Source organism: Phaseolus vulgaris, chromosome 4 (genome assembly GCF_051622355.1).
Source record: "Phaseolus vulgaris cultivar YP4 chromosome 4, ASM5162235v1, whole genome shotgun sequence".
NCBI lineage: Eukaryota > Viridiplantae > Streptophyta > Magnoliopsida > Fabales > Fabaceae > Phaseolus > Phaseolus vulgaris.
In genome coordinates, this window is record NC_143501.1 from 47,362,812 (window position 1) to 47,423,759 (window position 60,948).

At 30.9% G+C, this 60,948-nt stretch overlaps 7 protein-coding genes across 10 annotated transcripts; 4 read left to right on the forward strand and 3 right to left on the reverse strand.

Moving 5' to 3' along the window:
• The first annotated feature begins 10,185 nt into the window (after window positions 1-10,185).
• Window positions 10,186-12,420, forward strand: LOC137837924 (nudix hydrolase 18, mitochondrial). Its single transcript, XM_068647107.2, has 5 exons — window positions 10,186-10,642; window positions 11,197-11,296; window positions 11,407-11,490; window positions 11,592-11,720; window positions 11,840-12,420. Exons 1-5 carry the CDS (start codon window positions 10,467-10,469, stop codon window positions 11,960-11,962), a joined length of 612 nt encoding a protein of 203 aa, XP_068503208.1. The 5' UTR covers window positions 10,186-10,466; the 3' UTR covers window positions 11,963-12,420.
• Window positions 12,421-23,706: 11,286 nt separating this feature from the next.
• On the forward strand, window positions 23,707-26,280 carry LOC137837920 (uncharacterized). The gene is made up of 8 exons (XM_068647098.2): window positions 23,707-23,840; window positions 23,938-24,256; window positions 24,618-24,795; window positions 25,083-25,153; window positions 25,237-25,314; window positions 25,667-25,754; window positions 25,927-25,982; window positions 26,077-26,280. The coding sequence occupies exons 1-8, from the start codon at window positions 23,769-23,771 to the stop codon at window positions 26,142-26,144; spliced, it is 930 nt and encodes a 309-aa protein (XP_068503199.2). The 5' UTR covers window positions 23,707-23,768; the 3' UTR covers window positions 26,145-26,280.
• A 2,921-nt stretch (window positions 26,281-29,201) lies between these two features.
• On the reverse strand, window positions 29,202-31,527 carry LOC137837929 (uncharacterized). Of its 2 annotated transcripts, XM_090301131.1 has the most exons (2): window positions 31,026-31,162; window positions 29,202-30,943 (listed from the first exon to the last, which is right to left on the reverse strand). In XM_090301131.1, exon 2 carries the CDS (start codon window positions 30,892-30,894, stop codon window positions 29,758-29,760), a length of 1,137 nt encoding a protein of 378 aa, XP_090157257.1. In that variant the 5' UTR covers window positions 30,895-30,943; window positions 31,026-31,162; the 3' UTR covers window positions 29,202-29,757. The 2 variants fall into 2 exon arrangements, with proteins under 2 accessions (XP_090157257.1, XP_068503212.2); XM_068647111.2 differs by having other exon boundaries at window positions 29,202-31,527.
• Window positions 31,528-32,836: 1,309 nt separating this feature from the next.
• On the reverse strand, window positions 32,837-33,620 carry LOC137837932 (NDR1/HIN1-like protein 10). The gene has a single exon (XM_068647115.2). The coding sequence runs from the start codon at window positions 33,459-33,461 to the stop codon at window positions 32,841-32,843; it is 621 nt and encodes a 206-aa protein (XP_068503216.2). The 5' UTR covers window positions 33,462-33,620; the 3' UTR covers window positions 32,837-32,840.
• A 3,249-nt stretch (window positions 33,621-36,869) lies between these two features.
• On the reverse strand, window positions 36,870-37,597 carry LOC137837931 (NDR1/HIN1-like protein 10). Its single transcript, XM_068647114.2, has one exon. It carries the CDS (start codon window positions 37,565-37,567, stop codon window positions 36,944-36,946), a length of 624 nt encoding a protein of 207 aa, XP_068503215.2. The 5' UTR covers window positions 37,568-37,597; the 3' UTR covers window positions 36,870-36,943.
• A 5,062-nt stretch (window positions 37,598-42,659) lies between these two features.
• Window positions 42,660-52,639, forward strand: LOC137837927 (uncharacterized). 3 transcript variants are annotated; one of them, XM_068647110.2, is made up of 11 exons: window positions 42,660-43,069; window positions 43,919-43,987; window positions 44,275-44,367; window positions 44,520-44,638; window positions 45,916-46,111; window positions 46,214-46,389; window positions 46,989-47,118; window positions 50,681-50,841; window positions 51,289-51,371; window positions 51,491-51,608; window positions 51,779-52,639. In XM_068647110.2, exons 1-11 carry the CDS (start codon window positions 42,686-42,688, stop codon window positions 51,975-51,977), a joined length of 1,728 nt encoding a protein of 575 aa, XP_068503211.1. In that variant the 5' UTR covers window positions 42,660-42,685; the 3' UTR covers window positions 51,978-52,639. The 3 variants fall into 3 exon arrangements, with proteins under 3 accessions (XP_068503211.1, XP_090157258.1, XP_090157259.1); XM_090301132.1 differs by having other exon boundaries at window positions 42,688-43,069; window positions 44,285-44,367; XM_090301133.1 differs by lacking the exon at window positions 42,660-43,069 and adding an exon at window positions 44,804-44,949.
• A 4,891-nt stretch (window positions 52,640-57,530) lies between these two features.
• LOC137837926 (putative inactive receptor kinase At1g48480) lies at window positions 57,531-60,710 on the forward strand. The gene is made up of 2 exons (XM_068647109.2): window positions 57,531-59,092; window positions 59,620-60,710. Exons 1-2 carry the CDS (start codon window positions 57,733-57,735, stop codon window positions 60,255-60,257), a joined length of 1,998 nt encoding a protein of 665 aa, XP_068503210.2. The 5' UTR covers window positions 57,531-57,732; the 3' UTR covers window positions 60,258-60,710.
• The last annotated feature ends 238 nt before the right edge of the window (window positions 60,711-60,948 follow it).

Consider the following 60,948-nt stretch of genomic DNA (forward strand, 5'->3'; position numbering starts at 1 on the left):
TTGGATGGTGATCCTGTAATCAACAATGAATCCAAACCCATGGATTAATAAATTGTTGTGATGGGAATTTTTGCATTTCTTCTAATTCTCACAATATTATAACAATCATACATCTTTTTCTTGATAAGTGACAAGGAGTACAAAAGTCAAATAAACTAGTATTACACAATTCGGCTCATACTATGTCTCTTTCAAGTTTTAAAGTCTTGTTTAGGGTGGTTGTGAATTTTTTATTTTTAGAGTTTCATTTCAAAATAGAATACGTCTAAACTTGGGATAGTTTAAATGCTTCTTAACTTATCTCACTTTTAGAAATAATTTTAAGCTTTTAGAAATTGTATGTTTTTTTTTTCAAAATATATATATATATATATATATATATATATATATATATATATTACCTTTCTTCATTCTTTTGAGTTGGAAAACAGACCAAGACACACGGAACAAAAACTAAAAAAAAAATTAATTTCAGAAGTAAAAAATAATTAATTATTATATTAATAAATTATTAATATATAAAGTAGTTTTTATTATTAATAAAAAAATTATAAGTTGATATCTAATTAGTTATAACTTTAGTACTTAATTAGATACTAATTTATAAATCATCTATTAACAATAGAAACTACTTTAAATATCAATATTTTTTTAATCTCTAAATCAATATCTAATTTAGTAACTAATTATTTTTTAAAATTAATTTTTATTTAATATTTTTTTATAGTGAAGTTAGAAAAAAAAAACTCATTTAATTTGAGTTTTTTTGGGGTATTTGTGTTTTAAAGCTAAATCATGCTCAAAATATTGTGTTTAATTAAGATTAAAATACGTTTTAACTTTCAACACTTAATTATAAAATCCATACATTTTCTTACATTTGAAATAAAAATGAAACTAAAAAACTTCAGTCTGGTTATGTTTAAATAAAAATGTATTATCTGAAACTTAAAACTATAAATTTCCCAAACGAGTCTTTATTTAATAAACCAACGAAAACAATAAATTAATATTACTACCTTTGTCTCACATTTTTTTTATCCCTTTTGATATTTTAATTTGTCTCTACGTTTATTTTTATTTTTTTTTCTAGCAAATAGAAAAAATAGTATATTTTTTTGTACTAATACCTTCATTTAACATTCTCTTGTATGAATAGTTTCACAATTACGTACATCTTAACTATTTTAACAAGGTCATCTTTGTTAAATATATATAACCATGCCATCATTATAATATTTGTGTATTTAATTTTGTTAATACGTATGCATTGCCTTAAAGTACAAACAATACAAGACAGAAGGAGTATTTATTTAATTTTGAGTATGTCTTTTTGCCTTGGAGTATGGATCCTACATGCTTAAAGTTGGTCCTATCTTGCATGATCCCCATTACATTATCTAAAGAAATTGTTTTCAAAAGGGTCATCTAAAGTTATGGGACAAAATCAGATGCCAAAGATATGTGATACCTTATTTTAAGGACCCTTTGAGGGCCTAAAAGTTGGGGAGCCCTTAACCTAGCATCACATGCATGGAGGTTTGTGCTTGGAGTGTTTTTGAGGAACCCTAGATGAGTTCCACTTGTGATAAGAAGTGGCTAAGGTTGAACATTTCAAAGAGGGAAACAAAAAAAAGTGGCTGAAGGAAGCTGAGTTGGATCCACGAAACTTAAGATCAGCAATCAACATCACAAGAGTAAAAGAAAAAGAAAAATGGTAGCATGTACTTTTTTTTAATGGTGGGGCATCAAGATAAAATGATCACTATAGAGTGAAGATAACCCCTTTTAATATTATTTTTTTATAAATAATGAAAAAAAACTCCGAAATTCTTTAATTATCGTACCGATAAGATTCAACTTAATTAGTGGTTAGCTGAGTTGTTTAATATACATTTGGTAGTCTATCTTTTTTACTACGTGAATAAAGAAAACTTTGTAGAGAAACATAAAATCCACTTTAGTAATCTAATGATGTGTTTAGAAAAAAAAAATAGTCTTTAATCATGTAAAATAGTATCTTAGTGTGTAATATGTAACTTTTTTCAGTTAATAAACTCAACTGTCAAACTAGGTGGAACTTAATTAGGTATGGGAAATTACTTCCTAAGGCAGAAGTGAAATGGGTTAACGGTTCACGAGAAATATTCTATCAGAATAAGAACTAAAGTTAAATTTGTATAAGTCTCTAACTCACAACTTCAAGACAATGAATTTATGAGTTTTCTTTTTTAAATGATGTTTAATTTTTCATTTATACTCAATGTGGAACTTAGACTCACACTTGTAGTCTCATCCACACTAATACATTTTCTCCTGATGGAAAGTCTTTGTCTTTAGTGTTTGGAAGGTATGTTATGGCTGGACTGATCTTAAAACAATACTTCCTGAGAACGCAATATTGTTGATAACATAAACAGAGAGATTCTTGGTTTTAAAAAGATGTTTGGAATATGTTATCGACACCTATGATGTGGAGTGTGTGGAGGACAAGGAATATGTGTGTCATGGAGGGGAAGAAGACGTGTATTCAACAACAACAAAATTAATATGTGGGAGTAGTATAAAACAAAAATAAATTGAATTGTCCATCGTTTATCCAGTAAGTCTTAATCTTGGATTATGCATGTCTAAATTGCAAGGGTGAAAGAGGTATGAAAGGTGGGTGGCAGAAGGAAATGCAGAGTGTTGCAGGTGGTACTAATTGTCCCATGATAGAGGTTATGTGTCTCAAGTCATAATAAAATTGTGACATTTGAGTTGTTACATTTTTAAGTAGAAAGGGGTGTCTTAATTTAATAGTAAGTTCTCAATTCAACTAGCTAATATCACAAGTTCGATTCCCAATATTTTCAAAAAAACATTATTGTATGTTGCACAATTATCCTATAACAAGACTAGGTGAAACGAATCATAATCAAAGAATTGAATTCCTAGTAGAACAATAACTAAGGGAAAGAACAATCAAATATGTGAGTGTTTTCAATCTAAAATACAACAATGATTCATTTCTATAGTATTAATTATAATGAATGTTCACTTGTGTTGTTAAACTCTTTTAATTAAGAAAAATGAAATATAGTTTTTTCTTTTAATTGTATATTATTTTTGTTTAATTTTGTGTAAATAACAAATAAAAAAGGTACTTTTACTTTTTAAAATAAATAAAAGAAGTCTCAAAATAAAATAAATGAACAAATACCGACTATTTATTTCTTATGCAAAATTAAAATGATAGTCCTCAAAACTTAAAGTTCCTGTTTCTATTAGAACTAAACATAATAGTTTTTAAGAGACTAAATACATTTGAGTTGTTTAAAAAAACGTACAAATCCATTTAAATAGTTTCGTGAATTGTTAAAATTTATTTCAATGCTTCAATTTTGTTCATAATTATATAATTTTTATTAATTATTTTGAGGAATTGATTAGTTTTATGAGTTTAATCTATATTTTTGTATATTTTATAAATGATTATAATAAAATTAAAATTTTAACTATATGATACTCATAATTCATACATACTTCGACGTTAAGGGAGAAGATAAGTGGTAAGAACTTATTTTTGTATATTTTAATATAAATGTCTGAAATAAATTGGAAAAGTAGTAATTGTGTTTAAATTGTAATGTATATTTTGTTGGAAGTAGGTGAAAATATTATTTGAAGTGTTGAAAATAATAAGCACAATTTAGACTCTTAATTATTGGGTTGAAAACAAATATAAACTCTGATAGACAAGCCAGTGGACTTAGTAAACGGACAATTTGGAAATTCTTTCTTACCTTATAAAACAAAATCTTAATCTTCTTCCATTATTTTTCCTATTCTATCAAATAATAAACCAAAATCATTTTCTCCCCTTTTAGAATTTTTCAACCCACAAGTTATTCAACTTCAATAATAACTTCTATATATAATGAAATATTCTCATATCTACTTTAAGCCTAATTTAATCTCATAAAACCGGACTTATAAGATGAAGTTTGCATCCACTTATATATAATGAAATGTTTTTATCTCTAGTCGATGTGAGATCTCCAACATAAATATGCATGCGAGAATGTTGAGTGTAAATAAAGTTTTGATTTTATACTTGATTTTGTGATGATTCATGGATAAATTTGAGTTTTGAGGTTATCAATTGGGTTCTTTAGTGTTTTTATTTTTTCCTATTCTTCTAGTCTTGTTTCCATAAGTTACAAGAAAAGTTCAAAATTAAAAAAAAATAATCACCTTCTTAAAATTTATAGTTTAGGTTTGTAATTTATAGCTTACTTTTTATTGTTTTGATGATATCTTTGTATGTGATAAATGTTTAGATCACATTGAGATTTAATTATGGTGAGTTTTTTTAAAGGTTATGTCTTTTTCTATAATTTACAAATCAATGTTTATACCATATTTAGAAAATTGTATTATAATATTATATTATAACATCATGTCAATAAAGAAATAAAATATTTTAATTCATATTAAAAATTCGTTTATCATATAATAAAACTAACAAATATTTATTTTCATATTTTTTTTATTATAAATGAGGTCAAAAGTTAGGATTAAGAACTATCATCCTATTATTAAAAGGTCATCATTATCAAAACAGTAATGAATAATGAATGTTCTATTCGCTTTATTTATAATATATAGTAATATTTGTGTCATTTCACAAATTGTATAAATTTTCAATAATTGTTCAATGATTTTGAAAACTTAAACTTTTAGACACACGTGGGTCTATACGTATACATACAAGTATGCACACGGAGGATTACGATTTATTTATTCAAAACTCACTTTTTAGATTAAATGTTGATTTTCCGTAAATCATATATATAAATTTAGTTGATGCTTATAAATCAAAGTCGACATAACATATTTTCAGAATATATTAAAATATGAATTATTTAATTATTTTCTTTTAATGAAATTTAACATTGATAATGATAATGATATATAATTATAGTTTATCATTGAATCTATAAAATTTATTAACGGTATAACATTTATTAAAAACTCATATATGCATTTATTTATTTATTTTAGTATGTGACAAAGTTGTGATAACTAAAATGTATAATATATAAATAAATGATGCTTTAGATTTTGAATTAATAATTTAAAGAGATATAAGTTACTTTTAATTATTGATCTTTTTTTCTTAATTAGGCTTTTTGGATATTTTAGTTATTGTAATTTGTAACCATACAATATTCGACAATTAATTTAATTACATTAAGAGAGTCTTCTAATTATAATAATTATAAGATTTTATTTCTTCCTACATTCTTATTAATAACATTTACTTATTTACTTATGTTTCTGTAAGTCTAATAGTTATATATAATTTTGATACACATAATAGTTACATGTGATTTAAAAGATTTGAAATTAAAAATAATTTAACACATATCATTTAGAAAAATTAAGATTAAGAATAATTTAAATATTTTTTGTTTATTGTTTTTTTTATAAAGTTCTAAATGTTAAAATAACAATGTAATAAATAGGATGATTTGGGAATGCTGATCATAAGCTTTGCAAACTTAGATCTATTTATAAAAAACAATTTAATTGATATAATAGACTTTTATCTCATATTTTTTAAAATTCTTTATATATAGGTATAAATTTTTTATGTATCGATTTTGTTAATAAATAAGTTTTGGTTTAATTTTTTTATATATATTTTTTTTTTTAATAATATTTTTTTTATATAATAACAGATGATTATTATTACTTGAGGTGTCAACTTAGCTGAGATGTCAAATTTTATAGTGATAACTATAATTTTTATATATAAAAAATTATGATTTTGAAGTGTGGTTAATTATCATGAAACCAACAACGTTTGTCAAACTAAATTGTGTGCACTAAATTTGCTGGTTTTGGTAGTCGTTTTGTTGAAGAATAAATCTTATTCCTATGGTAGATGAAGAGCCATATATAACAAGAAAAAATATATTTAAAATTTAACTGGAATTTGATAAATAATAATTTATTTTTACATTAATACTGAAATTTAAACCTAAAAGTTCATGTAAATTTATAAATTTGTGCCCTCTCTGCATTTTTTTAAACTAACTTGTGTGCAGTGAATTTGCTGGTTTTGTCCAAAAAAACAACTAAGAAAAGACATCCCTTCCTCCATTTGCAAACGGTGGGCTCACAAAGAGGACGAAATTAATATTTTCTATAAAAATAATAAAAACTCTGCCATATATATATATATATTTATTGCTGGTAAAAAAGAAAAATATTTTTTAATAACCCTATAGTGACTTAAGAGGAGTGGTTTAGTATTCATATGTTTTTATATATTTTTTTATTAAATTAAAAAATATAATATTAGTAGGTGTTTATTTATAAATATACATTACAGATTAAGGAAATATAAAAAAAGTATAAATTATAACTGGTTTGTTTAAATTTATTAAGTAAACCATATTTGTGTATAACAAATGAATAGAATAATTGATTAAATAATTAAGTAAATAGCATTTGTATCGTGTAAATGTTTTTTTAAGATATGAAAATGTAGATAAATAAAATCTGTGTGTGCTAATTACGGTGAGAAACATTATAAGATTGTAATATATAATTATAAAAAAATTGTAAATATAAAGTATTGGAGAACGAAGTTTTGACTTCGTGTTTAATTAAAATTAATAATAATAATAATATCTATAATGATTTAAATAATATTAAATTAAGTAATAAATAGAAATTAAATATAACTAAATAGATAATTTTAGAATTTAATTACAAAGAACTGCATAAGCAAATGATTTAATGACATTGTAGAAATATAACATAGTTAATTAATTATGTGAAGGTCAAATTTCAAAATTCAAAATGTTGGATCAATGATTTATTGTGTGTTTCAAAGTTTGAGAATAAAATTTTGTTTATACCTATCTAAATTATTTTCTGGATGACTTAAGACGATCTTTGAAATCTTTTCAATTTATTAGATTGTAACAAAGTTTAACTATTTGTGTTAACTAATAACTTTTGCATCTAATCTCTTTAAATAAATTGTCGTAAATTTTATTAACTTCATCCAATCGATATACTAAATCCTAAATCCTAAACTTTAAACCTTAAATCAATATACATGTCAAAATCATTATGGACATGTTTGCATGTTCCAAAATCTTTGATGCAAAATCATGAAATTAGTTACCAATTAGTAATTAGTGACTAAAACATAAGTAGTTAATTAGATACCAATCCGTTTTTTTTTTTTTCCTCTTCTTCATCAATTTTTCTTATTTACTTATTTTTTAAATTTATTTTTCCCTAAAGCAATCAATTAGTAAATAACTACTTCTTCAAATATTTACCCCCCTAAATGATTTTTTTAAAATGAATCTATTTCATAAAAGAAAAATCAATACAATTTGTCCTTTAGAAATATTTTTTTTCTTCAAAAAAAACCCTTCATCTTTTTAAACAAAGAAGAAAAAAAATCCAAGTGATTTTTGGAGCATCCAACACCTAATCACACTTAAAAATTTAATTCCTCAAAAACTGAATCATGAACTTATATAAAGTATAATTATATGTATGATTAAAAAGATAGAGTATGGTGGTTGGGGAAAAAGAAAAGAAAAAAGGGTCAAAAATTAATGACTAGATAGCTGGCTAGCTTTCACTGTGCTTGAAAGCGACCCATCACGCAACCGCGTCTAACCCTAGTTCTTTTTATTTTACACCAAACCCAACCACACCCCTTCTCATTATTTTATTTTATTTTTATTGCAAGAAGAGCAAGTTCCACTTTGTCACCAATGCCCTCAATTTGTGACTTTTCTTTCTCTCCATTTTTTATTCACAACTCAATTGCTCATGCACCAACTCTACAACCCCAAATGTTTATTCCCTTCACCAACTACTCAATTTCTACATTCACTCTAGTTTATTGCAATGTGCTTCATCATCATCATCAATATTGTGACATACACCAAATGGCTTCTAATGTTCACATCTTCTTAGGTTAATAAGTGTGAGTTTGTTCCTATTAAATAGAAACAAATTCAAAAAAATTCAAAAAAATAGTATATAAGAAAGAAAAACCTATATATCGAAGAAGATAACAAAATTCTACTTAAAAGATAAAATTTAAAATTGGTGAAAGAGAGAGAGGGATTCGAACCCTCGATAGTTCTTTCTTTCAAACTATATCGATTTTCAAGACCACGACTATCAATCCAGTTGTCTTCATATTTTGAGTTAAAAGTAGTGTCTTAACTTTTTTTATATGAAATACTTATACTTATTGGTGTTGACAACACCATCGTTTTTATAGAAAAAATTCAAAATTTATCTTATCAAATAAACTTTGATAACTTGAAATTATAATTATTTTTTTATTAAATTAACTCATATATGAAGATTGAATATCATAATTACTTTTTATATACGTGATTATGTTTAATAAGTAAATGATATTTAGAGATAATATTTTGTTGGATGTGTGTACTTATAAAAGAAATATAGAAAAATGAAAGATAATGTTATATGATGTATGGAGGAGTTGAAATATTGGATTTTTTTATTAACAATTATAAATAAATTACATAAATAAAATTTATATAATATGTAATTGTTTCCAAATTTGAAAATATTAGATGTACATGTTGCTTACTTTATTTAAAAAAAAATGTTTTTTTTTTACATTTTTTTGTCACCATGTTGATTATTTATTTGACATCTTGTATTTCAACACAATGGTTTTTTTTTTTTTTTAAAGTAAACTCTCATAGTGTGTATGGGACATTAAATTATTAGATTTCAGCTGTTTCTTCTAGAAAAGAATATTTTAATCCATGTGTTTAAAACATATAAGTTGAAGTTTATAAGAAACTTATTCATGCATACGAAAATTTGAAATTTAATATTCTTTTGAATAGTTTTTTTTTCTTTGAATAAGGTTCTCTAAATTACCTCAACCTTTTCAATTTTTTCAGTGATTGCTTGGTACCTTCAAATTTAGGAGGGTACTAACATCTTTTCATCTACAATCAATAAAAATAGTTATTTCTACATTAAAACTAATTTTAAATTTTATAGTTATATATATTTTTCAAAATCAACATTAAATATATTGTATATAGAATAAAGAGTAAAATTAACCAAGACCATTTAATAAATAAAATATGACTAGATTTTTAATAAATAACTCAGTGTTGAAATTGTTTATGTGAAATCCATATCAACCATATTATATACAAAGAATACGATATTATCAATTTCATGAAATAAATATTACATTTATGTCTTTTAAAGTATATATTAACTGATCATTAATACCAGACATGAAATATAACTTTAGATTTGCAGTTGACTCACAAACCTACTAAAATTTGGTGGATTAAGTTGATATCTTCAATTCAACTCATATTTCTTAAAAAAGTAAAATTTTAAAATAAAAAATAATTTTTTTATATTATATTATTTAAAAAATATAAATATACAATAATATTTTAATGTAAATCATTAAAAATTATAAATTAAATTCGAATTATTAATTACAATGAAATAATTTAACATATAAACATAAAAATAATTTTAATTTATATAATTAGAAATATTAATTAATCAATTAAAGTTTTAGAAAATATTTTTATAATGATTAAATAATAATTTTTTAAGACCAATATTGAATTGATGAAATTGGATCAGATTAATCTGTTTTGTCACCTTAATTAATATATTTTGATTTATGGATATTTTTTAGTTTTCTTCTAATAATCTTATGTTTTTTTAATTGTAATATAAATAAATTTTTAATGAAAATAGTTATTTCTAAGTAAATTCAATAAATTAAAAACTTACTAAAATTATAATAACTAATAAACATATAGGTGATGTGGTCATTGTGTGTATATTTAGTATGATAAAAACAAATATCACAAAAGGCAATAAATAAATACGGAAACAAAAGAATAATTATAAATATGCATGCCTAATTGTAAATAACTAATTATTAAAATACTTTATTTTTGTAACGTTCGGGAACACACGTAACGTAAAAACTACCTCAGAAAATAAAAGCGTTTCGAAACGTAGGAGAAGAAACTGCGGAAGGGTGGAAATCGAAACGCTCGAAACCTTTTGGAATTTTCTAACCCAAAAAAGAAAGAAAAAAATAAAGCACAAAAAAACGTCTTAAAATGGAGAAAGCGCGTGTGAGTAAACGTACTGGTCATGCGCTGTGTGTTTTGAACGCTGTACTTATCTATACGCGCACACATACACACATTTTCCACCCAAGAAACAAACAGGTAGTTATATATAAACAACCTCTTTGGCTGTCCCATGCCATAATTCATGTCTGTTGCTTCTTTCTTCTCTTCTTCTTCTTCTTCTTCTTCTTCTTCTTCTTCTACCCTTTAATATTACCATTGTTCCACTTTGCAAACACTACTACTCCAACAACAAGAACAAGCAAGACCAGTGTTATGGGTCTCTTCCTTTCTCGGAATTTGGCTTGCAAATTCATATACCCTTTTCTTTTCTCCAAGAGGGTTTCCAAGGATTTGTTTCCCAAGCAGTTGGAGAACATGATGTCTCTGGTGTCTCCTCGTACTGGCAGGCATTTGCAGCGCTATGACCAAGGATGTCGCCAAGTTGTGGGGTGTGTTTTTGTTCCTTCCTATGCCTTTTTCTCCCTGTTTCTTCTTCTGGGGTTTCATCAAGTTCGGATTTTTAGGGGTTTATCATGTTCGGGATTTTAGGGGTCTCTTACTTTCTTTCATTCTCTTAGTAGATGATTCTGTCGCAGTAATTTTACACTATCCAGGGATTGGTTTTAATTTAAACTTGTTGAATTTGGTGAGTTAAGTGTTTTAAGAACTAAAACATAGAAAGATAAGCAGATATTAGAAAACAAAAACCAATTTAGAAGAAAATAACCAAACTTACCAGCATCTCTGTAGTTGAAGATGGGTGACACGTTTTGAAAATTTCAAGTTTTTCTCAGTTGGTTTTTTTTTTTTTTTTTTTAAAAAAAGAAGGTTTAAAGCGTGTCTTTTGATTTAATTATTGATGGCCGGTGGCAGAAAAAAATACATTTTTTTGAAAGAAATGATTTTTCGTTTGGTGGGTTTGAGGTTAAATTTGTCTTTTTTGTGTTTGTATGTTGAGTTGTTAAGCTGACTTGTTCTGTGTGGTGTTTTTGGAAATCAACAGGTGCATTCCTTATAGATACAAGAACAATGGAACAAAAGATAAGGAGTTAGAGGTTCTTGTGATTAGTGCTCAAAAGGGTCATGGAATGCAGTTCCCAAAGGTATTGTTTTGTCCTCCACATCTTGTATTGTTTTGAAACTAAATTTTGGTTCATTTCAACCCTTTTTGGTCTTGTCGCTGATTTCATTTCGATGTGTTGTTTGGTCTCAGGGAGGTTGGGAAATTGATGAATCCATGGAACAAGCTGCTCTAAGGGAGACTGTAGAAGAAGCTGGGGTTATTGGCAGTGTTGAGGTAAGTGTGTGTGTGAAAGCACTTTTTAGATTGAGTTTTTCTTCACCCCCAAATAATTGTGCCTTTGATTCTTACCTTATGTGGTGTTTGTTCTCTTGCAGAGTAATTTGGGTAAATGGTATTACAAGAGCAAACGCCAACCCATAATGCATGAAGGTTATATGTTCCCTTTGCTAGTTAAGAAGGAGTTGGATAACTGGCCAGAGATGAACACAAGAAAACGCAGATGGGTAAGTGTTTAGCCTTTATCATTCAATTTTCAAATTCACTTTCCCAATAGCAATATCTGAATCACTTAATTTTGATTTTGCTAGTGTTCTAATGTTTAATTGTGATATGCATCATGCAGATGACTGTGACTGAGGCAAAAGAAATATGCCCTTATACTTGGATGAAGGAAGCTTTGGATGTATTGGTCATGAGACAAAATCAGCTGCACTCCAAAAAGGATGTGGATATGTGTAGATTGTAAATTTGTGTAAGGGGTGTGTTTGGTTTCACGTTTCAGATGTGATTTTTCACGCCAAGGGAGGAACTAGTAGTTATAACTTTTACATCTCAAAGGTGATTTCTTACTTCTCAACGAATTTCCAAACACGCATGTAGCAGATAATTGCTTTTGGAATCCACCAAGTGGTAAAACAGAAGCACTCAGAAGCTGTTAAGTGGCAGCAGAGAAATTGAGACTTCAAAGCCATGAAGAGGGAAACTGATTTTCAAGTTTACAATTTCTCCCTGAAAGTTTAGCAGAGTTTGCTATGTGTTATTCAGATCTAGCTATAGAAATCAGCTGTAGATGTACAAAATCAATTCATTCTTTCATTCATTTGATTCTTTGTAATGTAATTTATGTGTAGGTAATGTGTAGAACACATTCTTCTTGTACCAATAAAATGAAAAAGAGAGTAACTTCCATTTTGTGACTGAAAACTACACTTGCTATCTTCTATTACTACTATCACCTATCTATGTGAGACTTGAACAACTCCAAGGGTCATACAACAAAGCAACACAAATTATTATTCTGTCTTAAAAGTATTTCAAAACTTTTTTCCATTAATTGTGACACTGTTGATTTGGTGTAGTTGATTTTAAACCTTTTGTCTTCTGCTATAAATCTAAGAACAAAGTAAACTTAAGACAGTAGCATTTCTCATTAGAGAATGTAACATCACTGGCTCAACTCTAATCTGATTCTCAGTGCATCAAACACTTCATTTGAAAAAACATTAAAATTTCTCGAATGAAGTGCTTTAAGAAGTTTCAGGCACAACACGAACTGATGTGAGGTCTCAGAAATTGAAGCAAGTTTCATAAGCATAAGCTGCTGAATCCATTTTGTTCCCAAATAAAGTACAAGTAACTTTTAAAAGGATGGAAATTTGGAGCCAATTATTATGTTGAATAGCATCAAACTATGGAATCTTTGAGGCAAAACCTTTGTGGTTATGTTAGGCAAAGATAGAGTGGTTGAGAAGTGGGAACAAGGACAATGATTGAGTAGAGAATATACCTACATTTGTTTTGTAATCATCTCCTAATAAAATCATAAGTATAAATGAAGTGAAACACCTTCTCCTAATCATATTTAATTAAAATTTCTCATCCAATAACTTGAATCATAGGGTGCCTACTTAGTTAAGCACAATCAATTACAAAGTTTATTTATTAAACATAATTACCACTTTCTACTGCAAAACATTGAAACTATCCAAAGAAGCACTTGTATGTATATTTAAGTAGGAGAAGGGGTAGTCTTGGTAATGAGTGATGAAAACATGGTACAAAAGAAAAGACAAAGGGATGCTACTAGGTGAAGCAATGAGATGATAAGGTAAACATTATTACATGATTCTTATTGGCTAACCTAAAAGGTGGATGGAGATGTGTATTTATTTATTTGTTTATCTTTCATCCTGTGGATGGCACAAAGTTTGAAGCCAATGATGTTGCCATCACCATTTCATATTATCAATCATGCTTGCAAAGTACCTTTCCAAAATGATGTGGAAAACATCAATTCACCTACAATTTTCATATCACAACTGAGTTTACAAATTTCAGAGTCTTCCACTACATGTGAGAGACAAATTCTCTTGTCAATTACTTCCTTCACCTTATGAATTTTTTCCCATTTGTTATTTATATGAAATGATAAAAATATCCTTAAATAAGAGGTTAGAATCAAAATACATTCTGGTTTTTTTTATAGAATACATTTTTTATTTAAAGTTTATGAACACTTTTTTTAAATTTTATAATTTTTTGGATGATTTTGTTTTTTGTTTTTGTTTTTTTTATTCTATAATTATTTTTTCAAATTTTGAGTTTGTGGATGAAATATTCTTAGAAGTGTTCGAATAGCAATTCCTGCTCCTTGAGGGTATCAAATATATGATTTTTGGAATCGAGGTTTTCAGAATAAAGATTTTGGTTTTCAAGTATAAAGATTCCTCTGACCTGTAAAAAATGGACATAATCTTTCGGGATGCAACAATACACCTAATTAATTATTCCATCAAACGTATTCCTCCTGATTTCGGAATAAAAAGAGTTGTCTTGCGTCCCTAGGTATTCTCTACCAACTCACCTGTGTCGATTTCGGATACAGATACCCATTTGTTGAAGGTCCTTCGAACTTTTTCTAGAAGTAGGACATTGATTACTTCAGTAGCGCCTAGTACTCGAACTTTGGTTCAAAGCATTTTTTCTATCTCTTCTTATCCTGAAAGAGCAGGGAGGGACAAATATGTCTTTGAATGAATAAACATAGTTTGATTTTCTAATTCTGTTAATGAAATTTCATTTCTAGAACACTAAAGTTTATTTCATATTTTTAAAAATGTATTTTTTAATTCTGGATTATAATTGACAATTTAAAAAATTTAAAAATAGATCAATGGAGGTCACAATTCATCGGGTGTAGGAAGAATTAGCCAATTCTTTGGGTAAAGCCGTCCAAGGAAAAAAAACATCATATACACTTGTATACTTGTTTTGTTTTGAAACGATGAGTGAGGTGTTGGTCAATGGATGTTGATGAGAAATATGAATATGAATGAGCTTTCGGAAAGTTAATTGAGTAACGTGTAAGGAGAAAGTAAAGGGAAACGATGGGGTCAACTATTGTTTTATATGAATGATTGTGTGTGAGAATATTATGGAAGTTATTTTGCCACTTGGAAATTATCCTAAAGTTTGAGTTTAAAATTATAATAAAATTTGGTAAAGTTAGTAATTAGTTAAAAAATTTAAACATTATTATAGGTTATTTCAATTTTTCCATGAGCACTTCACAATAATAAATAATAATATTTATGACAAAACGAAGTTTAAAGTTCCATTTGAATTTATTAAGAGCAAGAAACACAAATTTGTAACTGTTCCATAAAACTCATTTTTTCTATTTTACTTTGTTCTTACTGTCATTTAATTATTTATGTTTTCATTGCTATGTTTTTTTTTGTCTTCACAACCTTGCAAATGACACCTTGATATTATTTATTAACAAACCATAACAGGTGGTAACAAGTAGTAGGTGAAAACAAATAACATGTAATAGGTAAAAGATGATAACAAGTATCAGATATCAGGTATAAGGTATCATGTACTAGGTACTAGGTAGCACGTAACAAGTAGAAGGTAACAAGGTTTCACGTAACAGCTAGAAGGTAACAGGGTAGCAGGTAACAGATAAGAGGTAACATGTGTAAGCAACATGTAAGAGGTAGCATGTAAGAGGTAACAAGTACGAGGTAGCAGGGAATGGGTACGAGGTAGAAAAGAGGTAACAGGTACGAGGTAGCAGGTAAGAGGTAACAAGTAGTAGGTAACGAGTATGAGGTAGCAGGTAGCAGGTAAGAGGTAACAATTAGTAGGTAACGAGTATGAGGTAGCGGGTAAGACGTAGAGGGTATGAGGTAGCGGGTAAGAGGTAACGAGTATGAGGTAGCAGGTAGCAGGTATGAGGTAGCGGGTAAGAGGTAACGAGTATGAGGTAGCAGGTAACAGGTGATGAGCATATATTTATTCACACTCACTAGCCTTATTCATAGATTATTGGACTATAATAATAAATAAATTCATTGTTTTAATTAATATTCTTATAATTGGGTTTATTTGGGCCTTAACTATTATTATTGTTATTTTTGTGTTTTTAGAGTAAATTATCCAGAGAAAGCATCTACCTTTGTGAATGGGCCAAATATGCAAAAGTCCAAGTTGCTTCTTGAGCCAAAACAGGAAATAAATTCTGAGGAGAAGAAAGAGAAAATAAAATCTACAATATCTCAGAAACAGAATTGGAAGCAAATCTTCTGCAAAATATAAGAATTCTGGAAAGATAGAAACTTGGAAACAGTTAACAAAATATAAACTACAATATTCTCTCAAGATCCTTGGAGCATAAAAGCCTATAAAAGGACACAAACATCAAGAAGAAAAGGGAGAGCTTCATAGGGTTTTCTTAGTTTATTTTCTTCTTAGTAATTCTTTTGTTTTGCCTCCGCATGGAAGGCTAAACCTTTTTGGTTGATTCTTTTGTAATTCCCCATTGAGTTCTGAGGTTTTGTTCAATAAAAGTTTCATTGTCTAATCTCCTGGAAAACTGGTTTTTGTGAGAGGTTGTACTTGAACGCATGATTGAGAGTCTTCCTTATCTTAAACTTTGGTTTCTTAGTTAGTTCACATTGTTCTAATTAATTTCTTGGGCGCATGATTCAAGGGAGAGGAGGTAAGCATTCCCATGGAGTATACGCATTGAACAAAGTGAGTATTGATTATTAAACTAGTAGACGCATGCTTTACTGGTGAGTTTCAGTTGAATCGGGGTAACGGGTAACGGGTAACGGGTAACGGGTAACGGGTAACGGGTAACGGGTAACGGGTAACGGGTAACGGGTAACGGGTAACGGGTAACGGGTAACGGGTAACGGGTAACGGGTAACGGGTAACGGGTAACGGGTAACGGGTAACGGGTAACGGGTAACGGGTAACGGGTAACGGGTAACGGGTAACGGGTAACGGGTAACGGGTAACGGGTAACGGGTAACGGGTAACGGGTAACGGGTAACGGGTAACGGGTAACGGGTAACGGGTAACGGGTAACGGGTAACGGGTAACGGGTAACGGGTAACGGGTAACGGGTAACGGGTAACGGGTAACGGGTAACGGGTAACGGGTAACGGAATATAAAAATTCTTTAATAGTACGTATGACCGTGGAACCTAAACAAATTTGAAAGTTTAACCGGACAAATCACTTTTCTGTTTATGAATGATAACCCTATATAATTAGCTAGACCTGAAATTACCACACGAGGCTTTTCAACCTTCACTCAAACAATAGAAGCTAAAGCACGACACATAAATAAAATTAATTAAACGAGACAACGCTCACATACTTACGAGCTTCGTTAGTATCGACCTTGTTGTTGGGTTATGACACATCCAAACACTTTCAACCTTCCATCATTGATTTGGGGAAAGATGGTTTTTGCTGGAACAGAAAATTCGATAGTATGAAGGATAGTACAAATGAAAAACGAAAAAAACAAATCATTTCTCAAAATTAAATGCATCAATTGGAACCGTTGGATCGAATGAGAAACTCACTTTCAACTGAAACCGTTCGATGGAACTTGATTAGGGTTTTCATTCACATGGAGCACGTGCTATCCTGGTGGCATGTCGACACGAGTGAGGGCCGTATGCTACTGGGCATTGTTTAAGCCCAATAGGGAACACTCAAGCCCAATAATAATAATAATAATAATAATAATAATAATAATAATAATAATAATAATAATAATATACTCTTGGACATATATACGGTATTTTACTCTATTAATGGTAAATACACAAAATAAATAGATGTAACAAATCCATAAGTCAGTGTTGAATTTTCAGACAAATAACTTTATCTTCCAAAATAAAATTTAATAGTAAATTAAAGTAGTGTTATTAATATATTTATGTAAAATGTTTGCCATTAGATGAGAACAAATTGGTGTGGAAGGCAACCCAATGAACTTGCTTTAATGTCAATCACCCTCTTAATCTATATGATAGAATTTGGGACATTACTTCTTCCACTTCTGATTATGAAAGTTTCCATTTTATTCTTTTTTCTTTATTATTCAATCTGAAAATTATTTTTAATTTTCATATTATACAATTTAAATTTATTTTTCCTTCTTAAAAATAGAATTTTAGGTTATACATTATTCCCAAGTTAAAAATAACTTACAAAAGGTAAAAAATAACATTTAAATTATACAATCCAAAAATTAAAAATAACTTTTTGGACTTACTATAAGTCAAATATGAAAAGTAACTTACTGATTATATAATCTGAATTTATTTTTTAAAAATTGAAAGTTTGTTTTAAAAAAAATGTTTTTTTTTTAAATAATTTTTTTTCTTCAGATTATGTAATTAAAAATGACTTGGCTAAAAAATGATTCTAATACCATGTTACAAAGTGGACTTTAAGCCTAAGTCAACCCCATAAAACTGGCTCATGAGGTGAGGTTTGCACCCACTTATATACAATAAAAGACTCTAATCTCTAGTCGATGTGGGATCTCCAACAATATGTGAAGAACATTGCCTAGTATCATATTAAGAAGTGAACTTTAAGTCTAAGTTAATCTTATAAAATCAGTTTATAAGATAAAATTTGCATTTACTCCTATACTATGAAATATCCTTATCTCTATTCAATATGTGATCTCCAACCATATCTGGAAATAACATTTTGTGTAACTGTTTTATTTTTGACAAGTCGTGACTTAGTCAATGGATATTGATGTGTATGAAGTGTTGGAAATTTTTGTAGATACGTGCAAGGAGAGTAAAGAGAACGCACTTTGAGAGGCATACTTATGAATGAAATTGGCTTTAAAATATCAACAAAGCTCCAACCAATTGAATGGCTCAAGCATACTGATTTTCTGTATGAATCTACTTCCCATGAAAATGAAATATTTGAGAAGATATGTTAAAGTCTTTGATTTTTCTTCATCTAAACTTTGAATACGTTCCACTGAATCAAACTTAATTGCACTGGTTATTTATTAGCAAATCATGTTCATGAATACTCCCTTGAGAATGTATATTTTTTATTCAATATTTCATAGTGAAATCATCTTTCTTAGTGTGAAATATCAACTACTTCATCGTGTCTTGTTCAATAATTCCACAAGTGAGTACCTATGTGGATATTCAATAGATTAGTTTTAATTGTAATTTTAATTTATATGCTATAATTGTCCAATAAAAATAATAATGATTAGAAAATCCAAATCTGTTGCTAAAAATTCAACAAATACTAATGATGTATTGCACAAAATATTAGGAAGAATATTTAAAAGGTAAAATTGGTATTCAACTTCACACGATATTTTTAATTTGTTGATATGTGTTCTTATAGTTTAAATGCATATATTAATAATGTTTGAAATAATATAATATTCAAATTATAATTTTTAATATTTTTTGTTATATTATAATTTAAAATTGAGTTTTATTATAGTATTAGTAAATTTGACTGTTTTTAATGAATACAGAGAGTGTGTCATAAAAATATTAAGAAAATATATTTTGTTTTAAAAAAGTTAACATTTATTTATAGTGTTAATATAAGGGCGATTTATTATTTCTTTTAAAAAGATTTAATAAGGTAATCATTTATATAAATTTGGTGACATTATGCCCTATCATTGATTCTCAAACACCTTTAGAATAAATCATTACATTTGTTTATATCTAGTTATTTTTTTTCTTCTAATAGCTACATTTAGTTGTTTAACTATTATGAAAGTGTTATTACAAACATACCTTCAATACAAACAATACAAGAATTCGACTCTTAAATCCTGCAAACTAGTTTACATTCAAGTGGATTTGATACAGTTGCACATAAAGTTGTGATATTACATACAACAATCTAATTTTTTTGTTTTTATGTTCCATATTTGTTGATTTATCTTAAGTATCTTTAATCAAATTTATTGGTTGCTTAAGATCTTGATCGTGGTCATGAACAATGAATATAAGCATATGATATGATGAGAACACTGATGGTTTTTTGGAATTCCTGATGGAGCAATAAACTCTTTCAGGATGATGGGAATTTGGTATTGGGGAATTCACTTTCCAACGTTATATGAAGATGTTAAATAGATTACCTAACTTATTATTCATAGTTTAATTAGTCTTCTGGGTTTATCTTTGTCTATATATTTCACACTTTTGTATTAGTTAATTCGCTTTTGAATATAAGAGTTGTTTACTCTTTTACTCTTCTGGATCCTGGAAACCTAACCGGGTTCGCTATCAATTGTGTTCTAAAACTGGTCATAATGCGCTTCAATGTTGGCATTGGACTGGTAAGCCATCTTCTTCCATGGTCATTGCCAACACATCTCAATTTTCTACTATATCTCTTGATGATGGTGAACCATCGATTCTTGGGACACCCTTCACTATCGAAGACCCTCTATGGTATCCGGACAGTGGGGCCTCTCACCATATGACACATGACCCAACTCTGTTTAGTGATAATATAATCAAGAATATCAAGGTTCTGCAAATGTTAAACTTAGTAATGGTGCAGGTATGACTATCTCTCATATTGGTTATTCATCTTGTGTTTCTCTTGTTACTAACACTGTTCTTTCTTTACAAAATATTTTGTATGTTCCTACTCCCAATAAAAACTTGTTAAGTGTTTCCAAATTTGCTAATGATAATAATATTTTCTTTGAGTTTTACTCTTATTCTTGTTATGTTAAACATCAAGTAACCAAGCAAATTCTGTTTCAAGGCATCATTAAAGATGGTTTATACATTTTTCCTGCTCTAAGATCATCTCCTTACTATGCTAATTACACGTCTTTTCAATTTGAAAAACTTGCTTTGCAGTTGTGGCACAACAGACTTGGACATTGCAGTTTTAATGTAGTCAAGAACATCTTAAATCAATGTAATATTGCTTGTACTGCTAAACCTGTTTTTTGTGATGCGTGTGTTCAAGGGAAAGCTCATAAACTTCATTTTTTGTCTTCTATGATTGTTTATACTTTGCCTTTACAATTAATATACATTGATATATGGGGTCGCTTCTATGCATGCTACGAATGATGAGAAATATTATATTTCGTTTTTATATGCTTATTCCAAATTCACTTGGTTGTATTTGTTAAACTCTAAATCACAAGCGTTTGTTGCCTTCAAAACCTTCAAATTATTGGCTGAAAATCAAACTGCTCTTACAATTAAAACTATTCAAACTGATAATGCAAAAGAGTTTCATTGTTTCAAGTCTTTTATCAATGAATCTGGTTTACAACACCGTTTCACTTGCCCACATACACATGATCAAAATGGTGCCATTGAAAGGAAGCATCGTCATATAGCTGATACGGGGTTATTTATGCTCTTTGTGACTTCTCTTCTTATGAATTTTTGGGGTGAAGCTTTTCTCACAGCTAGTTAGATTATCAATGTTCTTCCATATTCTGTCATACAAAGGTAAGACTTCTCATGAACTTCTTTTTCATAAGAAACATAATTATACTGCATTATTTAAAAGTTTTGGTTGTGCTTGTTATCCTCTCCTCAGTTCCTACAATCTTAACAAATTACATTTTAGGTGTTCCTGTTGTTTATTTCTTGGCTATAGTCAATGTAATAAAGACTACATTTGTCGTTCACCTAATGGTAGAATATATATATATATATATATATATATATATGAATATATAGGCATGTAGTTTTTAATGAAGATATTTTTCCATATTCTATTCCAAAATATGGTTTTTTATCTAAATCTGATGGTGCCCTTGTGTCTCAAATTGCTCCTCCTATTTTAAACTGTAATCTCACTACAAGAAAAAATCATGACATAGAAACCAGTTTTAGAAAAAAAAAATAAAAATAGTTGTTATGGTGACTAAATTAGAGACCATTTTAAAAACTAAAAAAAAAATTGATTTCTAAATTAGTTTCTATTATTGTTAAATGGTTTCTAAAATGGTCTCTAATTTAGTCATTATAACGATTAATTATTTTTTGTTTCTAAAATTGATTTCTATTTCATGATTTTCTTCTAGTGTGTCTTCCTTTCCTCCTTCCATTCCTATTTCTGATCCTATTACTCTGCCCACATCACCTTTACACAATCACATATCCTCACCCTGCTGTCACCACCACTGGTTCTTTGGTTCCTTTATCTAATCAAAATGTTCATCCTATGACTATTGGGCTAAGTCTGGTATTTCCAAGCCCAAAGTATATACTACATCTCTTGTTTTTGTGCCTTCTGGAATCAAGCCATGCAAAATGAATATCGTGCTCTGATCGAGAATAGAACTTGGACTTTTACTCCTTTACCCCAGAGCAAACATTATTGGCTCTGCAAATGGATCTTTAAGAACAAGTATAATGCAGATGACACGTTTCAGCGTCACAAGGCATGGCTTGTGGCTAAAAGGCATAGTCAAACTATTCAGAGACATTTAGTCCTGTAATCAAACATACTACCATCAGAGTGGTGCTTGCTCACGCAGTGTCTACTCAATGGAACATTCATCAAATCGACGTCAATAATGCGTTTTTAAATGGTGATATGCATGAGGATGTCTACATGCAACAACCACCAGGCATTATCTCTGTCAATCCTCAGCTAGTGTGTAAGCTTAACAAAGCTATTTACGGCCTTAAACAAGCACCTCATTCATGGTACAAAAATCTAAGTATTACTCTTCAACATCTTGGTTTTAATTCAACCACTAGTGATTAGTGATTAGTGATTTCATCACTGTTTGTTAGGTTTACTCATTCTTCTTCTTTGTTTTTTGTTATATATGTAGATGATATTATTATCATTGGATCTGTAACTACTGATATTATTCTTCTTCTTTCCACTCCCAATTATGCTTTTCCTCACTTGTGCGTTTTTTCATTTTTTTTCCTTTCGCATTTCCTCACCATCCTTATTTTTTTCAAAAAAGAGTATTGCATCTCTCTCATTTTTTTCAAGTAATTCAAACCATGTCTACTAAATATCATGAACACTAAAGAGACCTTTTCAACCTCCAAATTCATGTGAACAATACACCTATGCAATCAAACACAATGTAAAATATAATGTTTTTATTAATTTTGTAATATATATTTAAATAATTATATATATATATATCAAATAAAATAAATCTTATAAATTAAATATTTTTTAAAAATAAAATTCACACATCAGACTACAACATCAATGTATAGTTGACTGTATCTATTTTGTTTATTGTATGATTTATAATGGTATCAAATATAGTCTATTGCATTATTTATACTCTCAACTACATGAATTATAAAAAATGAAATTTTTTATTAAAAATATTAAAATTTAAAATTATCAACACTATAAAAATTATCATAAAAAATATCTTTTTAAAAATAACTACGTATTTATTGGACATAAAATACATAAAAGTAAGGTCTTACTCAAATAAATAATTTCATAAATATTTTTTTGGTTCTAAAAATTAAGTAACTAAAAATATCATTTACATATATTTTTACTTGATTTTCATGAGAAAATGAAGTATTTTTTAAAAATTATATTATATTTTCATATTTAATTAAATTTCTAACTTTTTTTAGTAATTTATCTGTTTAATATTTCTATTTATGAATACAAATAATGAAGAAATATACTCACTAGTAGAAGAATGTACTAATCTGTACAATTCACATCTTTTATACATTTACAAAATATATTTTTTTGTTAAAAAAATACTTGATTAAACTAATTTCTTTATTTTTTTTCAGTCTAAATTTATAATATTTTTTAAAATATAAAATAATATTAAATTAAATAGATTAAGTTGTTTTTAAACAAATATTTACATTTGCTTTATTTAGTCCAATTTTTTATCCTCATTTCTTAATCTTGGTTGGTCCCATCAACATCAATCTAATAGTCTATATTTAGTTTATGGATTGGAGATGCTGTCCATATATCTTTAATATGCAGTAGTAACTCTTAAGTGAGATGTATATAAGAAAAAAAAAATTATCACTCAAAAATTATGATGGTACAAGAATATAGTAATATTTTGTTTATATTAAAGAAAATTTAAATAATATTTACAAATTAAAATAAAAGACTCTGAACACGGTCAGATTCCGACCGTTATATTATGACACAATTACCATTACTCAAAGCATAAAGTGCAGAGTGCATGTTTAGGAGTGTAAGAAGAAAAAAAAGAGTGAAGAATGGAGAGAGTGACAGAGAAAGCAAAATTCGACTATGAAGCTCTTAGAAAGGCTCGCATGTTAGAGAATCAGGCATGTTTGAGAATTTGAGGTTGTTTGTCATGGAAATAGGTTGTTATGTTATGTGTTATGTTATATGTAATGCAACATTGTGTTGTTTGTTGCGCAGGCTCGGTTGGATTCTCTTGGTGTTGGAAAAACTGTTTCTGAGCTTCGACAACAAGTCATCAAGAAACAACAATCACGAAAGACTTACCAGAAGAAAGTGTATGGTCTCACCCCTTTGCGCCGCTCCCTGAGAATCAGCAACAACCTTACGCCGCCACACTCTCAACCTTCCATAATCACTTCCACACAATCGCAAGCTTCTAAAATCACTTTCACACCTTCCAGAATCACTTCCACACAATCACAACCTTCTAAAATCACTTCCACACCTTCCAGAATCACTTCCACACTGCCCACACCCCTTTTAACCCCAAAACAAGGTTTAGTCTTTTATTTCTTCTTCCCTACTTTTGTTCATATTAAATATAATGATTTTTCATAACTAATTAAAAAAGCTATTGACACAATATTTTAATCATCCTTCAAACATACATACATACATGTGAAAATACACCACTTTTTTTATGAACATTGGTTTGAAAATTAATGTTTAATTTTATGTTATTCTTCCTCTTTGAAGGAATAATATTATGTATAATGTATGTACTAGTGAAGAAGAAACATGTGACAACCACAGAGTATCCTTGAAAGATCAAATCTGCTACATACTTCTGATTCAAGCAGTGTTTTTGTGGTGATTTTTTCTGTGAAAGGTGACTGTTTACTGCATTTTTGTGACAGATAAGGTAACTTTGTATGGAGAGAAAGAAGAGAAGCAGAGACCTGCCAATGCTCCTCTGGTGAACTTAAACGATGCTGATCTTTTGCTTTCATCAGAGAATTCTGCTAGACGATGTAATAGCAAAGGCAGAGGTAGTATCTACAATCCAGTTTTGGGAATATGCTGCCACTTTTGCAGGTTCATTTTCTCAGCCTTCTTTTTAATCACAGTCACATTATATTAATGTAATATTTTAGTTTTTTTTCTGTTAATTAAGTTAATGATCACAAATTCTATGCAGTTTGTGGTAAATGCTTTATATCATTATATTAGAAGCTAATGTAAAATGGTGATATTGAGCTTGGTAATTACTTAATAAGTTTCTTGTTAAGTAAAAGGTTTAGTGTGGAGCTCTCTATATACACAAGTATGTTATATTTGAGATATAGATGATGATGACATTGCAATGTTAAACACAAATGCAGGCAAAAGAAATTGTGTGGTGAAGAAGACTGCAAGAGATGTGGCAATTTTGATGTGAATGAACCATGCCTGGGTTAGATTTAAAATGGTCTTACTTTTGTGGTTTTTTTTTGTTAGTACAATGTTTGTAACATTTTGACAATGGTTTCCTAACAGGGAAGACTGATTGTTCTGTCTGTCACTCAAGCACGGGTGTTTTTTGTAGAGCCTGTCTGAAGGTTCGATATGGTGAAGGTAAGAAACAATAGTTAAACAAAAGTTAAGGTAGCTAGACAAAAAGATTCAAATTGAATTACCAAAAAGGGTTGGTGTCAATTGTTGCACAGAAAGATCAAGTCCACACCTTATTTTTTATCCTTTTTAAATGCTCTAAAATTTGTTTCATTAGAAATTTATGGTGTGTTTGGGAAACTCTTGCAGCAAAAGGTACCAAGTTCTTTTCATGCAAGTGTGAACTTCTCTTTGATGCCTTGCAAATGAAAAAACAAACATGGACTTACAACTTTTAACTCAATTTTGATATTCTATAAAGAACATAGCAAGGCTTATTAACTGCTATTAACTATTCACTATTGTTCTATTCTAGAAATTGAGGAAGTGAGAGAGAACAAGGGATGGATGTGTCCACACTGCATAGAAAAACAAGGAATAAAGCCTTATTGGATATGTAACAGGTAGAGTCATTAAATTTTAGCTTCTACTCTTCTTTATGGTTTGGATACTGTAAATAAAAAGATGCAGACATGATTTAGCAGTGCAGAGTTCCTTTAAGGCACATAAACTTTACCTATATCTTATTCATCTGATTCAAGATGTTGTCTCTTTTTTGCTATGATTGATAATTAGTTCAATATGCTTGAGGAAAAGAAAGATGCCTCCAACTGGAATAGCAGTGTTCAAAGGTTAGCCTTTTTTGTATTCTCAGTTGTTTTTGTTGCTGTAATTGATATATCTTTGTAGTGAGTTTGTAACTTTTGATTCACTGAAATGATGAAGCTCGTGAAATGGGATACAAATCAGTGGCACATCTACTAATGGAAGAACAACTTAAACAATGCAAGTGATGATGATGATCATACCCATTGTATTCATAACAATTGGTACATCAGTGGAGTTATATTCTCACTCATTTGCTTTTGTAACATTCTATAGTCACACCACTATTTATTTCTTTGAGAAACAACTATAATTTCTATGTTACCGGTTTGAATGTCCATGACCTCAAATTTATTTGGATAAAAACCAAAAAGGTATGTCTCTAAGTATGGGAACAACCACTAATTACCACTAGGATAATGATATATTGAAAATCCTAATTTTTTATACAATCACGATTATAATCCTCAATATTATTATTTTAATATTTTTTTATATCATTTAATTATAGATTTATCCTTTATTATATATATTTCTATCTAAATCAATCACATCAAAAGTTGTCAAAGTATCATTTATTGGTAACATTAGATTTAGGCGATCAAGAAAATTATTAAAAAAAATACAATCATCCTAAGATTTTGCCTAAAAAGAAAAATTATAAATACAAAAGATTTTATTTATTTATTATTATTCACACTAAAACCCAGGTTAGAGGAAAGGTATTCACAAGGTTCTTTTAATTCAGCACAACGTCAAAATAAAATAAATAAAAGGTAAATTAGTTTTTTAAAAGTAGAAAATGGTTTTTAAAAAGTTTTGTGAGCTTATTAATTGATTACATTTTTTAATAATTAATTAAATTGTTCTTGATGAGGTTCAAAATAGAATAATTGATTAGGTCCTCGGAATAGAAGTCTCAAAATTTTAATCAATTACCTTCTTTTATAATTTATGGTAATATATTTATTCACACTCAATAACTTTAATAATAGATTATTAGATTATAATAATAAATAAATTCATTGTTTTAATCAATATTCATATAATTAGGTTTATTTGAGTCTTAACTATTATTTTTGTTAAATTTGTGTTTTTAGAATAAATTGGTCAAATATGCAAAAGTCTGAGTTGTTTCTTTGAATCAAAACAGAAAACAAAAAATTTGAGAAGAGGAAAGATAAAATAAAAGCTACAACATTTCAGAAATAGAATCGAGAGCAAATCTTATGCAGAATACAATAATTATGTGAAGTTGTAAACGTTAATAAAATCTAAACTTCAATATTTTTCTAAGATCCTTGGAGCAGGAAAAACCTATAAAAAGACAAAGCCTTGAAGAGCTTCAGAGGGTTTTCTTAGTTTCTTTTCTTCTTTGTAGTTTTGCCTCCAAATGTAAAGCTAAAACATTTTTTGGTTGATTCCTTTGTAATTTTCCATTGAGTTCTTATGTTTTGATGAATAAAAATTTCATTTTTCAATTCTTGATAGCAGTTGTTTTTATTGTCTAATCTACTGGAAGTTTTTGTGAGATTGTACTTGAACGTATGATTGAGAATCTTCCTTATCGTAAACTTTGGTTTTTTAGTTAGTTCGCTTTGTTCTAATTAATTTCTTGGACGCATGATTCAAGAGAGAGGAGATAAGCATTCCCATGGAGTATACACATGGAACAAAGTGGTGGGTAATGATTAAACCAACATGTTTTACAGGTGAGCTTCAGTTGAATCAAATTGGCGCATAGTTCTGTTTGAGGATTGAAAAAGGAATCATCTTTAGAAAACCTATGAGGAATTCATTGGTGGAAGAACTTGGGAGTCAAATCATCATTTATATTTTCCCTACTTAACGATCACAACCCTTCTGCTTTACTGTTATTGCTAATTTTCATTGTTTGCATATAGATTTTGAATTCTGTTCACTAGAATCATTATTGGATTCGTTGGGAGACGAGTTTAGGTCATTTGACCACTTCTATATTATCATCTTTATAGCATTAGACAAGTTTATACTAGAATCATCGTAATTTGACAGCAAAACGACAACTATCAATCATCAATTAAATATATGTATTTTTTACAAAACAAAAATAATTGATTAACACGATCAATTGAAATGAAAAGCATTGCAACTATTTTTTAAAATTCTATTGAGAATAATCAATTAACACCTTATTTGATCAATTAAATCCACCGATATTTAATTTTAATTATCATCTTCTTATATATATAAATAGAGCTTTTGACTAAATATTTTACACAATTACAATGAAATATCAAGTTACACACTAGTGTACATTTATTTATAAATATGTCATTTAATTTATCTCTATGTCTTATTTATTTAATTATCTATATTTATGTCATTTAATTTATCTCTAGTTACGAGCTGATTTTGTTTATTTATTTATATTTGTCATTTAATTTATCTCTAGTTATGCACCAATCCTATTATTTTTTTATTATTTAATTTATATTTAGTTAAAAGCTGACCCTGATTATTTATTTATAATTATGTTCTTTAATTTAACTTCAATTACGCGTTGGTCATCTTTATTCAATTTATAATTATATTGTTTAATTTATCTCGATGATATTTATTTTTCTATAATATAGTGATTCCCATCTAATTATTTAAAAGAATAAAATTAAATTAAAGGAGATACAAAGGTATCCCAACCCTTTTACACTAACAAAACTATAATAAACAAGTCAAGAAACATAGGATCACCCACTTAAGGGAGATAGCCCAGGTTCTATGCTATAAGAAACTAATATAGTGATCCATATTTAAGTTTATTGTATATATATGTCACGTGATCATGATGTACATATTAAATTGAAAAATTTGCGAATGAATGAATAAATCCTCAGTATATGTTTGGAGTGAGGTATGGAGATATTTATTTATCCTGACTATTCTTTGTAATTTTATTTCAAGTCTTCTGAAAAATAAAAATTTGATTTACTCTTTCATCCAAAATTATTCTAAAAACAAGAAAAATCTGATTTATTCAATTACTATTTTGATGCAACTTAATTTATGTAATATATAGCTCACTTTTCTATATATAATCAGAAGATCTCATGATGTTCATACTGAAATAGCTATTATTAACTAGCATCACCTTCTTTGTTGCAGAATTCTATGTAATCACTACGCCAATGTCAATTCTCATTAAACCCCATAAGGTAATGCTCAAGATATAATGTTTCACTGAACCCAACTTCATTGGTGTTGCAGCATTAGTTTTCAAATGGTTATCTAGCATTACACAACACTCTTTTGAAGAATGTTATATACACAATTCATTTCATCATTTGTACATAATAAGCTCTCAAGACCAATAAACTATAGATTTCTACATTCCACAGATGACAGAAGTTACAACATTAGAGATGAAACTGTCTTCCATATGGGATGAAATTCATATCTGATAGAACAACTCTAAAATAACAGAAAAAGGGATGGAAGGTGGAATGAATACTAAAAGCTTACTGTTGAGAAAAAAAAACTTAATTCGACTGCACTTTCCAGCTGAAAATCTTGAAAGGCAGAAGCAGAACAGAAATAATAGGTGCATCAATTTCTTAGAATACTTACTGTCCAGATCATGCTTAATTTCAACTATATCAGGACTTCCAAGCAAACAAATGGAGTTTGATTTCTCTTTCTATGTAGGCATCTTCTAACCAATGTGAGTGTCAACAGCAGAACAACCTCCACATTGACTCCCTTTTCCAATTACTTCTAAGATGTCATATCTAGTTGTCTATCCATACCCGGTAAAAAAACCTCTACTTATGATTTCAACAAGCCTCTAGTGATCATTTCACGAAGAAATTTCTCTGCCTTTTCAGTCTCATCCTTTTCAAGTAGTGCACAAATCATTATTTCAAAAGTTATAGCATTGGGCATGCAGCCATTGTCTTCCATCATGGACCACAAGGTCAATGCCTCATCAAGCAACCCTTTTTTACATAGACCATTGATCATAGCAGTATAAGTGTATACATTTAAACAGTAGCCTTTAATAAGAAGATCTTGAAAGGTCTCTTGGGCATTCTCAATTCTACCCACTTTACACATTCCATCAATAAGTATAGTGCAAGTGTACATATTCGGCCGAATTCCCTTCTCTATCATTTTACTGAATAATTCAATTGCCTTATCTAGATTATTGCTTTTGCATAATGCATCCAATAAGGTATTGTAAGTGACTACATTTGGTTGTTGATTTTTATCACGCATCTCATCAATCAAAGCCCAAACACAAGAGATTCTCCCAGATTTGCATAAACCATCAATAAGAGAACTGTAAGTTACTGTATCAGGAAGAATATTCCTCCTATGCATTTCTTGAAAGAGATTCATAGCCTCATTCACTCTTTTACTCTTACATAATCCATGAATCATGATACTGTAGCTGTAAATATTGGGAGTTATTCCCATTTGGATCATAGAACTGAATACATATTTCGCATTTTCTACTTCATTAACTAAGTAATACCCAACCATTAAACTGCTAAGGGTAAAACTATTAGGGTTCGCACATGCTCTCACCATCATAGCTAACACATTCTTAGCTTGTTTTATCCTTCCTTCTTTACATAAGCCACCAATCAGTATATTATAGGTATAAACATCAGGAGAAATTCTCTTGGCAACCATTTCAGAATATAAATCATAACCTTCATTTGCAAGGTTATCCTTGAATAGAGAGTCAATAATTGTGCTGTACATTACCACATTAGGCTTGGTTGATCGACCTTCAATTATTCTGAGCAACTGGATGGCAGCTTTGGTTTCTGCTATTTTGCACAACCCATTGATCAAAGTCCCGTAAGTCACTTGGTTGAGGGAAAATCCTTGTGCTACCACCTTGTCATGAAAGTTGAGTGCTTTCTTGACCTCACCCTCAAGACAGAGACCTCTCATGAGTGTATTTAAGGTTATGACACTCGGATGATAACCCAGTTTAAGAATCCTGGAGAAAACAGAGAAAGCTAAGGTCATTTGAGATAAGTGGCAGAAACAATTGATGAGGATGTTGTGAGTGGCAAGGTCACCGTGAATTCCCTTGAGCTCCATTTGCTTAAAAAGGGAAATAGCAGTGGGAAAGTGCTTCATCTTCACAAGGGATCCCAAAATCTTCCCAAATTCGGAGAGGGGAGGAACACGGCGCCTATGAAGCATGCGATGGAATTGGGAGACAGAGTGTTCAACAGTGCCATCTTCAAGTGATGGGGTCTGAGAGTGAGAATGAGAGTGAAATAGGAGATTAGGGTATGAAAGAGAAGAAGAAAATTTGGGGTTTGAAAGAGAAGAAACACAAAACTTCAAACTTCTGCACAGTGACATTGTTATGGAATCACTACCCTACCCTTCGTCAAACTCTTAAATAATTTTTACATATTTTTATTAATTGAGGACTTTCAAATATTATAAGCTCAAACATAATTAAAACAATATGCCTGTGTGAGATGAATTCAGTTCCATTTGCTTAACAAAGGAAATAGGGAAATTGCAGTGGGATAGTGTTTTATCTTCACAACATGGCGTATATGAAACAAGCGATTGAATTGGGAGAGAGAGTGTTGGAGAGTGTCATCTTCAAATGAGAGTGAAAGAGGAAAGTAGGGTTTGGAAAAGATAAAAAATTGGGATTTGAAAGAGAAAAAAGACAAAATTTCGAACTTTAATTGTATTTAAAATAAATATCATCAGAGTTTCTTTTTACGATATTCTCCATTTATATACTCTCGTTAAAAAAAATATTGTAAGAAGCATATTTTATATTGGTGATGACATAAAGATAGAAAGTTTGTGTATCTTTTATTTTATAAAAATGTTTTATAATTTCATTTACTCATTTTTTTATTTTTAAAATATTTGAGATTAAAAAACTCCTTATATTTTATATTATTGAGAATCACTTGAACGGATACTATGTTATCATATCATAACTGATCTCATAATAACATTCTCTAAATATTAAATAATTTATTTAACTAAGTGTCTTTTATTATTTTGCAACGAATTATTTAATAACAAATATTAACTATCAGGAATTGATAGGTAGGTATTTCTCTCGAATTATTTATTTTTAATAAACATAATTTATTCCAAATCCAAAGTAACACTGTCAATATTCTGAGAGAAAAAAATAAATAAACATAGCTATCAAGCCCAGTCTTGGAAGTACGAGATTAACAGAGCTATCATGTTACATAAGCAAATCAAAGTGACACATCAAATGAAAAAAAATCTTTATTTTTGGTATATGAGAACATTTTTCTTTCTTTCTTTATTTATATATATATATATATATATATATATATATTTATATATATATTTCTATAGGATGGTGGAAAGCCGACCAGACAACAAAGTCGACTAGACGACAAGATGTAAAGCTAAATACGTAATTAGGTATAAACAAATCAACTTAGGTGATAAGCACGGTTAAGGCACAATTGGACTTAGGTGATAAGTACGGTTAAGGCACAACTGGACTTTTGTTTGGACCCTAAAGTAGGCCCATAACAGCCATAGCCCATCTAGAGCCGTATAAATAGCAAAGACACAACACCTAGGGTAACTATTCACTCCCTACTCTTCTGAGACCTACCTCTCCGTCTGACTTGATCGTCGGAGTGTCTTCGCAGGTACTCCCCATCGTGTCCAGAATCAAAGGAGATCCAATCAAAAAAAGACTAACCGAAAGACAGAAGATTGCAACAAAGAGGAAGTGTTCTCAGGTTTAGGTCTTGTAAGAATATATATATATATATATATATATATATATATAATTTGTACATCTCTGCAGAATTGTAACAAATTAATTGACATGGTAAACTCAGAGTTTTCATACCAGAGTTGTTCTATGCATCAGCATCACGACCATTAAAGAAAGAGCCACTGCTGCATCTGGTGACAGAGAAAGGAGGTGCTGATTTGCCATTAGAAATCAAAGGAACTCTCAAGCGACGACACTGAACAATGGGTGGACTGAAAGTATTACTCTTGAACCTTGCAAACTTGGCTCTGACTCCGAGATCAAAATCCACAGCCAAGTCCTTGTGAATCCCAACATTTGCCTCCTCTTTATACTCACCAAGTTGTTTAGATTTGAGCTTAATCACCCTCTGCCCTACAAACACTGCTTGAAGGAAGGTGGTGTTCTTGTGGCCTTGGTCAAAGGGTGTCAAGCTCACCCAACCAAAACCATTATCTTTGTACCAAGCTATTGCTGTGATCCTTCTGTAGTACACTACGATGTTGTTGTTGGGGTTTCTGACTGTGACATTGACCTTGAAGTTGTAATGCAAGGTGTTGTTGCTTGTGAGGTTGAACTGTGTTAGAGAGGCATCAGTAACATGGAACTTGACACTTGAAGGAGATATGATTATCCAGAAGAGCAAGAAGGAAAGCATGAACATGAGCATAAGGGTGTAGATTGTGAAGAAGATGCAGCATAAGCTGCAGCGCGGTCTGAAAAACATGGTGTGATGATTGATAATATAAGGTGTAAGTGGTTGATGAAAGATGCATCTGGTGTAACATTTTTTTCTTGTGCTAATTATTTGTAGCAGTTTGCCATTGATGGTTTCTGCGTTTGGTTTGTTTGGTTGATCTTTTCTTGGAGATTTCCTTGCAAAATACAAGTGCACATAGAGGCGTTGACTTTTCCACCTGAATAAAGAAAAACTCAATGTTGGATCCAAGATCGATTAGAAATTAGATTATTTCATTGTATATAAGTGGGTGCAAACCTCATGAGCCGGTTTTATTGGATTGGGTTAGGCTTAAATTCCACTTTGTAATATGGTATCAAAGTCATTTAAAATCTATCATAGCAAATATTTGTTGGTCTTATCAGGTCACCCGCTATTGGATCGGTTTTATGAGGTTGAATTAAGCTTAAAGTCCACTTCGTAATATGTTTGGTTAAAAACTAAAGTCTTCAACTTTTTCTAACAAGTTAAAGTTTGGTCTTGGATCTTCTTAAAGATATTATCCGCGAGTTTCTAATTTTCTGACTGATGTTTAGAATGTTTGGTATGTATGTATTCAATTAATAGTTGCGACATGATTAATTTTTGAATTTTAAGTCGTTTTAATAGATTGTTGTGGCAAAGTAAGCAGTTGAGATCTTTTTAAGGTGTATATTTCTTTTACAGTGAGAGAGTTAAATCATTTCTAAAATGAACCACATTTATTATATTAGAGGTAAATCATTTCTAAAATTAACCACATTTATTATATCTTTTCTGATCAATAAAAAAAAAATTACCAAATGAAAGTACACCATATTATGTTTTATGTGACAAAGTAAAAGGGGTTGTTCATTTAATAGATCATATTTTGTATCTATATCATCCAGTTTTGGGAATATGTGGCCATTTTTGCAGATCCAATTTCTACTCTGGTTTGTAATCAACAATTGGAGATTAACTTAATATTTTAGTTTTTCTCTTTTGGTCACAGACACTTAGTTTGTTATTTGTGCTATTTATTTAAGGTTCAGAGCTTTTTATTAAGACCAAATAATGATAAATTTTTATATGTAATGTTTGAGATATATATAGATAACGAAATTTTATGATATATGATATATAACTGGTGAATTCTTAATTTTATATAATTTTTTTATAAAATAAAGTTTGTATCTATTTATATATTATAAATATATTTATTTTTAGTTATTTTAACCGTTTTTCAAATAAAATGTTTTAGTAATAATAATCAAATAATTTGATTAATAAAACAAAAAATAATAATTTTTTAAATATAACAAAAATACACACTCTCGCCAGAGATAAAATGATATCCAAAGAAATAAAATATGTGAGATTTTTCATTCAAATTTCTCCTTCCCATTTGCAACAATTGGATGGAGAAAAAAAAATATTGATAGATAGCTCGTAGCCATTAATCAATAATTTCTACTGCATTTGAAAAAAAATAAAAAAAATAAAAAATAAAAAAAATAAAAAAAATAAAAATAAAATATATATATATATATATATATATATATATATATATATAATCCATTGTGAAATTAAAATAAATTCATTATGCCATTTCCGTAGAACGCGTATAGTATGAAAACCCTAAACAAATTAAGTATTCCATATTTGACATTTTAAGGTCGATATGTCCACCTCAAATGTTCCTACTGCTTTGAAAATCATTCATTATCGTTATACAAAACTTCAGAGGAAGATAAACATTAGTTGATTCTCCACCTCAAATTCTCTGTGTGTGGTGATGCATACAATTTTCGATTCTGATATCAAGTCGGTTATGATAATATGATTTGGGTCAATATTATTGTCTGTGTTGGACTTTCAAATTTTATTCTTAAAATATATATAATTAAGAAAGAAAGGTGTTTATAAATTGACCTTAATTTAAAAAATAATGTGAAATTGTGTTGGATTGGTTTGATTTAATAATTACTTTATTTCCTCACACTTGTCATCTTGTTAATATTTTTAATCTTAATTTTACAAATAGGAAACAGAGAAGGCTAGAAGCTACCTTGGTAGCATGAGAAAAAAGAGTTTATTCCCTTGGCTTCGCTTATACGTATACATCGATTACGTCTTTTATTCTGATCTTATGTCTTAACTCATCTTTGTGGACTAACCTTGTGGAGGAATCCTTAAAAGAGTGCGTAATAGCTCACTAATCGAGTGTTCTTGTATCGAAGATGAATGAGAGTAAGTGAGATCTATCGAAGCGGTGGGATGTCAAATTGATTTGGTTCCGTATTAGAGGAAAGGACTCGTGCAAGCAGTGTTGGACGAAGCGAAAACGAGAATGTCAACTTGAGTAACGTAAATGCTGGTAAGAATCCAATGCCTCGAAAATCCTTGTGTTTGACCCGCAAAATGCAGGCTAGTGACCTCGCCCGTAAGAAACACAAGCTGATTTCCTACTCGTCTCGCATAAGGGCCAACCGCGTACAATGTTTTTTTTTTTAGAAATTCAATAAAAATGTTTGTTATTTTTGCTACTGAAAAATTGAATATAAAGAAGAATTCAATCAAAATATTTGTAACTTTTCGCATTATTACTGAAAAATTGAGACTTGTTAATACATTTCTCATTCATTCCAATCTAATGATTCAGTCAAAAAATATAGAATAAACCTGTAATCTAAAAATAATTCTAAGAAAAGTATTACATATAAGAAAACATTATAATATTTAATAATGAATAAGTGAGAGGATGTATATAGATTAATCAATTCTAATGTTTTGTTTAGTTGTATGGTCACCCTATAAAATATGATCTACTCCCACAATAAATTGTTCAACTGTGTAAATTAATGGTTTAACTGTCATCATACAAAATTGACAATCATCATATAAGATAATAGTAGTTCAATCCAATTTGAAAAAATATTAGTGGTCTATTTCTTTTTTTATATTTTGAATGTATTTAAACATAGAGTACTCCACAATTAATTTAAGGACTTATTTCAATCAGATTCTATTTTAATTGCTTTAATTTGTTGTGATAGTGACAGAGCAGCACACAACCTACAAAACACAACTTTACCTTTTCCTTAGGTCAACGAGTCAGTCCGTCCCGCCTTAATGTTGGTCCGTGTGGACTGCGAATTATGCGATGCGAACTTAATCGGATCAGCGACTTGAATTGGTGAGTCTGTCCCGCATTATCATCACTAGATTGGATGTACGGAAACAATATTATAATAAAATAATAATTTATATAATTATAGAATGAATGTGAAAAAGAAAGAAACTAACTATTTACTGCTATTTTCAATCTTAATCTTTACTTTGGATAAACAACATATGAGAGTTTGCTTTCATCATACAGTAAAAATATATATTTATGTCTGTTTCTATATAGAGAGAGAAGAGACATGTAACACATCTACATAACATAACTCTGCAGATGAAGTAATGAAAAAATTGTACAAATTAATTGACATTAATATATAGAGGTTTCATGCAGCTTCAGTATGACGATCAACAAAGAAAGAACGATCCATTCTACATTTGGTGACACTAAAAGGAGGTGATGATTTAGCCTTAGAAATCAAAGGAACACTCAAACGCCGACACTGAACAATGGGAGGATCGAAACGACTACTCTTGAACCTTCCAAATTTGGCTCTGATTCTGAAATCAAAATCGACAGCCATGTCACTGTAAACCCCCACACTTGTCTCTTCTCTGTACTCACCAAGTTGTCTAGGTTTGAGCTTAAGCACACTTTGTCCTTCAAACAGTACTTGAAGGACCGTGGTGTTCTTGTGGCCTTGGTCAAAGGGTGTTAAGTTTACCCAACCAAAATCATTATCTTTGTACCATGCTATCGCTTTGATCCCCCTATAGTACACTACGATGTTGTTGTTGGGGTTTCTCACTGTGACGTTGACCTTCAAGCTGTAATACAAGGTGTTGTTGTTTGTGAGGTTGAATTGTGTGAGGGAGGCATCACTTACATGGAACTTCACATTTGATGGTGAGATGACTATCCAGAAGATGATTGAGGAAACTATGAACACTGATATGAGGGTGATGATTGCGCAACAAATGTAACTGATACAGCGGTTTCTGCAACACATGCTAATGCTGTCTGGTTAGTTGATTTAGGTATTAGGGTTTAGGGTTTATGATAAAAAGAAAATATGCGTGTAACACTTCTTGTTTATATAAGGATATTTGATATGGAGTTAGCCATTCTTCATGGTTTTGGTGTAGCTTTGTTATTGATGGAGGTTATTTTCGCAGAGATTTCTTGCAGAATACAATGCAAATGCATAGAGGGAAGCATAGACTTTTGAAGGCCATGGTGAAGAACTTTTCAATGGTTTGATCCACAAGTAACAAGGAAACTTACAATATAAAATAATATTTGGATGTGAACAAAACAAGAAAATGTTGGGTTCTGTATTAAAACTAGGATGAAGTTGTTTCACACTTTCATAATAAAAAATAATTACTCTATAACTATTATTTTTTTAAATAAAATATGATATTATAATAACATAATAATTTATTTAAATATCAAGTTAGTGTGAATGTTTCATTACTCTTAAAAATATTAAGGTTAAACATAGTAAACATGGAATGGAATAAAATAATGATGAGTAAACTTATATTTTGAGAATACGAATGCTCTTATATGTATGGTTGCATTAGATTCTAGCTATTGAATTAATATAATATATTTCTAATTTAAAAAGTAAGATTTTATTAAAAACAAATTCATAGACTCGGTTGAAAAAATATTTTTTACTAAAAAATAATATTTTCAAGATCTATGGAATAATTTAATCATTTTTCCTCTAAGAAAGCATTTATTTACTATGTCCCATACTTAATTTATTTTGATATTATATAATACAATATATATATATATATATATATATATATATATGACCAACTTTGTTTATGCAAATTGAAACCTTGGACTTTAGGTATTTTTATATATTTTTCTAACTACCTAGTTTTTTAAAAAAAAATAGCCACTTGTACATTGGAAATAACTATTGTGTCCATGATGCCTACGTACTACGTTGTTTCCAACAAAAGTAACAATTCAGAGAGTTAAAAGGACATACTTATTAATTAAGAGAATATAGATTCACATCTTCTTTAAGAAAATAAGAAAATTTGACAATTCAATATATTAATGTTTTAAAGACATTTTTTTATATTTTAATATAAATTGTTAATATATATTATTATATTATTAAAATAAATTGTAAAGTGAATTTATTTTGTTTTATATGAAGTTGAGGTATAACTTTTGTCATTAATTTCCACCAAAACATTCGGCTCATTCAAAGTTGATTTACTTTTTAGTAAGAACATATTCATAATAAAAAATTTCCACATGAGTTAAGTTTATGATTTTTACTACTAGTAAGAATATCATTCCTTTTCTTTTAAATAGAGATGGACCCTTCAAAAAATATTCAATAATATTAAGATGCACATGGAAAACGTTTTTAGAAAAGAATTGTGAAATATTATAAAATTGAATTGCAATATTACATAAAGAAGTGAAAGAAGTCGAGTGAAGAAAATATTAACAACAACATGAGTTCGATTTCCAACAACACAATGAGTTCCAAAATCTACATAACTAACTAGATATTTTGGTTTCTAAATGAAAACCATTAAATACCAAAAACTATTGATAAAGTTATAGTCATTAGTATAAAGAGTATGTCATCATTATTTAAGATGATGTCAATACTAAAAAACAATTGACCCAACACACCAAGCAACAAATACAAGTGCTTGAAAAAAAGAAAAGAAAAAAGGATTCAGACAATCAAGGGTAACTTCTATCTCCCATGTCACAGAAGTTCGTTGTTCCTTGCGTATTACTCTCGAGATTATGGTTGTCAGCCTTCCCTTTAAGTGAAAGGGCCCTACCCTATAAAGATAATGAATCATTTTACTCAAACAAACACCTAAAGGCCTACACACAAATCAATATTTTTCTAAAGATATTATCGTTTATGTAGAATTTCTTAAAATAAGGAGAAAGTGAACCTTTTGGAAAATTCATGGATAGGTCCTAATTGTAGAGCACACAATATCTAAATCTATTCATTTGTTGCCAAACATGCACTGATGTTTGGGTTGCAACAAGGATCTTTATTGAACAATTTTTTTACTAATGCACCATAAGACATGGTTGTCGCAATCAGAGTCATGATGACAAACGACGAACCAAAAAATAAATTTTATTAAATAAAAATAGAGAAGTAATCGTCATCATAGTTTATTGCAAAAAACTACGAAAAAAAAAATAGTTTGCGAACTAGATTTGGGATCAAGGAGTTGATTAAGTGTAGGGAATGTATTAATACTCCTACAACACACGTCCGAAGATGCTACTTTTAATTAAATAAATGAAACCAAAGTTTTTTTAAGAATGTTTATTTCTCCAAAAATAGAAATAGAAACACATGTTTAAAATAAAGAAAATATTTTTACTTTTTTTATTTGGACTCGATAAAGATAAATCTTAGTCCTACACATTTCCATTCATAATAGAAAATTAGGGTTTACGTAGTTCTAAATGGTAAAAACTATTTAAAAAGGAATGTTAGGGTGACCTAGGTTTTGCCAATGAAATTGCGCTTTCGGAAATGTGAAAATGTGAACCCGACAATGATAGACCTTGCTCCTATGTATTTTCGTTCATAACTAAAAATCAAAGATCACGTAGTTCTTACAATTAAATAGATTATTTGTTTGTGTTGATATTTTTTAATTTTGAAATGTTTATATTTTTTATAGTTCGTGTTTTTTTTTAATTTTTGTAGGAAAACGGTATTGAGTAAAAGATTATTCGTACGATCATGCCAATACTCAAACAGTCGTATTAACATGAGATGACATATGTGTTCATATAGATATCTAAAATTTATTTGCTTAAGCAATTTGATCCATAGTCACTGGTTGTTGAGGAGAAAATGTACATGGAGTCACTTGAGGTGTCGATTAAGAAGAGTTTGGTATGATGATCTCTAGTTGAACCCAAGGAGAATTATATGGTACTTCATTGATCGGTTTGACTACAACAACATCAATTTTTGTCTTCTTGGTCACTTTAGAAGTCAACCAATGGATTCTTCTTGAGAGCCTAGTGAGTTTCAGTCGAGTTAAATATGTGTGTAGAGTCACTTGAGGTGTTAGTTGAGGAGAGTCCAGTGTAACAATCTTTGATTGAACTCGAGGAGAATTTTGTAGTGCTTCATTTATCAATTTGGATATAACAACATCATTTTTTGTTTTCTTAAATAATTTGTAAAAGTCAATTGATAGGTTCTTCTTAAGGGCAAGTGCCCCAACCTTAGTATGAAGTTGCATGTAGTCAAAACCTTTCCTTATGATCTTTATACAAGAAAAAAAATAGTACAAAAATGAAGACAAGAACACAAAAACACTCAAGAAAATATCTTACCAAAAAATCAAATTATGGGGTCCTCGAGATAAGACACAATGGGTATACATTTGTTGTTGATCGAATGAGGAAGATTCTTGATAATTTCATTACCTATCCTCTCCTTAGGTATTGCGTTATAGACCTAAACTTACATGACTTTTGCCAATAAAATGGAAACTGAGGAGTAAAGTCTGAGTGGAATAACAATTTTTTTTTACATCTTAAAGTCTTGAAGAATTTGTTTTTAAATTTTTTAAACAATTGATGTATATATAACAAAAAGTAGACCATATTAAGCATCATTTATTGGTACCCAACTGACCTTAAAGTTGTGCTTTGGTTAGTAGAAAAAAACTTGTTTATAATAGAAGTAAGTAGAAAGTGTTGATAAAGGGGTTTGAAAAGCCATAAAAAAACCTAATGTTTTGGATGTTGACTAGGAGTCATGTTTATGGTGGTAAATAAGAGACACTCACAATCGAGTAAGGAAAAAACATTGAGTTTTTTAAAAGAGTACTTATATATGAAGATAAAATTTGCACCATTTAAATGAGGTTTTTCATATATTCCATTCTTATCAGAGCATGCCTCAATTACAATAAGCTCGACATCGTTACTACCCGTGCTAAAGGATTTAAGGAACTCTTCAAGAGAGTCTCTTAATGCAACTCAAGTGCATAAGAGGCAACTTCATGAAGTACTTGAGTACTCAGGATCATAAATAAGGGGGAATTTGTTTTTTCATTTCCCCTTTTGTTTACTTGATCCAACCAATTCTACAACTTGAGAAAAAGTGTTTCACCCAATAAAGGACAATATATAAATTCGTGCCTTAATTAATGGAGAAGTATGAGTGGAATAATTAATGTTGTACCTAAATTTTAATGAAAGACAAAAATTGAGAAGCTTAATTGTTAGTTTATCCAAAAATAAGTTCTCACTCACAAACATAATATCTTTGATGTCATGTCTCTAAACACAAAATTGGTGATAAAGTGATAAAAATGTTTAATGTCTTAAAAATCACAAAACACCTTATAAAGAGTATTAATAATACAATTATTTATAAATATCTTTTGTTAGCAAAATAAATTCATTAAATTTAAACATATTTAAAAGATAAAGATGTTACAAATTTAATTAATGATAAAATTGGAATTCAAAGATTGACCCATATATTTTAGAAGGTTTCGTATAAAGAGAATACACAAAAAATACAAAATATACCAAACCAGGAGAAATAAGAGAAGAACGACTCCCCATTTAAGAATAAGAAATTAGAATAATAAAAAACCATAAAGACAAACAATATTTACAAAATTAAAAAAAATATCTAACTAATCTTTAACACTACTCAAATCATTCTAATAAATAATAAATAATATGTTCTTTATAATTACATCATAATTTAGATGAATACAATGCATACTCAAGTAGTTATTTAATTAGCTTTTAAAATTAGAAAACTTATATACTTACTTGCAATGTGAGATCATAAGTAGGTTCCATTTATCATAAACATTGAACCTAATCTAAAACAAAAACAATTCAACCACTTCTAAGAATTTTTTGTTACTAAGAGGCTTAAAGAACATATCACAACTAAGAGACAATAATGTTTTATTACTCTAAGAAGCCAAAAATAACTCAATCTTGATTATTAATGGTTATATATATATATATATATAATAAACTACACTAAAAATTATTTATATTTGAAACCAAATTCATTTTTATTTTTTTCTCTTATTATTGAATATGAAGGAATAATAATATGAATGGTCTTCACCTCTTTCTCCCTAACCCCTCTAAAACCCTCTCTCATGAATCATTATCGTTAACCCTTTCTTCGCTTCCGATTCAAATTCCTTCCGTACCTATGCCATTGATTCGCACTACTCCACCGCTTCCCTGTGCCGTTTCCACACTCACCAATGCACCACCATCATCATCTTCCACTCTCTCTGCTGCCACATTCGGTTCCCACCTTCTGCGCAAAATTCAGAACCCAGTTTTTGGATTTTCCGCAACCAGGAATCGCTCGCGTGCTGCGGTCATCCGAGCCAAAGCAGGGGCCGATTACTATTCCACCTTGAACGTAAGCCCCGGTGCCTCGCTGCAAGAAATCAAGGCCTCCTATCGCAAGCTGGCGCGCAAGGTTCCCACTTTCTCGCCTGTTTGCGTGCCAATTTTAATGGGTCGTGTTTGGTTTTGGGGAAATTGGAGCAAACTAGGGTGATTGGAATATGAGTTGTTATGTTTAGGGGAAATTCATTTCATAATTCAGCATGTTTAGATGTTTTATTGATATTAATATTGTAATTTGAGATATCTGAGTCGTTGTATGAAAATGCGTGATTAGTGATTTGGTGCATTCATTGTTACAGTAGTACACAACTTAAGGTTGTATTTGTTATTATAAAGCCTTGCACGAGGAATGCTAGTAATTAATATACTCTCTGGCAAACTCTTTCTTTCATTCATATTATACACTCTATTAAGAACGTTGTTATTGGTTAAATTTTATTAGAAACTGCAAAATTATAAGTAAAGCTCATTGAATAAGAAGTGATACTTAAAAAATTGTAATTATTCGTTTCAGTCATTAATAGAGTGTGTTATAGAGGATGATGCAATCGTTTAACAAATCAATACGAGTGTCTTCATCCAACAGCTTAAACCTTTTGGGATTGCCGCTAATGTTGCTAGCATTTTTCAACAAACCATTTATTGCCTTCACTCACCCAACAACTTGCTTTTGGGAGTATTGATTCATGACATGTTATTGTTGCTTCTATGACCTTGTTGTCTAGAATTCAATTTTTGTTGCTTACATGTTTCTTCATGAAGGTTCATTGCCAGCTGAAGGTAGGGTGAGCCTGTGTATTGTTCCCATTTTAACCTCAAAGAGCTCTTGTATTTGGGAGCATGTTAGATATAAAATGATTAGTTTAATCTTTTCGAAGAATTGATTCTTGACTATTTGGTTTTTAATTTTTGGGATCAGTACCATCCAGATATGAACAAAAGCCCGGGGGCTGAGGAGAAATTCAAAGAAATAAGTGCTGCATATGAGGTAATTCCGATGTTTTTTTTTATCATTGGTAATACTTGCTCAGGCCGGACATATTTTTAATTCATTAAGGGGCTTATTTTACATTCTTTTGCACTGTTAATTTTTTAACATCTGTCCTATTCTACTTTTTTATGATCTGAACATTGCCATTGTAATCTTTTATCTTCTCTGGGATACAAGACCGGGTTACTGAAATTTATAGATACTAATTCAGGGACAATAAATGTATGTGTAATATACTTTCATCTGTCCCTTTTTATTTTTGTGGTAACAAATTTTGCATATAGGTCCTATCAGATGATGATAAAAGATCTTTATATGATCGCTTTGGTGAGTCAGGTCTTCAACAAGAAAATGGAGGATCAAGTGGCGCCCCTGGGGTGTGTGTATATTCATCTCTTTCACTTTTTGCAATCTTAATATGAACTTGTGACACTTTTGATAATTTGATATATTTATACAGAAGTAACACGTGTCCCTTTTTTCCTTTCCCACCTCATTACTTACTGCTGATGCCTTGTGAATTAATCAGGTTGATCCTTTTGATTTATTCGAAACATACTTTGGTCGTTCTGATGGAATATTTGATGATGGTGATGAAGGGGGAATGTTCAATTTTGGAAACAAGAGAAACCGTACTCATGATATTCGGTAACTATCCTCTCAATATGTTGATTAATTTCTGTGAATTAACTATGATTACTAGACTCATTATGAGTGAGAGTTTTGAAAATTTTAGTTGTTCTTATTGAGTATTCTCCTACCCAAAGGGATTTCTCTTCCCTTGTGTATAATTAGAATTTTTTTATCTAGCAGAATATTAGAGAATGGCAAGCAGAAGGATGAGGTGTTTTCCAGAAAAAACTAATATATTATATATCCTAATGTCATAGAGCTCATTGCTATACGAAGAAATGGGAAAGGGTCATTGCATGCAGCCATACCTTTTCATAAGAAAAGAGGTTGTTTCTGGATTTGAACTCGAGACTAACTAGTCATCAAGGAACAAAATTACTGTTGCACCAAGGCTCACATTGAGTTGTTGTCCAGAAACAAAATTCAATAAAAAAAGGATAAAGAAGAACTAGCACAATGAAGCTCTCAAATATCTTGGAATGATAATTATAAAAGGCCTTGTATCATGTACCAAATATCAAGCAGATGAAGTTATGTGGTGTACAGTGAATTTCCAAAAAGCACTATAAATCTACAAAGTTAACTACTTTTTACTGTTAGAATTCTAAACTTATTATTGAAAAAAGCTTGCCACTTGCAAGAAAAAACATGTTTACCCAGTAAGAGTAAGAACTGAACAGCCTTTACCCTATTTTCCAAATCCAAATAACACTATCAAACTGCTTCATGTTTGAATTTAGATTCCAATAGGTTTTGTAGGGTTTACTATTTCTCCAACTGGATTTTAATATTGATCTTATTGTGTATCATAGGATGTAAATTTTTTTTAGCTTTCATTAAGGCCTGTAACTACAAAGAAATCTCAAAATTGAAACATGGGTAGGACTTAGATTACAAATAATGTATGAAAAAAGAGAGTTACAGCCAAAGGATAGAAATAATCCAAATGTCCAACTGTTGAACTGGGGAAAAGATAACAGAGATAAAATAACTACTGAAGGGAATATTATTGTAATTAACGAATTATCAGTGAAAGTCCCTGGATGTTTAGTATAGTGTATTATGAAGAGCAAGCACAATTTGATTGATAAATGAATACTCAGCAAATTATCAGAATCCTATGATTTAAGTAGAAAACACTTAGATGAAAGAAGATAGCCAGAGTTTATCTGTCCTTGGAAGATATTCGCATGTTCCTGCCTGTAAAATGCCAACAAATATGACCTTCATTTGATTCTAACAAATGTGTCTATAAAATTTGGCATTAACTTTATTTCATTCTGTCAATGCAGATATGACCTTAATTTGAGCTTTGAAGAATCAATATTTGGAGCACAGAGGGAGATTGAAGTTTCCTGTTTTCAGACATGTAGCACGTGTGATGGTACGGGAGCTAAGTCAAAGGATTGCATTAAGCAATGCAGAAATTGTGGTGGCAGAGGAGGAGAAATGAAAAGTCAGAGAACACCCTTTGGAATTATGTCTCAGGTAATCTAAATTAAATAGATTTAATTAGTGAGCAACTGTGTTGCCAATGATATTTATATTATCTTATATAACATGGTGATATTTGGAACATGTGATATTCAGGTTTCTACCTGCTCTAAGTGTAGTGGCCTTGGTAAAATAATCTCAGATTACTGTCGAAGGTGTGATGGCAATGGTCAGGTGCAATCTAAACAAACAATAGAAGTGGACATTCCTGCAGGAGTCAATGATGGAGACACAATGCAAATTCAAGGACAAGGGAATTTTGATAAAAAGAGGTTAGAAGGATTCCAATGAATTTTTTACTTCCAACAATGTATTATCATTCATTATACTATGAGCTGTTGGGTGAATTCTACTTGGGTTTGTCAGTTTGTTGAAAGGAAAATAGAGTTGTAATAAAGACTGTGAAGTATCTACTTTATTATCATTCATTAACTAAATATTACATTGTTTCTACATCTGAATGGTCAACTTGCCAACATTAAATGTGTAATTACTCTATCCATATTCACAGTTTTAAGCAAACTCCCCAACTCATTTACCATAAAGTCACAAATGAAGGACCCAAAGATCTCTTACAACCAATTTGAGGAACTGTCCCATTTCGTTCCTTTATTCTTAATTATCAATTTACTACTAGATTGACCAGATGTGCTGATACCATGATTTTCTATTGACGACAGATTACCTCAAAACCATTCCAGATTATCATGTGTCATGATAGAAAATGATATAACTTAATTTGAGACAAGAAGTTACTTAAAAATAAAATTGAATCTCGTTTTCTAAAACCTATTTATTTGCAACCTGGATGGTCAGATTCACTGAGAGTTCAACTTATCTAAGTGCTATTAATTTGACAATTTCATTTCAGGCAAATTACTGGGGATCTTTTGGTTGTCCTGCATGTAGATGAAAAGCAAGGAATTTGGAGAGAGGGTCTTCATTTGTACTCAAAGATTAACATTGACTTCACAGATGCAATATTGGGGTCAGTTAAAAAGGTAATATCGATTACCTTCTCTGTGCTTGTAACAAAAAAGTAACATCGTTGGGGCAAAATTGAGAATCACATTGGTTTAGATAATTATGTTATTTAGGGATTTTATGTTAATTGTGTTATTTAGAGATTTATTTTTCATTTTAAGGGATCTTTCCCCTACTTTAAGGATCTTATATATGACAAGTTATTTGATTAGGATTTTATAAGAGTTTTATAAGCCTATGTAAGTCACGTCCCTAGTTGTCTTTGGTTATTTGGTTTGATATTGATTTACCTAGAATTTGGACGTTGAGTTTAATTTAACTCCACTAAGTTGGTTTGTAAAGTGAGAATTGTTGTGAGACTAAGCAAACCCATCAAGGTTGCAATTAAGGTAGGCTAGGGGTGACTATAGGTCCACTATTATGGGACTTTTCCAAGACAATCCCTTCACACATAGGGTTATGGGCTTGGAGCACAGCAATGTAGGCAGCCCAACAATAGATCTAATATAGACTTCAATATCATTAGGGATGGCAAAGCGGGCCAGCCCGCCCCGCATTGGCCCGCTCCGCGCTTGGCCCGCAAAAATGCGGGACGGGTTGGCCCGCCCCGCAAAGTTATTGCGGGCTAGAATTCTCGACCCGCCCCGCATAAGAGCTGACCCGCAGGTTTGCGGGCCAGCCCGCGTTCTTTTTTTTTAAAATTAAATATTTATTTTTTTACATTTTGTTATTAAAAATTTGTCAAATTAAACCTATATATTTGTTATTATCAAACCTAATTTTTTTTTCTTCCTTTTCAAATATAGTCAAACATCAAAACATTAAGATAAATATCAAATATCACTATTCTTCCACTTCCAAAACATTAAAAATACCTAATTCCAAAACATTAAACATAAACATTAATTCCAAAACATTAAACATAAACATTATTGACATTCTTCCATTTCAATAACATTGGATGTCACCTTAGTAGAACCTTCATCCATTTTTTCATAATTATAATCTTCCCCGTCATCTGCATATATTAAAACAATGACAATTAATTAATTAATTTTTCATAAAAATAATACAATAAAAATAAGATAACTTTTGGCTCAATTGATGGTTTGGTCATGGGTAACTTCTAAAATATCCTCTGCTTACTTCTCCTTCTCTAACTGGTGTCTTGCTCCTTTATCGTGTTTGAAATTGATTTAATTGGCATGACCCAGTTTAGGTTGTCCTGCTGCTACTAAGTGTCAATATTTTTTTCTTGCGGGTTTGCGGGCCAGCCCGCCCCGCCCCGCCCCGCAACTGGCCCGCGCGGGTTGCGGGCTAATGCGGGTTAGCGGGTTGAAAAGGTCATCCCGCCCCGCGTTTTTTACTTGCGGGCCGCGGGCCGGCCCGCACGGCCCGCCCCGCTTTGCCATCCCTAAATATCATCTTAGTGTTGTGCTAAGACCCTAACTTGCTCTACCAAATCAATTTATAAGACTAGAATTGCCCATGTTTTATTTAAGTCATTTCTCTTGTAAAAGTATCTCAGTAAATATTTAGAATTATACGCCTCAAGACTAGTATTAATCACAGGTTTGCCGCAGTGGAATGCCTTTATCTATATGAGTGAGGTGCAATTGGATAATAGTAATACCCAAATTGTCAATTGTTGGGATTTCGACTTGTTAGAAGTTTATATTATCTTTCGAGCAAAAGTTGTTTATAGTTGCATCTTGCTGTAAATATATGAATCTGAATAAGTAGAGAGATCTAAGTTAAGATCTCTCAAACTCTTTTTGTCATATATTCTCTTTAAGTTGGTATCAAAGTGGGTCAATCCCGCTCCACCTGTATTGTCTGACAAGAAAGCACTTTCTGCCATCACCTACTGTCTTCGACTGCTTCTGTTTTTTTCTGGCGACCACATGATCTGAAGCTTCTCTCTAAGCGATGCCTAGCAGTGAATCCTGGTTCTCCTCAACAGTGACTTAACTAGGTTAAATTCAACAAGATTAAAAACTCATAGGTATTAGTTTTGACTTCAGTTCATTATATGAATTAGAATACTAATTATGCACACAACCATTCAATAGTTGTATATGATACAATTGAAAATTGTTTAGACCTAAATAGCCTACTGATCATAAGTGATCAACTAGAGTTGGCCTTTGACGAAATATGGATCTTGACCCACTAAAGAAATCTAACAATGGGATATCTTCGAATGAATGTTGAGGGTCATTGAAAGGATTAGTGACAAAACAAGTCATGGAGGATGATACACTCCTGGAAGATAGAATCCGAGAAGGAATACAATGAATTTCGTGAGGTATTCTTTTTTAAAATGAAGAAAATATACAATAATAAGGAACATAATCAATATCTAATAACAAATATTTGGTAAGACATCTCCCTATCAAATCATATCATATCTCTTAATGAAATTAAATCATATCTCTAACAGTTCAAATGCCCTTAGAGCTGACAAAGATATGTCCATTAAAGGTATCCAGATGGCACACTTGATATTAGATGTCGAATGATGGTTATCGTGTATTACCATGAGAATATTCATACGTCATAAACTTAAGACTACCAAGGGAAAGCATGTCATGAGAGGTTTGAATATCAAAGGTCCTTTATTAATGTAAGTTAGCAGATGATTGAATACATTGAAAACCTTGAAAGGCTTGGGTTTCCATTAAGCCAATAGTATAGACTCTTGATTTTTCCTACAATCATTGCTAGAGGAAAAATGCAAACTCAGGAAGCCCAAGAGTAACCTAAAGGGAAAAAGACACCGAGACAAAGATAAGGCTTGCACCTCTATCTTAAAGCCAATGGCATGAGTGGTGAAAGAAAGAACTTGTCTTCTCTTCGGCAAATAGGACATTGAAAAGGAGACTTTGTGTAAGTCTCGAAAGAGTATGAGAAATAGGGAAGTGAAACATTCAATTTGCATCTTAGGTATTAGATATTGGATGTGGATTCCACATTTGTTTGAATTTGTCTAGTATAAGACTGAGTAAGAGTAAACCATTGGCTAAAGGTAGCGTAGACCTACCCATGTAAGTTTAGTCTCATCAACCCATTTAGAGGTAGGCTTTCTCAGACCATACTATAAACTAGGCTTGTAAATAATAGACTTTTCAAGATATATCTTGTAATGTCTAGCCAAGCCTAGTCCATTTTCACCCTTAGTTTACAATTGTTACTTAATATATTATGATCTATTAGGAGCCGATAATATTACTTTATCGATTTTTTAGATGTGATAATATACAAGTTTAATCATTCTGTAGTTCCTTTCAAGTTAGAAAAGAGTTTAAATCATTGATAAATTAAGGAATATCCTGTCATGTCTTTGAAGGTTGTTTTTACGTTAAACTTAGTATAGTTCAGGTATGAACTATCCCCTATTATAATATTAATTGAGCCATTTCTTATATGTGCTTAAAGGCAGAGCTCATATACAATTTTAAATTCTGTTTGCATTTTCAAGAATAGTTCAGTGAAATCATTCATGACATTGAGGAATATCCTGCCTGTAGCTTTTGTGTCTTTGAAGGCTTTTTTAACTTCAAACTGAGATGACTTCAGGTAGATACGGTTGAAGGTTTACGGGATCTTCATATTCCTTCAGGGATTCAACCTGGAGAATCAGTGAAGCTGTCACGTTTGGGAGTTCCAGACATGAAAAAACCGTTTGTTCGAGGCAATCATTACTTCATTGTGAATGTTCTTATTCCAAAAAATATCAGGTCTGTATTTTTCTTAGCATTGTTTCTTATATCCCCTAAGAGAGAGTTCATCACAGATTGTCCTGTTTAGAATTTTGCATGTACTAGAAGTTTCTGAGTTTTTGTTCTTCGAAAGAGGTTCCCAACAGCAGCAACTTTTAGTAAATATTTTATTCCCTTGTCTATTAGAGGCCAGAATCCTTATTGCACTTCTGTGGATTTCATTTAACGTTGCTATTGGAGAACAAATTACTCCTTGTCTTATAATCCCAGTTTCCAGCAGTTACAATAGAGTGATCATTCCACTTTCATGAGAATATTCAGAACATATTACTTCATAGTCTATTGCCTACAATACACATGATGCTTTCTTCGTAATTGAATACTTTTGTTACTTGCATATGTGTATTTATGCTAAGTTTCTCATAGTTATGATTTCCTTTTATCTTTAAATTGTGCTTGTACTAGTGGAACCGAACGTGTGCTTGTTGAGCAGTTAGCTTCACTAAGAGCTTCTAACAAAAGGGATCCACTGTCTTCTGGTGACAATGGTATTAGTTCTTTATAATCGGATACTTTTTGAAAATAAAAATATATAACAGGTTAAAATTATGCTGAACATATTTGAACCAGAAAAATTGTTCAGAATTCTCTTTTAACTGCTTTCCAGGAATACCTAAAAGAAAGATCAATGAATTCACAAAGAGGAGGGATCCAAGGGGCGATGGTTCAAGCAAGGGAATAAAAAAAGTTGACTCTCTATGGGGATCGATCAAGAACTTCTTGAGGTATATCCTAGTTGTGCTTTATGCTAATGCTGATGGAACAATCATGAATATTTTCAGATGACTATTTAGATATTGGACTTTGTAATTTATCTTAAACAAAGTAAGAAAACTACACTATCATCCTTCATGAATAACATAGATAAGACTCTTACCAATCTTTTTATGTACAGTGGAGGACAGTCCAATGAAAGGTTTGCTTCAATTAGCATGGATACATCAGCTTTAATACGGAGATATGGTGACCAAAATCCGTCTGTCCTTAATTCCTTTTTTGTTGTTTTCGTTATAACTTGGATTTTTGCCTCGATAGCAAAGTCTAAGTACTCGATGCTTCAGAAAAGATCTGAGTCCTTTAATAGAACACGGTGAAAAGAAATTAAAGGCATGCTTGGTTAGAAAAGTAGAAATTAGGGTGGGGAGTGAAAGTGGAGTGGGGTGGACAGGTTTTGATTGTTCAGACCTTGATGTTTGGTGGAAAGATGTGTAAGTGAAAAGTGGGGAAAGAATCAGTTTAAGCTTATTTTCAAACTACAATAGACTAGAATTGAGAGTAAGGATGAGTTCCACCACACTAAACACCCCAAACCATTGTTAGTAATTTTCTTCCAAAATTCTCTCCTATTCATTTTTAGCTCTAGTACACCCCTAAAACATTCTGTTTGAGCCAAGATTGCTGATTTGAACTCACCTTTAGTAACCATGGCAGGGCAATCAAATTAAACTGTTTGCTCCCATTATGCTGAGACTTCAATTGTGACCTCTTAACAATCTTTGGCGGCTTATGCCAAAACATGGTCCTGTCTTTATATTTTAAGCAGTTGAAGTTGCATTGAAATTTTCCCTTCAAGTTGACATGCAGGGTGAATCCTTAACGATAACAAATTTGCCAGAAAGTGGGGAAAAGAGTTAATAACTATGCGACTGCTTAGCATTGTTCTATATTGTCATTGGATTTGGTAATTTGTTGTAAAGTTTTTAATCTAGTTTGTTTCCATTACTAACATTTTTTAATCAAAGCTGAAGATTTAATATGACGAAATTATAAAATTTATAGTTTGTATTCAAAAAACTGCTTCATTAAATTGCGATAACAGGTGTTCCAATTCTCATTAGTGAAACATATTTATCATGATAATATGATTGATTCTGTTTTTTAGCTTCATCAAAGTGTCAATTAAGTTTCAGGAAATTTTCATGCGAAGAACTCATCCTGATGGAAAACTAAGTTTGTGTTTGGGTGCGGATTTGTAAAATTAATTTTGAATTAAATTTTGTAGAATTGATTTTGAAGTAGATTGTTATTGTATTTTTTTATTTGTAAATTTTGTAGTCAAAGGAGTTAAAAAAAAAAAATCATGCAATGCATTATCTATTTATAGTCGTCTTAATTCAAAATTAACATTGAACCAATTAAATTTCACTTTCTAAAATTAAACATATGAAAATTTACGTAAAACCATGCAGTGTTATTCTAAATATTTATTTAAAATTATATTAACTGATATTTCAAAACAACTTTGACCATTTGAAAAGGAATCTAAACATGCAGTAAATACAGCAAGAAAAAAAAGTTGTGGATGGGGTTCAGTACTTCAATAAAGTTTAAAAAAAAAGATTTAACTCTGATCTAACCATTGTTTCTTTTACAATCTGGCACATAAATGTTGGCCTTGGGTCTACTACATTCTACGAGGTGAGGTGCAGACAACTCTTTATTCTGCAGATAATGATTTGGCCATCCCTTTCATTGAACCACTACCTCTAAAGACATCAACATAACTGGTTAGTAAATAAAGCTGCATCTGAACCTCTCCACACATAACTGGTTAGTATTCTTGTACCCTCTCTGCATTTAACAATCTAGCATCAACAATTGGAACCACTCAGGACCCTTAAACATCCATCAATAAATGTCTTATAAATCAAGCTACACAAATGGAACCACTACCTCTATAGACATCACAGCACAAAGTACTTAGCTGGCAAAATAATGGTTTGAACAAATCCTGATGCAAAACTTTTCCATCTCAACTGAGATTAGACACAGTGCTAAAGCCCTTAACGTTATTTACTCACTCAAAAGCTATATAACTTTGTCACTTGCAATCATTAGGAACTTCAACAATTACCATTTTTTTAGCATTAGTGGTGGTGGTTGTGTAGGCTACTTTCCCCTTTTTTCCCTCTTTGTCATTTTGTTTCTCAGTTTATTGTATATGAGCTAGCAAGTTCATCACACATTTTTTTTTCTGATTAAGATATGCCCCCACAACTTATTTGTGTATGGTCACTCCAATTCCCACTATAAGATCATGTTCAGAAATATTCTGCGCCATTTTTTATCTATCATCAGGAAATCCACTGTAATCATATTTTGCAGTAGGGGTTTCAACCGTTTCATCTAAGTTCTGGTTGAAATTAGAAATCGATTTAATGATTCAAAAGCCAAAATATGCAAATCGCTTTAATGATTCAACCACCTCAAAACCTATAGTTTCTTTCTCTCAAAAAAAAAACCCCGTAGTTGTCAATTCCTTTATGTCGTTAAAGTCAAGTTGTACGACTTAAAATTATTTTAAATTGTGCAAATAATTAAGAATTGTAAATCTAATTGTTCATACTCTCTCAACTTACACTTACTTTTCTTTGTATTTTTAATGCACTGATATCATCATAAACCACACTCTTTTGTCATTTCTCCAACAAAATTAGTCTTTCAAATTTTAGTATTTCGTAAGAGCTAGTATTCAATAATCCTTTGTGCATTATTTTATTAGAAATGGATAGATTTATCCAATAACAATTTTGCCATCTTTCAAAGAAATTACACGAATAAGCAACAACTATTTATGATGTTTAATTGAATCAGTCTGCATTAAAAAAATATTTAGGATACCAGTCCTATGCAACTACTTAAGGCTAGATTCAGACATCTTAGTTCATGTTTGGAAATATGCTTTAAACATATTTTTAAAATAATAAATTATGTCCCTTTTATTCTAAAGCACACTTTTGCAAGAATTTTAATTGTAATATAAGCATATCTTAAATTTTGAAGAAAATTCAATCCTAATTATCATTAGCTGTTGTTTAAGTGATTGGTCTACATTTTGATATTATTTTGCAATATTTGCAATGGTTAATGAATAACAAAATAAACTGGAAGAATTACATTTAATGAAGTTGCCAAGATTGAATCCTTCAATAATGGACCAAGTCATACAAATATGTTTAACATTGTATAATATATTCTTTAGATATGATTATTTGATATTTCTGTATGAATAAATTCTCGCCATTTAGCTTTCTTCATCCCTACAGCTTCTGTATGGCACTATGGCAGGCTGTAGAGTAATCATGATGTTCACTACCTTTTCTTATGCTTTAATTCCCAACTTTGAATCATCATTTTTTTTCATTTACAGTTTTTTTTTAATGTTTATATATATGAAAAGCCATCTTTTAGAAAATTGAAAACAAAGTCTCTTATTTATGAAAATGTCTAAAAATAACTCCATTTTCATGCTTTCACAGTATGAATATGTTAGCAATTGACCAAGCTTTGTTTTGTAGTAAACCACATCCTTCTCCATAATACGAGGGGGAGTAACAGTGCAAGTGTTAGTTTTCTTGTTTTACAATCTACATATATATCCTACTTAACATCACCAAATTCAATTATTGTTTCAAAATCCTACAACCAGCCATAAATCTTTGAGTGATTAATAAGACATTCATGAATGCTTTCTGATGATCAACCACCATATCCAATTTGAGGTTTTCCTAGCAAAATTAGCTTGATACATAGAACAAACTCTTCTTTATATGGAACAAGTAAACTTAAGAGTTGGAAAAGTAGGTCTTGGGAATTGAGTTGGTCATCACATGGGTAACCAAATTGGAAAGTTATTATCTATCTCCCTGTCTAAAGTGTACATACAAAAGTATATAACCTAATTCACTACCTTTCCAACTAGATGATGCCCTTCAAAACAGCTAATAAGTTTGTGCTGATGTTGCATGTGTGTGTACTGTGGTTGTGGACACTAATGCAGCTGTGATATCAAACCCTAAAAAAAAGTGTACACAAAAATCACACCAACACTTTCCATTCTACTATTTTAGTTTCATTTTTCATTTCTAGATTGTTTAGTTTTAGATTGTAGTGTAGGTTACATTGTTTTCCATTTTCTATTCTCATTGTCCATTTACTTTCCCAAGTTGAATCTGTGAGATGAAGTTACTTGTTGATGGTCCTACACCTATCTTATTTTTTTTATCATGACTTGTCAATTATTTATTAGGTTGGATCTATAAAGTCTACAATCATCAACTGTGAGAGTAAAATTTTCACCAACTTACCAATTCAAAATAAAGAATTATTATAACGTTACGTGGGACTTATAAGTCACAACCAACATTAAATCAAAGTTACTCTTTTGATGAAAAATTCATATAAAGGATTGAAGTATGTTGTTCAAGAGACTGAATAGGTTATATAAACAATTTTATTTTTTTTAAATAATGTTCTTGTCTTGTAGTTTCGCCAGTAAGTATTTCTTAATTGTAAAGTATTTCTTAACATTATTCTCATTGTTAAGTCTTTTAAAGAGAGAATTCGTGTTTGATTTTTAACATATAGTTTATGCATTTATTATTAGTTTATTTGATAATTATGATCATGTGGGTGATTGTGTTTTGCATGGCCAAATGCAACATGTGACATCTTATCGAAACGAGTCATGATTAATTTTTTCTTTGTTTTTTATTCTTAAATATTGCCTTTGAAACCAATGTTTGAACCAATTCTTCTTTCTTTTACTCATACATAGTTCATGTTCTTTCAATAATGGATAAATATATTATTTTAATTTATCAACATACTTAACTTACCCACTGTATTATCTATCAAGTAAATTATTAATCTATAAAATTTAAACTAGCAAGTTGGAAAATTTTAACTTTCTAATATGAATTTACAAAGTTATGGCTAACTTATAAATTTTAATTTGAGTCTTGAATAAACCAATTCTGACATAAAATAAATAATGGGAAAATATACTTTTACATTCCTTATTTATATATAATTCTTGATTTGATATTTATAGAAAAAATATAAAATAAAAAGAATTTGTAATTAAATATTATAAAAATTATTAAAATAATAATATTATGTTATTAAATAGATGTAAAAAAAAGTTGGATGTGAAGCCCTAACTAATGTAAACCTAGCTAATAGTTCTGAGTACACACAACATGGGATACCTAGAAAAAAATGGTTGTTGCCTGTTGGTACGAATCATCTTTTTTTGTAGATCAAACGTGGGGCCTTTCACAAAATCAAATATATAATATTTTAATATTACAACTCATATTTATTATCAAATTAATTGATGATATTAAAATAAAATATTTTAATGTGAATACTCACAAAATTAATTGATAACATAAAAGAAATTAAATGCATTTATCTATACATTAATTATTTATAAGTTAATTATATATTATATTATTTCATTTTTTATCTACATAAAAATTCCTATCATTTTCTTTAATTATTGCGTAAAAGGATGACCCAAATAAATCATACTATAAATAGTAAATTAAACGCATGGAAGTTTTGTAGATGAATTAATTATCATCGTACATGAAAGGTATTTGTTTCCTAAGTTCCTACCATATTCTAATTAAATTCTATGTTTAATCTATAAATTTTCTGAGAAAAATAAAAATAATAGTTAGTAGTTTAATATTATCACATAGTGTTGATATATTAACAATTATTCACCACGTTACAACTGATTTTTTTTTTAAATAAAATAATTTTTAAATTATATTTTTATAGTTATAAAAAAAAATTCATTATACATTTCACTGATTTGAAGATAATAAAAAAAGTGACGTATCTTCTGTGTCTCTTTCGGTGCATATTTTTCTTTCTTCTTCTTACCAACTCTCTTTCTCTCTCACACAACTTCATCAATCTAACACTAATGCACAATTCTTGTTATTCACACGTTAACGTTATTTTTATGTCTCTAAAATCAAAACACACACTAACACACCACAAGAACACAACTACTTAGGAGTGTCTCAACTCTCAAACCAAAAACACAAAACAACAATGCAACATTCTCACACACTCTTTCTCACCATTCTCTTTCTCTTCTTCTTCTTCTTCTCTTCCACACTCTCCGACCTCTCGTCGGAGCGCGCGGCGCTCCTCGCCCTGCGCTCCGCCGTGCGCGGCCGCACGCTTCTCTGGAACACCACCTTCCCTTCGCCCTGCGCCTGGCCTGGCGTCCAATGCGATGATGCCAAAGCCACCGTGGTGGAGCTCCACCTCCCCGCCGTCGCTCTCTCCGGTGAGCTTCCCGCCGGTGTGTTCCCGGAGCTCCCCAACCTCCACACCCTCAGCCTCCGCGTCAACTCTCTCTCCGGCACCCTCCCCGCCGACCTTGCTGCCTGCGCCGCCCTCCGCAACCTCTTCCTCCAACAGAACTACTTCTCCGGCGAGGTGCCGGCGTTTCTCTCCGGCATGACCGGCCTCGTCCGGCTCAATTTGGCCTCCAACAACTTTTCCGGGCCAATTCCGGCGCGGTTCGGGAACCTCACCCGGTTGAGGACCCTTTTCCTTGAGAATAATCGGCTCAATGGTTCGTTACCCGGTTTGGAAGAACTCGGTGAATTGGCTCAGTTTAATGTCTCTTACAACATGTTAAACGGTTCTGTTCCTAAAAAGTTGCAGACTTTTGATAAAGATTCGTTTTTGGGCAATACCCTTTGTGGGAAGCCACTTGGGATTTGTCCCTGGGATGTTGGGGGTGGTGAGAGTGGTGTAAATGGGAGTTCAAATTCAAGTGGGGTTGGAGGGGAAAAGAAGAAGGGGAAGCTTTCTGGGGGTGCAATTGCAGGGATTGTTGTTGGGTGTGTGGTGGCTCTTCTGTTTGTTGTGTTTGCTTTGATTCTTTTGTGTAGAAGTGGGAACAAGACTAGGAGTGTTGATAATGTTAGCAACATGGTGGGCTTGAAGGAGGAGCCTCAACACAATGGAGAGTTGGGAATTGAGGGCGGCAATTTGGAGAGTGGGAGTGGGGGTGGGAATTCGGTGGCGGTGGCGGTGGCGGCAGTGGGTGGGAATGGAGTTGGTGGTGGAAGTGGTGGAGATAAGAAGTTGGTGTTTTATGGTAATAAGGTGAAGGTGTTTGATTTGGAGGATTTGCTAAGGGCTTCTGCTGAGGTGTTGGGAAAAGGAACTTTTGGGACTACCTATAAGGCTGTTTTAGAGGATGGGCCTGTGGTGGCTGTGAAGAGGTTGAGGGATGTCACGGTTTCGGAGAAGGAGTTTAAGGAGAAGATTGATGCTGTGGGAGTGATGGATCATGAAAATTTGGTGCCTCTCAGGGCTTACTATTATAGCAGGGATGAGAAACTTCTTGTTCATGATTACATGCCAATGGGAAGCCTATCTGCAATTTTGCATGGTCAGTTGAGCCTCACTTTGGTTTCATAATATCAGATGCTTGCTTTTAACATGCACATGTTTCGGTTACGTCTGTTTAAATTTTTGTGGTTGTGACTTGAGGTTTTCTTTGCTGTTTTTGGTATGAGTTTTTTTCTGTAGAATGATTTCTGCAATTTGCGTTTTGGTGTTCTTTTTTGGAGAATGCATAATTGCCATCAATCACTGACTATTTGATTATGTTGCAATTGACAATGGAAGACGAAGACAGTGTGTGTACTATCACCCATTAGGAATCATAATTTGTTTGACATTGCATCTCCTTTTTCACTAGTTTCATCTTGCATCCATCTTAGTTTGTGACTTTGGCCCTATCTGGACATTACACAACAGAAGTGTAACCAAATATGTAAATTGGCATCAGCTTTTGAACTCCTACATTGACCTCTTTGATGCAACTCTGTTAACATGAAATAGTGTGTCATCTTATTGGTTGGCATGAACACTAGAAAAAAATGAAGTTTATGTTATAATTCTTTACCATCACAGGAAACAAAGGAGCTGGTAGGACACCGTTGAATTGGGAAATGAGATCAGACATTGCAATAGGAGCTGCTCGTGGCATCGAGTACCTACATTCACAAGGGCCTAGTGTTTCTCATGGAAACATAAAGTCCTCCAACATCCTCTTAACCAAATCCTATGATGCCAGGGTGTCTGATTTTGGCCTTGCACACCTTGTTGGCCCCTCATCCACACCCAACAGGGTGGCTGGCTACCGTGCCCCCGAAGTAACCGATCCACGCAAAGTTTCTCAGAAGGCTGATGTATACAGCTTTGGAGTGTTGCTCTTGGAACTTCTGACTGGAAAAGCTCCTACACATGCCCTCTTGAATGAGGAAGGAGTGGACCTTCCAAGATGGGTCCAATCAGTGGTTAGAGAGGAATGGAGTTCAGAGGTGTTTGATATTGAGCTCCTAAGGTATCAGAATTCTGAAGAGGAAATGGTTCAGTTGTTGCAACTTGCAGTGGATTGTGTAGTTCCATACCCTGATAACCGACCTTCAATTTCTCAAGTGAGACAACGCATAGAAGAGTTACGTAGGTCTAGCATGAAAGAGGGTACTCAAGACCAAATCCAACAACCTGATTTCATCGATGATATAGATGATGTATCCTCTAGATGAGTTTGTGTAAAGGATCTTCTTGGCTTTGCCAAAAAGCCCCCACATATTTTGCTTCCCAAGTCATGTGCTCATGTTGTATTTTCTTGAGACGAGTTTTTTAGCCACTTTTGGTGTTATTTTTCTATCAGAATTGGAGTTTTACATTAGTAAATGAAATGATAAAGGTTTGCAATAAACATGAACATTGATCACTGAAATGAAACTTCAATTCTGACAGAAGAAGAATACATCAGAAGTACCAAAGGAAGTTCATCTAAGTTTCGTGATTTTTTTTTACCTTGGGTTCATAATTTTCTTCCAATCTCAATTGTACTATCCCCTGTTTTTTCTTTCCTATCTATCTACTCTACCTTGAGGGAGTGGAATATCTATTCCATTAGTTATTGCCGGTGGATTCTTGTTGATGTAATTATTAGCTTTGCTTTTAACATTGGCTTTTTCTTTTTTGTGACACTTTTCTCTGTTGACACTGTGATCATATAGTCGCTTTCATGGTTGGTTGTAGTGTCCTATAGGTGGCATGTTGCATGTCTTCAATTGTAGTGACCCCACCTTGTAAAGACAATATGGATGATTTATACCTTGAACCAACTTTGATTAACTCTTCCTTCGGTTGATAGGTGAATTAAGATTTGGAGTGGAGGTCATTTACCACTTGTAAAAATATCAGTCTCACATCACACCAATTCCT

What these genes read in the sequence shown, in the direction of transcription:
- LOC137837924 (XM_068647107.2), top strand. Translation starts at nt 10,467, where the DNA reads ATGGGTCTCTTCCTTTCTCGGAATTTGGCTTGCAAATTCATATACCCT. An exon ending in GGATGTCGCCAAGTTGTGGG is followed by an intron (nt 10,643 to 11,196) that starts GTGTGTTTTTGT and finishes GGAAATCAACAG; the next exon opens with GTGCATTCCTTATAGATACA. An exon ending in ACACAAGAAAACGCAGATGG is followed by an intron (nt 11,721 to 11,839) that starts GTAAGTGTTTAG and finishes TGCATCATGCAG; the next exon opens with ATGACTGTGACTGAGGCAAA.
- LOC137837920 (XM_068647098.2), top strand. Translation starts at nt 23,769, where the DNA reads ATGGAGAGAGTGACAGAGAAAGCAAAATTCGACTATGAAGCTCTTAGA. An exon ending in ATATGCTGCCACTTTTGCAG is followed by an intron (nt 24,796 to 25,082) that starts GTTCATTTTCTC and finishes ACACAAATGCAG; the next exon opens with GCAAAAGAAATTGTGTGGTG. An exon ending in TGTGAATGAACCATGCCTGG is followed by an intron (nt 25,154 to 25,236) that starts GTTAGATTTAAA and finishes GTTTCCTAACAG; the next exon opens with GGAAGACTGATTGTTCTGTC.
- LOC137837929 (XM_068647111.2), bottom strand. Translation starts at nt 31,317, where the DNA reads ATGTCACTGTGCAGAAGTTTGAAGTTTTGTGTTTCTTCTCTTTCAAAC.
- LOC137837932 (XM_068647115.2), bottom strand. Translation starts at nt 33,461, where the DNA reads ATGTTTTTCAGACCGCGCTGCAGCTTATGCTGCATCTTCTTCACAATC.
- LOC137837931 (XM_068647114.2), bottom strand. Translation starts at nt 37,567, where the DNA reads ATGTGTTGCAGAAACCGCTGTATCAGTTACATTTGTTGCGCAATCATC.
- LOC137837927 (XM_068647110.2), top strand. Translation starts at nt 42,686, where the DNA reads ATGAATGGTCTTCACCTCTTTCTCCCTAACCCCTCTAAAACCCTCTCT. An exon ending in AACCGTACTCATGATATTCG is followed by an intron (nt 44,639 to 45,915) that starts GTAACTATCCTC and finishes CTGTCAATGCAG; the next exon opens with ATATGACCTTAATTTGAGCT. An exon ending in CTTATTCCAAAAAATATCAG is followed by an intron (nt 50,842 to 51,288) that starts GTCTGTATTTTT and finishes TGCTTGTACTAG; the next exon opens with TGGAACCGAACGTGTGCTTG.
- LOC137837926 (XM_068647109.2), top strand. Translation starts at nt 57,733, where the DNA reads ATGCAACATTCTCACACACTCTTTCTCACCATTCTCTTTCTCTTCTTC. An exon ending in CCTATCTGCAATTTTGCATG is followed by an intron (nt 59,093 to 59,619) that starts GTCAGTTGAGCC and finishes TTACCATCACAG; the next exon opens with GAAACAAAGGAGCTGGTAGG.